The 72,089-nt window shown below is 41.3% G+C and overlaps 2 protein-coding genes across 2 annotated transcripts in view; both read left to right on the top strand.

The window, feature by feature from the left end:
- The window catches only part of TMEM42 (transmembrane protein 42), a 16,491-nt gene extending 16,353 nt beyond the window's left edge, over positions 1-138 (top strand). Inside the window, exon 3 of the mRNA XM_089687500.1 lies at positions 1-138. This exon is cut by the window's left edge and continues 1,924 nt beyond it. The gene's annotated coding sequence lies outside the window, so the exon portion shown is untranslated.
- Positions 139-43,100: 42,962 nt separating this feature from the next.
- Positions 43,101-71,559, top strand: TGM4 (transglutaminase 4). The gene is made up of 13 exons (XM_089687677.1): positions 43,101-43,278; positions 48,192-48,298; positions 49,333-49,465; positions 50,387-50,505; positions 51,788-51,895; positions 53,395-53,569; positions 60,466-60,604; positions 61,793-61,896; positions 63,354-63,605; positions 66,252-66,545; positions 67,410-67,579; positions 69,639-69,775; positions 70,908-71,559. The coding sequence occupies exons 1-13, from the start codon at positions 43,101-43,103 to the stop codon at positions 71,047-71,049; spliced, it is 2,058 nt and encodes a 685-aa protein (XP_089543803.1). The 3' UTR covers positions 71,050-71,559.
- The last annotated feature ends 530 nt before the right edge of the window (positions 71,560-72,089 follow it).

The raw sequence follows: 72,089 nt of genomic DNA, 5'->3' as shown, positions 1-72,089 counted from the left end.
CACTATGTATTTCTTGTCACTGGTCACCTATTTGCAGTATTTTTCTTGCTATTGTTTATTTGCAGTGCTATGTTGTTCCTATCTCTTTCACCTTTGGGGTTCTACATCTATATGTTCAATAAATATTCTGAATCCAGACAGTTGTGTCAGAGTGCGTGGTGCTATTTGCAGAATCATAGGCACAGGAGCAGGGGATCTGAGAAAACAGCAGCTCCTACAGAGGTAAGCGGCACACTTTTTAACACAATCGCCGTACATTTCTTAGAACAGTTCTTTGGTTGGCCAGTATAAAATATTGTCATGAGGGTGGTATGGTTTTTTGACATGCTAAAGGAAAGCTATTAATAAAAATGACCATTGTATGAAACATATTGCTTACTGTATGTACTGCACTGGTCATTTTACCATATGCACATCACCTTATCCATATATTCATTTTTTAGCTCTGAACATATAATAACACCACAATGATGTTTTGCTCCAACTGCCACTTCCACCCTTTTTCTCTGTAGACATATCACTTCTGGGTAGTAATACAGTAAGATAATACAAAGATCATCCTGATATTTTCATAACTACAGAGGGTATCAAATACAAACTATACAAAGGGTATAAATAACAAATAAATACCCTGAAATAAAGAGATATGCTATATTATATTTTCACTTTAGTTGGCTGTCGTAGAACGTGGGATGCTATCATCATCATAAATTGTAAGACTTTGTTAATATCCTAAAATTTGACTAAAAATACAAAGTATTCAACCACAAAACTTTCCTAATTTTGTTTGTGGGAGTAAGCTCTTCTCCACCTGCACTATGTCTCCCTCTTAAAGTGGATGAAATCTTAAAAACCCTGACAGGTAGGCATCTGCACCTCTGTGTACATTTATGGCACCACTTTGTGCCATGGTGATGTGACTCCTGTGTGTATGCACAGAAGTGACGTCATTGTGACATGGCTAACCAAGTGGCCGAAGGTTTGGAACCCAGAAAGAAGACCAAGAGAAGATAACAGCACTGGAGGGGAACGCTTGCTAGGCAAGTCTACCATAATGTGCTAATATTCCATATATACCAGCACAGTATGGCAAACAGTTCATGGGGACCAATTAAAAAAAATGGTGAAAATTCAATTCCACTTTACACATATGCTGTGTATTACAGACAAGAATAGCAAAATATAGTAATCTCATTGTGAGAAAATTGGAGGGGCTGTCATTGGTGATGATCTCCATTTCAAAAGTTAGTTGACAACAGTTTTGCTGAATTTCACATTTTCTGTGTTACTGATCCATATTAGGGATGCAGATCAGGAAGTGCACTTATCCTTTAAGCCCCCCTCCACTGACCCAAGCTACCTCACACTCCCAGCTGCATACTTGAATCCTTAAGGCCCTATTCACACGTGAGAGTTTCATAGCTTTAGCCCTGGGTTCACACTGATGCGGCTTGGAATTTGCAGCGTTTTCAGTGCAAATTCCGCACCGCATCAGAATCGCACCCCGTTCATGTGAACCGCTGCGGGTGTGTATGTTAACAACCTGAAAGCAGTCCACAAAACGCGGTGCAATGTGAAGAATCAGATCACATAGGTGTGAATACCCATGCCATCCAATTCTAGTGTGGATCAAAAAAAAGGGTCTTGCACCTTTTTGGTGCGGGTGCGGTGCGATTAGAGCCATAGATAATGTACAGTTCCAATTGCACCGCACACAAATCCCACGTGATTTGCACAGGAATGCGTTGCGGTTCCTGTGCGAATCACATGCGATATACTGCACCGCATATATGTGAACCCAGGCTGAAGCTCAAAAAACAAGCAAAAATCTATTGTTTTCAATAGCCCTTCACATCTGAGCGTACTGTCACTTGTAGCCAAACACCTGTTGCTCCAAAAAGTACACAAGCTGCTTTTCGGGCAAAATTGTGCGTTTTTGTCCCCATAGACTTCAGAGGAAACACCTGAAAAGTGTGACATGAGCGTTTTCAAGCGTTTTGTCACACATTTTTAGCTCAAACAGCAGCTCTTCACCCCTTATTCAGCTTTCCATTGGTCACATAAAAAAACGCCTAGTTGAAAAACACCTGAGAAAAGCTGCAAAAACGTGCAATTCTGCTCCACAAAACGCTTGAAAATATGTGTGAATGTAGCCTAAGATACAGCCGCTGGAGTTTGTTAGCATCCAGAATTATACTGTACATCTCTGTGTTGGCTGCACCTGAGGAGTACGTCCCCATGGTCTTCTTTAGGGCCCTGTTTCCATGCTAGGGAATCTCAGGAGACCGTTCTATAGAGGTGTATGGGAAGCTACTGGTCAGGCATGGACAGCACACATAGGATGTTTAGCTAGGGAGGTAAACAAACACCAGAGGGCATGGCCACTGAAACTAGGTAAAGTATGTATCTGAGGAGAGGGACAAAAGGTAGTTTAAGGTCAGGAGGCAAAAAAGGACAAATGCAATGTTTTTTAACCGCTTCCCAACCGCCCTATAGCAGAACTACTGCTACAGGGAAGCAGGGCTGTGCAAAATCACATATATACAGTCAGGTCCATAAATATTGGGACATCGACACAATTGTAACATTTTTGGCTCTATACACCACCACAATGGTTTTGAAATGAAACAAACAAGATGTGCTTTAACTGCAGACTGTCAGCTTTAATTTGAAGGTATTACATCCAAATCAGGTGAACGGTGTAGGAATTACAACAGTTTGCATATGTGCCTCCCACTTGTTAAGGGACCAAAAGTAATGGGACAGAATAATAATCATAAATCAAACTTTCACTTTTTAATACTTGGTTGCAAATCCTTTGCAGTCAATTACAGCCTGACGTCTGGAACGCATAGACATCACCAGACGCTGGGTTTCATCCCTGGTGATGCTGTGCCAGGCCTCTACTGCAACTGTCTTCAGTTCCTACTTGTTCTTGGAGCATTTTCCCTTCAGTTTTGTCTTCAGCAAGTGAAATGCATGCTCAATCGGATTCAGGTCAGGTGACTGACTTGGCCATTGTATAACATTCCACTTCTTTCCCTTAAAAAAACTCTTTGGTTGCTTTTGCAGTATGCTTTGGGTCATTGTCCATCTGCACTGTGAAGCGGCGTCCAATGAGTTCTGAAGCATTTGGCTGAATATGAGCAGATAATATTGCCCGAAACACTTCAGAATTCATCCTGCTGCTTTTGTCAGCAGTCACCTCATCAATAAATACAAGAGAACCAGTTCCATTGGCAGCCATACATGCCCACGCCATGACACTACCACCACCATACTTCACTGACGAGGTGGTATGCTTCGGATCATGAGCAGTTCCTTTCCTTCTCCATACTCTTCTCTTCCCATCACTCTGGTACAAGTTGATCTTGGTCTCATCTGTCCATAGGATGTTGTTCCAGAACTATGAAGGCTTTTTTAGATGTCGTTTGGCAAACTCTAATCTGGCCTTCCTGTTATTGAGGCTCACCAATGGTTTACATCTTGTGGTGAACCCTCTGTATTCACTCTGGTGAAGTCTTCTCTTCATTGTTGACTTTGACACACATACACCTACCTCCTGGAGGGTGTTCTTGATCTGGCCAATTGTTGTGAAGGGTGTTTTCTTCACCAGGGAAATAATTCTTCGGTCATCCACCACAGTTGTTTTCTGTGGTCTTCCGGGTCTTTTGGTGTTGCTGAGCTCACCGGTGCGTTCCTTCTTTTTAAGAATGTTCCAAACAGTTGTTTTGGCCACGCCTAATGTTTTTGCTATCTCTCTGATGGGTTTGTTTTGTTTTTTCAGCCTAATGATGGCTTGCTTCACTGATAGTGACAGCTCTTTGGATCTCATCTTGAGAGTTGACAGCAACAGATTCCAGATGCAAATAGCACACTTGAAATGAACTCTGGACCTTTTATCTGGTCATTTTAATTGGGATAATGAGGGAATAACACACACCTGGCCATGGAACAGCTGAGAAGCCAATTGTCCCATTACTTTTGGTCCCTTAACAAGTGGGAGGCACATATGCAAACTGTTGTAATTCCTACACCGTTCACCTGATTTGGATGTAAATACCCTCAAATTAAAGCTGACAGTCTGCCGTTAAAACACATCTTGTTCATTTCATTTCAAATCCATTGTGGTGGTGTATAGAGCCAAAAATGTTAGAATTGTGTTGATGTCCCAATATTTATGGACCTGACTGTATATATATATATATATATATATATATATATATATATATATATATATACAGTTGTGTTCAAAATAATAGCAGTCAGACATCACTAACCTGATCAATCACTGTTTTTGGTAGAAATGATATTTCTACATGGCAAATAATTTACTAGCAGGTGTAGTAGAGTAATAGAAATCCAACAGACCCAACAGTCATGACATACATGATGCTAAATCTGTGTAATTGAATCACTAATTGAAAGGGGCATGTTCAAAATAATAGCAGTGTGGAGTTCTAGTAGTGAGGTCATTCATTCTTTGAAAAACAGGTGGCAATTATTGCCCTTATTTAAGGAAGAACAGCGTACCTTGAATAAAAAGTTGATTGGAGAGGGGAAAACATATAAAGAAGTGCAGAAAATGATAGGCTGCTCAGCTAAAATGATTGCAAATGCTTTAAAATGGCAACCAAAACCTGAAAGACGTGGAAGAAAGCGAAAAACTACCATTCGAATGGATAGAAGAATAGCCAAAATGGCAAGGACTCAGCCAACAATCAGCTCCAGGAAGATCAAATAAGGTCTAAAGTTACCTGTGAGTACTGTTACAATTAGAAGACGCCTATGTGAAGCTATCTGCAAGAAGTCCCTGCAAAGTCCCACTGTTGAAAAAAAGACATGTGCTGAAGAGGTTACAATTTGCCAAAGAGCACATTGACTGGCCTAAAGAGAAATGGCGCAACATTTTGTGGACTGATGAAAGTAAGATTGTTCTTTTTGGTCTAGTGGCCGGAGACAGTTTGTCAGACGACCCCAAACACTGAATTCAAGCCACAGTACACTGTGAAGACAGTGAAGCATGGTTGCGCAAGCATCATGATATGGGGATGTTTCTCATACTACGATGTTGGGCCTATTTATGGCATACCATGGATCATGGATCAGTTTGAATACATCAGAATACTTGAAAAGGTCATGCTGCCTTATGCTGAAGAGGAAATGCCCTTGAAATGGGTGTTCCAACAAGACAACGACCCCAAACACACCAGTAAACGTGCAACATCTTGGTTCCAGACCAACAAGATTGACGTTATGGAGTGGCCAGCCCAATTCCTGGATCTTAATCCAATAGAAAACTTGTGGGGTGACATCAAAAATGCAGTTTCTGAGGCAAAACCAAGAAATAGAGAAGAACTGTGGAATGTAGTCCAATCATCCTGGGCTGGAATACCTGTTCACAGGTGCCAGAAGTTGGTTGACTCCATGCAACACAGATGTACAGCAGTTCTCAGAAACAGTGCTTATACAACTAAATATTAATTAAGTGATTCAAAGGAAAGCAAAATCTTCAAACATTTTTCAGTTTATATAGTGAATGTTTGAGTTTGTAAAGAAGAATACAAACATTGCTATTTTTTGGAACAGTCTAATATTCACTTTTCTTAAATTTTTTTAGAGGAACAACACAAATTTGATATATTTTTCTTTATGTTTTGATTTGGAATAGAATGTGTAGTGTTCCCAATGCCTTTGTGTGTATGGAAATAAAAGCTATTAGAAGGATTTTGAGCTTTATTCACTTTTTTCAAAACACTGCTATTATTTTGAACACAACTGTATATACGTGATTTTTGTTATCACCGGGTAGGGGGGCACGTGTGCATCACCCTACCCACGCCGCCATTGGTGGCTACAGCTGTCGATCACCAGGTCCCGGCCATAGATTCCCCGCCGGGACCCGGCGATCGCCGAGGAACACTGACGGGAGAGGTCTGTATGTAAACAATACAGATCTCTCCCCTGTCAACTCCAGCATGCTGCTTTGTATTGCTAACCATAGCAGAGCAATACAAAGCAGCATGCTTACATTGTAAAGCACACATGGACAAAATAGTAAAACAGCACACAGTTAACCCTTTGCTTGCCCCAGATGTTAACCCTTCCTGCCCAGTGTCATTAGTATAGTGTCAGTGCTTTTTATTAGCACTGATCACGATATTAGTGTCATTGAGGATGTCAGTGGCAGTCAGTCAGTTTCCACCCAGTGTCAGAATGCCCACCACAGTCCTGCTATAAGTCGCTGATCACTGCCATTACTAATATAAAAAACAAAAATTCCAGTATATATACCGTAATTTGTAGATGCTATAACTTTCATGTAAACTGATTAATTTACACGTATTTGTTTTTTTTTTAGCAAAGACATGTAGCAGAATACATTTTGGCCTAAATTTATGACAAAATTTGATTTACTACATTTTTTTACTGGATATGTTTAATAGCAAAAAGTAAAAAATATTGTTTGTTTTTTTCAAAATTGTCAGGCTTTTTTTGTTTATAGCACAAAAAATAAAAACCACAGAGGTGATCAAATACCACCAAAAGAAACTCTGTTTGTGGGAAAAAAGGACATCAATTTCAGTTGGGTGCAGCGTTGCATGACCGCGCAATTGTCAGTTAAAGTAACGCAGCACTGTATCGCAAAAAATGTCTGGTCGGGAAGGGGGATAAATCTCCTGGAGGGCAAGTGGTTAAAGTGCCCTCATCCTTTACAGTAACAAAGCAAGACAGTCAAATGACAGCCAGACTACTAGCATTTTCATGGGAGAGCTTAGAAATAGCAGCCTCCATGTTTCCATCATGACAGGTCTGTTATAAAGACCCACTTTTAATTCTTTTTATTCATATGGTCAGCCACCTTCTAATGATCACACTTTTTTTTTTTTTTTGCATAGAAAGACTCTTGCAGATGGCCTTAGATTAGGGCGTACGACCATACAGAGTTAAATGCACCTGTTGTGGTGTTTCGGAGTCACGGCTGCAGTGTAATTTTACCCATTGATATGCTTTGCAGAAAAGGCTGTGGACAGCTATACATATGTATCTGCCAGCACTTGGTGCATAAAAGTTTACATTTTAAAAATATGCCCCTGTGCGTGCAAATGCACATATAGCCGCACACAGCATTTTCTGTAATGCATTTCAATGGGAAAAATTACACTGCAGCTGTAGTTCCCAGGTGTCAAAACAACGGGAATATTACCTTATTTTACCTTAATGTATGGCCGTGTGCAAGATCCCTAAATGACGTGATATTTGGCAGGGATGGAGTGTTTGACATGCGGTAAAGGTGTACTGCACTAAGTGCACTGACCCACCTAACACCTTTCATGCCCTTTAATGTTTTATAAACATTTGAACAGTGTATCATTTTCCCAGCTTGATATGAAGTTACAGGGAAATATTACATCTTTTTTTTGGCACCAGTCCATGTGTTTAACCCTGTTCCCTGCCGATGTTACTGTGGGACTGTCATGCCTTAACCACTTGAACTCCTGAGGATCCTCCCCACCTTCCTGACCAGGCCATTTTCTTGCGATACGGCGCTGCATTACTTTAACTGACAATTGTGCAGTCATGCAATGCTGCACCCAAATGAAATTTGCGTCCTTTTATCCCATGAATAGAGCTTTCTTTTGGTGGTATTTGATCGCCTGTGCGTTTTTTAATTTTTTGCGCTATAAATTTAAAAAAGACCAACAATTTTGAAAAAAAAAACAATATTTTTGTCTGTTTGCTATTAAACATGTCCAGTGCAAAAATGTAAAAATCAAATTTCGTCATAAATTTAGGCCAAAATGTATTCTGCGACATGTCTTTGCTAGAAAAAAATCCCAATACGTTTAAATTAATTGGTTTACGTGAAAGTTATAGCGTTTACAAATGACGGTATATATATTGGATTTTGTTTTTTTCACTAGTAATGGCGGCAATCAGCAACTTATAGCAGGTCTGCGGGGGACATTCTGACACTGGGGGGAACTGACTTGGTGTCACTGACATCCCCAGTGACACCAATCAGTGCTAATAAAAAGCACTGACACTGTACTAATAGTACTAGATATGAAGGGGTTAATATCTAGGGAGGGGCTAGTGGCGTCTTACCTTTGTAAATGCTGTTTTATGAAAACTCCATGACTCTCTGAAATGTACTGTATATGAGGGGACTAGGGAGTTGATGGTTACCATAACAATCCCCATCTGAACTGTGCTGGCAGTTCTCATTATCAGTTGTAAACTAGACACTGTCTGTCTTAACAAAAGGTTGATGATCTAGAAGGTGGGCTTCTTGCTTTGTATGGTAAATAAAAACTTAATCTTAAAATGTTATATTTGGTGCCCTAACCCCTTGCAGCTGATGCCACCCCCCCCCCCCCCCAGCGTTTTAAGAGGATCTGAATGCTGGGAGGCAGGGGTGGGCTTTTCAATCATGTGACTGATGTAATTGGCTGTCTCGATTATAAATGATAATCAGGAGCTGCTCATGGCAGCTTAGTCACTGTGCAATGAGTGTTCTCCTAGCACAGAATGCCAATCACTATGGATGCATACAGTATGTGTGACTCTGCATTACAGCCCACCTGCCCAGCTGCTACATACATACAGTTGTGTTCAAAATAATAGCAGTCAGACATCACTAACCTGATCAATCACTGTTTTTGGTAGAAATGGTATTTCTACATGGCAAATAATTTACTAGCAGGTGTAGTAGAGTAATAGAAATCCAACAGACCCAACAGTCATGACATGCATGCTGCTGATTCTGTGTAATTGAATCACTAATTGAAAGGGGCATTTTCAAAATAATAGCAGTGTGGAGTTCTATTAGTGAGGTCATTCATTCTTTGAAAAACAGGTGGCAATTATTGCCCTTATTTAAGGAAGGAAGGCAGCAAATGTTGTACATGCTGGTTACAGTGCATTTCTTTCTGAAATTCTGAGGAAAATGGGTCGTTCCAGACATTGTTCAGAAGAACAGCGTACCTTGATTAAAATGTTGATTGGAGAGGGGAAAACATATAAAGAAGTGCAGAAAATGATAGGCTGCTCAGCTAATATGATCGCAAATGCTTTAAAATGGCAACCAAAACCTGAAAGACGTGGAAGAAAGCGAAAAACTACCATTTGAATGGATAGAAGAATAGCCAAAATGGCAAGGACTCAGCCAACAATCAGCTCCAGGAAGATCAAAGAAGGTCTAAAGTTACCTGTGAGTACTGTTACAATTAGAAGACGCCTATGTGAAGCCAAGCTATCTACAAGAAGCCCCCGAAAAGTCCCACTGTTGAAAAAAAATACGTGCTGAAGAGGTTACAATTTGCCAAAGAGCACATTGACTGGCCTAAAGAGAAATGGCGCAACATTTTGTGGACTGATGAAAGTAAGATTGTTCTTTTTGGGTCTAGTGGCCGGAGAAAGTTTGTCAGACGACCCCAAACACTGAATTCAAGCCACAGTACACTGTGAAGACAGTGAATCATGGTGGTGCAAGCATCATGATATGGGGATGTTTCTCATACTACGGTGTTGGGCCTATTTACCGCATAACAGGGATCATGGATCAGTTTGAATACATCAGAATACTTGAAAAGGTCATGCTGCCTTATGCTGAAGAGGAAATGCCCTTGAAATGGGTGTTCCAACAAGACAACGACCCCAAACACACCAGTAAATGTGCAACATCTTGATTCCAGACCAAGACCAAGACCAGTCTAATATTCACTTTTCTTCAATTTTTTTATTTAGAGGAACAACACAAATTTGATATATTTTTCTTCTTGTTTTGATTTGGAATAGAATGTGTAGTGTTCCCAATGCATTTGTGTGTATGGAAATAAAAGCTATTAGAAGAATTTTCAGCTTTATTCACTTTTTTCAACACACTGCTATTATTTTGAACACAACTGTATATAGGTTAAATTGTGTAAATTTAGAAAAATAGATTAGTCCACGGAGTCCAGCGTTGTCCTCCTTCTAGCCCAAAGATCCCATTCCTCCTCTGCTCCAGCCTTGCCAGTGTGGATGTATATTTTCTGCACGTGCAGGCACACTGCAGGTCTCTGCCAGGTCTAGAGGATGAGCCTTTCAGATTTGTGTCAGAGGAAGGGGCGAGGAAGAAGAGGAAAGGAAGTTATTTTCATGGGTGACGGTCCACTTTAATGAGGAAAAGCTCAGTGTGTTTCTGTTTGTCATTGGGAACAGAATGACTGTGAAATTGTTTAGAGTAGCTTACAGTCTGCCCAGAGGCATACTCCAAGCAAAACATCCAAAAAGGTAATACATATTTTTAACACATTATTGTAGGTACCGGTATGTTGTGCAAAATATAACAAACATACACTGGTGTTTCTTCAAATGTCATTGCAAAAGTGCTTTAAGAGCCCATTCACATCAATGGCAGCACAGTAAAGCACTCACATAAGTGTGAATGGGCCCTTATTGTATCCCTTTAATAACACACTAAACAGCAATGTAGACACATGAACCTGTCACATAAAAAAGAAGGGGATTTCTATTTAAAAATGTTTTTTCAGTAAAACACAGTACTGGAGGAAAACGAACAATTGTGAAACTCTAGACAGATTTATTTGGAGGTTATGGATGGAGTGCCGAAGAGATAAACTTAAGAGAAGTATGGGATTTATACTTACATAGTTACATAGTCAGTCTGGCTGAAAAAAGACAAAAGTCCATCCAGTTCAACCATTAAATAAAAAAAAAGTTATAATCCTATACCCACAGTTGATGCAGAGGAAGGCAAAAAAACAGCAAAGCATGATCCCATTTGCTCCTGCAGGTGAAAAAATTCCTTCCTGATCCTCCGAGAGGCAATCGGATATTCCCTGGATCAACTTTACCTATAAATGTTAGTATCCAGTTATATTCTGTGTATCTAAGAAAGAATCCAGGCCTTTTAAAGCAATCATAAAGAAGTCATAGACAGCAATATAAACATTGCCAGAGGTTCTAACCCTTCCTCACCCAACAAAAAATGTGTTTGGTTTTCCTCTGTTTTTGCATTGAAGAACATTCAAACCACTCTCTCTTCTCTGAGAAAGTGAGGGCAAATCTCTCTAATATGGGCACAGATGGAAATAAATCCAATACAGGGTCTAATCCTTCCCTGCCCTTCCCATAACTAAGTAAAATGTTTGAGCTCTAAAGATAAGTAATGTGAAACAAATATGTAGGCTGTCATTCTGATCTCTTTTTGAAGATGCTACTTGCTTGCCTATCATACTGATCCTCTAGCTTTAATACATTCTGTACTTCTAGTCTGGAACAAGCATGTGAGGAGTTCTGCTTTTACTTGGGGCATACTTGTTCCAGGCCAGTAAATCAGTTTATTAAAATATGAAGATTGACATGAGAGCCAAGCCGCCTTTATGTCTAGACACTGGTCATCCATAGAAGCCCACTTATTTTTCTCAAAATGAACATGCCAATGAACATGACACCACCATTTCCTTTTTATGTTTCTTTTAACTATAGATCATGCAAAAAAAGCTTTTTGAGGTTTCACAAATACAATCTGTGTTCCTCAGCTCTGATTATATTCCTTTGAAATGTAATCAAAGTTTGCAGCTTCAGTTTTCTTTTTTGACAGATCCAGTATATGCAAGATAAGTTAAAAAGCTATAGATTATAACACTTTTTTTCTTCCATCATGGGTGGAAAGAAAGAAAATTGCTTGATTCCCCCATCAACACAGTCATTGTTGACTGGGGAATCCCTCCCACAGAGCTGTAGACATACCTTGGTTTACGAGTGCCTCGGTTAACGTAATTTTCGGTTTACAAATGAAAATCCATTGAAAATAATGCCTCGGTTTACAAATTTTTTTTGCAATATGAACAGATTAATTGGTTTTCAATGCATTTATAATTTTTTTTAATCATGTCCCTGTACAGTACTATGCCTTTAAAGTGCACTTTATAAAGAGTTTTGCACAGATAAGACTTTTTTTGACTTTCTTCTGACCTCCGGAACAAATTAATTGGTTTTCAAGGCATTTATGAATTTTTTTTTAATCAAGTCCCTTTATGCCTTTAAAGTGCACTTCATAAAGAGTTATGAACAGATAAAACTTTGTTTTACTTCTTTCTGACCTCCGGAACGGATTAATTTGTTTTCAATGCATTTACGAATTAGTTTTTAAACATGTCCCTGTATTTATGCCTTTAAAGTGCACTTTATAAAGAGTTTTGAACAGATAAAAGACTTTTTTTTTTTTACTTTTTTCTGACCTCTGGAACAGATTAATTGGTTTTCAATGCATTCCTATGGGAAACTGCGTTTCAGTTTACGAATTTTTCGCAATACAAAAAGTCCAGCAGAACACATTAAATTCATAAACCAAGGTACACCTGTATTGTGTTCTGCTGGTGGGAACCTTCCCTGCCTGCAGAACACTATGATCATTGCCGGCAGCTATAGCCATTGGCAATGAAAAAATCTGACAGGCTGGTTATACTGACTTCGATCGATTGTCTTCAGTACAACTAGCCTGCCCATAGATGGATTGAATCTTGTCCCATCCCTATTGAATCAGCCGAGATTCAATCTATGGCTGACTTTAGGGCTCTATTTAAATACTGTATATTGTTGAAATATACATGTCACAAGAAAAATATGTGGGCTGCCATTATGGGCTTCCTTTCACAAATGCCAGCTGCCTGGCTGTGTCTGCCTTCAATACTTTAGTATTCTAGTTCTAGTCCTGGAAAACGTATGCAGCAAATGAGTCAGAGATAAGTCCATATTTCTTATCTCTACATTTTTTCCCAGGTATACGACTCAAAAGTATTGAAATCATGCCATAGCATGACAAACTGATAGTATTCAGGAAGGAGATGCCAGCAATGTTATGTTTATCTCAAGCCAGGTTACTTTTAAAGCAAATCTGTGCTTTGCCCGGTCAGCAGCAGAAGCTGAAGGAAACCTGGTATTTCCATCTATAGAGGAGCATGTGACTTGGCCATGTGGCTCTGTCACATGTTCCACAGTCCGATGTAAGTCATGACTCCAGTGATTTATAGTGTACACAGGGCTTTTCTTTTGCAACTTAATCAATTGGCAGTGGAGCAAAAGGAAGGTAAGGAAAATGGAGGCATTCTTCAATAAAATGAATGTGTTGTCCATCCAGGGCATTTAAAGCTGGCCGTAAGCGGTCAGATATCTCCCCAAATAGTCAAACAAGCTCCAGAACCAACTGTGATCTTCACAAATGCTAACAGCCACATTGAGGTGCTATGTTTGATATTTCACTGTTCTATATAAAACAAGGAATTGGGAACTGCTTGCTAGGAAATATTGCTGTAAGTAGCATAAAAATCCTGTTAGATAGCAAGTTCCTCTGGTTGGCTGTGGGGCACTTTGTCATCCTCGAGTACAGTCATTGGACACAGCTTTATTCCATCAATTCTCAGATTCCACTCAAAGGGCAAAGCTTTTACATCGGGAGATCCTGGTTGACATGTGAATGTAAACAAAAGGGTGGGGCTAAGGTTGCTGTTAACAGACCCTTGCAAGATACTCTCTGCATGTTGGGTGCATTTGGCTTGGTATGGTTCAAGAGATGGGAGGGAGCAACTACTCCCCGTTTTTTCTTGCCTGCCAGGCAAATTATTTTCTGGTATGGATTTGGGGGGGGGGGGGGCAATTAACTTCTATACCAAAGCTTGCAAATCCGGACGGAAGACTGGGTGAAGATGGAAGCCTCTGCAGCGGTGACAGCGCGTCGCTGGAGGGCCTCATTTCAAGGTAAGTTTTACATAATGTGCTAGTATACAGTGCATACTAGCACATTACCTTGCAGGGGACTTTTTTTTTTTCTTTCCTGCAGTTTACTACCTTTTTAAGGACATCTCCCAAACATGTTATTTAAATGAATTCTGCATTTTTATTATTGTCCTTTAAGTAATAAAATTGCTGCTTACAGCCAAACATAATTTTTTTTTTTGCTTTGGTACATGCTTCCCAGCAGAGCACCCAGCTTCTCATGCCATTTTTTTGACTAGCCTAAAAATGGTCACCACCATTTTTTTTTCATTTGGCTTCCATGGACTTCAATGGGGTTAAGACCCTGAATCCAAACCCTGGGTGTTTGGCTCATCACTAGTTGTCAATGAGCCAGAACAAGCACACAGAAAATAAGGAAAAGAGGAAATCAGAAACTCAAAAATAAAAATTTTCTGATAGAGGCAGCCCATGTATGTTGCATAGCATGGGACACCTTTAATAATATGTAACATCCTGCTATAATGCAAGTTGCAGGATGTTAATAAAAACACAGGATGGCAGTGTCCTGAAATTCAGTGGCACTCAAACTCTGTAGAACAGCCCCATGGACCTTGTATGCTGAACCGCAGAACTTTTCTTAGGAGCAGTGCATCAGAGAACTACATTTCCCAGAGGAGCTGCCGTGTGGGTGGGGTGTATATATAATTTACATACAGAAGACCAGGAGACTGGACAAGAAGTGAGAGGGGAGAGAGCTGGAGAGCAGAAGTAGAGAGAGAGTTGTACTGACTGCCAGAGAATCTGACCAGGCTACAGAGCTAGAGAGAGGAGAGGCAAGGAGGAGTTGCTGACCTCTAGCATTGCCACCCTGTTCAGCGAGACAGTTTTCCAACAGGTGACCTGGAATGCAGTGACCGGAGGGAACACTGCAAGTGGGGTCAGAGAACCTGTGGGGGCCCCATCTGCTGTGAGAGAGAGACAGCCAGGACCTGCTGGAAGCTACCAATTGGGTGAGAAGGTCCCATACACCAGCCAAACAAGTGCACACTGACAATCTTCTCATATCTGCTACTTTCCTGCACACAATGTCACACAGTTGCGGACATTGCATATAGGTAACACGTGTTGCAGCCTAGTTCCCCCAGATGCTACTTTTGAACACATTTGCAGCACAGTCCAATCATCAGAGCTGATCGCAGTGCATGCCTTCTGCAGGCCAAATCACATCAGTGCTCCCTTAACCATTGGCCTACCCTCCTAAAGGAACCTCTACCACCATTGCCATTGGTTGCTACAGCCCAGAGTGGAGTTGCCCTTTCTGCCCAGCATTTATAACCTGCTCAGTGCATTAAAGGGACACCAGTCAGGTGCCAGCTAAAAGAATAGTACTAGTCCTTCTTTCTTCCTTTCCTTGCATTAATCCTCTGAGGGACTGTCACCTTCATCTCCTCCTACTTGTGCAACCAAAGAAATGTAGCATAACATTTTGGCATTAATTTATGAAGAATGATTATTATTTGCAACGTTTTATAACAGAAACTAAGGAAATTTTTATTTTAACTAAGGAAAACTAGAAAAACACAGTGGTGATTAAATGTTAGTGAAAGAAAGCTCTGTCTGCAGTAAAAAACAATACAATTAAATATTACATTAAAACTAAAAAATAATTTAGGTAGATTGCTGCATGACTGAGTAATTGCCTTTGAAAGTGTGACAGTGCTGAAAACTGAAAAATGGCCTGGACAGGAAAGGGATTTAACACAACGGTCTTCAAGTGGTTAAAGAACCTTGCCTCTGTGAGGACGATTGCATGATTCCAAAAGCAGATGCTGTGAACAACATTTTTTAGCTAAAACACATTATTATTATTTGCAGGTGAAACTCGAAAAATTAGAATATCGTGCAAAAATTCATTTATTTCAGTAATGCAACTTAAAAGGTGAAACTAATATATGAGATAGACTCATTACATGCAAAGCATGCCCACATGCCCACACTGCCAAAAGCACCAAAACCTGGTTCAATGACCGTGGGATTACTGTGCTTGATTGGCCAGCAAACTCGCCTGACCTGAACCCCATAGAGAAACTATGGGGCATTGCCAAGAGAAAGATGAGAGACATGAGACCGAACAATGCAGAAGAGCTGAAGGTCGCTATTGAAGCATCCTCGTCTTCCATAACACCTCAGCAGTGCCACAGGCTGATAGCTTCCATTGCACGCCGCATTGAGGCAGTATTTGCTGCAAAAAGGGCCCAAACCAAGTACTGAGTACATATGCATGCTTATACTTTTCAGAGGTCCGATATTGGTCTATGTACAATCCTTGTTTTATTGAATGCATATAATATTCTAAATTTCTGAGATTGTGGATTTGGAGTTTTCATGAGCTGTAAGCCATAATCATTACAATTATGAATAATCACAGCTTGAACTATCTTACTTTGCATGTAATGAGTCTATCTCATATATTAGTTTCACCTTTTAAGTTGCATTACTGAAATAAATGAACTTTTGCACGTTATTCTCATTTTTCGAGTTTCACCTGTATTACAGGTACTTGTATGGCGCTGTCAATTTATGCAGTGCTTTACAAATATATTGTACATTCACATCAGTCCCTAACCATCAAGGGGTGTACAATCTAAGGTCCCTAAGTCACATTCATACATATACAGTTGTGTTCAAAATAATAGCAGTGTGTTGAAAAAAGTGAATAAAACTGAAAATTCTTCTAATAGCTTTTATTTCCATACACACAAATGCATTGGGAACACTACACATTCTATTCCAAATCAAAACATGAAGAAAAATAGATCAAATTTGTGTTATTCCTCTAAAACAAATTGAAGAAAAGTGAATATTAGACTGTTCAAAAAAATAGCAGTGTTTTGTATTCTTCTTAACAAACTCAAACATTCACTATATAAACTGAAAAATGTGTAACTATTTTGCTTTCCTTTAAATCACTTAATTAATATTTAGTTGTATAAGCACTGTTTCTGAAAACTGCTGTACATCTGTGTTGCATGGAGTCAACCAACTTCTGGCACCTGTGAACAGGTATTCCAGCCCAGGATGATTGGACTACATTCCACAGTTCTTCTCGATTTCTTGGTTTTGCCTCAGAAACTGCATTTTTGATGTCACCCCACAAGTTTTCTATTGGATTAAGATCCGGGGATTGGGCTGGCCACTCCATAACGTCAATCTTGTTGGTCTGGAACCAAGATGTTGCACGTTTACTGGTGTGTTTGGGGTCGTTGTCTTGTTGGAACACCCATTTCAAGGGCATTTCCTCTTCAGCATAAGGCAGCATGACCTCCTCAAGTATTATGATGTATTCAAACTGATCCATGATCCCTGTTATGCGATAAATAGGCCCAACACCGTAGTATGAGAAACATCCCCATATCATGATGCTTGCGCAACCATGCTTCACTGTCTTCACAGTGTACTGTGGCTTGAATTCAGTGTTTGGGGGTCGTCTGACAAACTGTCTCTGGCCACTAGACCCAAAAAGAACAATCTTACTTTCATCAGTCCACAAAATGTTGCGCCATTTCTCTTTAGGCCAATCAATGTGCTCTTTGGCAAATTGTAACCTCTTCAGCACGTCTTTTTTTCAACAGTGGGACTTTGCGGGGGCTTCTTGTAGATAGCTTGGCTTCACATAGGCATCTTCTAATTGTAACAGTACTCACAGGTAACTTTAGACCTTCTTTGATCTTTCTGGAGCTGATTGTTGGCTGAGTCCTTGCCATTTTGGCTATTCTTCTATCCATTCGAATGGTAGTTTATCGCTTTCTTCCACGTCTTTCAGGTTTTCGTTTCCATTTTAAAGCATTTGCAATCATTTTAGCTGAGCAGCCTATCATTTTCTGCACTTCTTTATATGTTTTCCCCTCTCCAATCAACTTTTTAATCAAGGTACGCTGTTCTTCTAAACAATGTCTGGAACGACCCATTTTCCTCAGAATTTCAGAGTGAAATGCACTGTAACCAGCATGTACAACATTTGCTGCCTTCCTTCCTTAAATAAGGGCAATAATTGCCAGCTGTTTTTCAAAGAATGAATGACCTCACTATTAGAACTCCACACTGCTATTATTTTGAACATGCCCCTTTCCATTAGTGATTCAATTACACAGAATCAGCAGCATGCATGTCAAGACTGTTGGGTCTGTTGGATTTCTATTACTCTACTACACCTGCTAGTAAATTATTTGCCATGTAGAAATATAATTTCTACCAAAAACAGTGATTGATCAGGTTAGTGATGTCTGACTGCTATTATTTTGAACACAACTGTACATACTAGGGCCAATTTAGACAGGATTCAATTAACCTACCAGCATATCTTTGGAGTGTGGGAGGAAACCCACGCAGGCACAGGGAGAACATGCAACTCCAGGTAGGTGGTGCCATGGTTGGGATTCAAACCAACAACCCTAGTACTGCTAGGCGGAAGTGCTAACCATTTAGCAACTGTGCTGCCCACAGCATGGTGGTAGCTACCATTTCTGTGTGTAAAGATTAACTGAAGAGTTAACCAGCCTTAATGACAATCGCTCTCTGTCTGCTGGTGCTTTAGATTGTTCATTGACTAAGGAAAGTATGCAGCTCACCCCTACTTGTGCTTCTTTCTCTCTCTACTAGTGCATGGAAAGTGTCAGTCTCCTTCCAAGATGAAACTGCAAAAAGATCAAAAGAGGCATCCAGCACTAGAAACTAGTTCACAAATCTTCTTTTATTGAATAAGCATAAAAAATATACAAGGGAACAAACTAACACATTTTAGCTCACCAAGCTGTTGTCCCACAAGCTGGAAAACCTCTGTAACAGTTGAGGCTGAGAGTGCAATTGTCACAGAGCCATCCAAAAGATAGTGGGGTGGTGATTGTTAAGAGAGTACTTTGACACAGGGAAAATTGTGTGATTATCCTAAAATTATACACAGCATGTTTTCATGTCAGTGTGCATTTTTTATACATATGTAACACCCCACATTAATACTAGTTGCAGGATGTTAATTAGCCACATGATGGCAGTGTCCTTCCGTTTAGTTATTTTAATAACTTTATGAAGCAAAACAGTTGTTGAACTTGTGTACTGATGGCAGGACTTCTGTGTTCAGACTAAGAGTAAACAGCCTACACTTCCCAGAAGAGTTGGCAAAGGATCGATAGCCCCTATATTCAGAAGCCTGGGAAATTTTGCAGGAAGGAGGAAGTTGATAGGGAAATGGACGTGTGTGTGGAGAATGCTATGCGGGACTCTGGAGATCTGGGCTGGATTGAGTGGCTGAGAAGTAAGCACTACCCCCTTAGGAAATGCTGATGTTTTGGTTCCCCTTATAGTCCCGCACTGCCAGACAACAGTCCAATATTTCCATGCAGACTTGCAATCAGGAGTTAGTAACCAGTCCATGAGCTTGTTTTTTTAATTTTATTAGGAGGGGGTGTCAAATTGGATGGGGTAAGGGGTGTACGGGATGCCCAATGGAACAGGGAAACTGAGGACAACTTCCTGTACTATTTACAAGCGGTTACAGCAAACAGTCTCTTTTGGAGAGCTAGCCAGCATCTTCTATAGTACCACCTGTGACGATCACAGCATCAGACCCCTGCCCTTTTCACCAAACTCATGACCGAAGGACTAGCCAATCTAAAACCGCGATGTCATGTGCGTAACAATGCCACGCCCAGCTTCACCCTGCACAACGATTTTCCAGCTCACTGGACCACAAATCGATGTACCGGCAGCCTGAGCGCGATTGTTACTGGGTCAGGTTAATTATGCAATTATCCCTTCACACTACCACCACCTCCTTTTTGTACAGAAAAAGAGGAAACTCGGCAATATCAGCAATACACTAGGATGGTTGGATAATCATCTGTATACCACTGTCACCGTAGACAGGTTATACAGAGGGTTAAACACACATAGTAGCGCTCTTCAGCGGCAGGAATTCGTAAGTTGCATTAAAGAGCTTTAGACACAGTTCAACACTTTCAGAAAGTAAGATTTATTACTAAAAGGTCAAAAGGGTGCAATAAAAATATTTACAGAAAAAAGATGTAGCCAATATATATATAAATATACAGAGAGCAATAACACAGCAAAGGAACAAAGGAGATAACAGAAAGGAATTTAGAGGGTTAAAGTACTTGCCAGTCCGCCTTGGGTTAAGCAGCTTCAAGTGTCATAAGTCAAAAGGATTTCTTGTCTCTACTGCTAGTTTCGATGTTAAACGCAGGAGACTCTGCTTTCTCTCACACACACTCCAAGCATAGCAGCCTTTTTCTAGCAAATCCCAGCAGGGTGTCTCTTTTGAGTAGTAACCAATGGTCTCCATTTTGGGAGGGAGGTGTAGGTGGAGCCCGAAGTTATGACTAGAAGCTCTAGAAGCTGCTATTATGATCCATAACTTTTCCTAGGCACATGTAACATTCCACCCGCAGGTAGATTAATATGTAGACGCATCTGCGGAACGGTTAGATATGAAATATGAAATATACACTTGAATGGTTCAAGAGATATACTTTTCTGCTTTTCTATGTATGCCAGCTAAAGGGTGTAACATACCAGGAGAATGGCCTCAAACTGAGCCTTCCGAATATAGGCTCCATGTTTAGGTAATTATGTCCTACGTGAAGATATCAACTTATATGAAAAGTGAGTTTTTAAAAGTAAGTCTGTTTTTATGACCCCTTGGAAGGTCATTTGAAGTACAGTGAGGGACTCGGTTTATACTTTTATGATATGCCAGATTGCACAGTTTCTTAGACAGCTAGGCCCCAGCTCCCTTGGGGGTTTTATAGCTCGGAGCTCCCTGCTGGGTTTTGGCTGCCTGTGACTTCTGCCAACACACACCGACCACTTGTCACTGTGGATGAACAGAGAAGGAGGGGGGATGATCAAAGAGGGGGAGAAGGATCTACAAGATGGAGGGTTGGAGCAAAATGGTTGAACCGCGTACATCTCTGTGTGTACGTTTGCTACACCACTCCAGACCCTAGATATTCCTTATCCAGCTGTTCTGGGTGAATCCCTGAGCAGGAGATCCAGTGTCTGCCACATAAATGGTGAAACAGTCCTGGGTGTCAGACTAATTCAGCTTCCTACTAGAGTTCCTCCTTCCCCTTTCTGGCCCAGGGGCTGCAGGTCTACTGTCCCAGCCCTTCTCCTGTGCTGCTGGTGGGTTGTTGGCTGCTACCAGGCCTTCTAGCTGGGTCACTCCTTCACTGCTGCACAAGTGGTCCTCGCTCCGGGGGCCGGTGAAGTCCTGAGCTTTCCTCCTTCCAAGCTCCACTCACTGTGGGCACCCCTCACAGGCTCCTGTTTTCTCAACTCGAACTCTCCTCGTACACTCATCAAACTCCTCCCCAGCATAACATGCTCAGTTGCTCTTAAAGGCTGTCCTGGCCCCTTGCTAAGCCTCCTGTTGGGAATTGGCCAACACCCTCCAAGAGCACAGGCCAGCCACGCCTCAGATCCACCCACTGCTTCTTGATCTTTCTCCAAAGTTCTAGAGCAGGGGGAAATTCCACAAGGCTGGCCTGCAGAGCCTCTCAGCTCTGACCACAATTTGACCACTGCTAACTATCACACCCAGGCTGCTACTCAGCCCTCCTAGCTAACAATTGAGATCTAGCTCCCCATAGCTGACTAGGAGGATGCTACATAAAGAAGACTGCAGACTGCTGGTATTGCTGTCAAGCAGAACAAACAGTGCTGCAGACAGGCAGATCGGGGTCCCCACTACTGAGAGACTACCTGCTGTGCTACTGAGGCTACAGATCCAGTGAGAGGGTACCATACCCAGATCATTACTATACTTACTATATAAGTACCTGATATAAATAAATAAATTACAAGTTACAAGTGACTGTGGCAAGTTCAGCTGTGTTCCTTCCAGTGCAACACACTTTACACTATAACTTATCACACTGAGGCCCAGACTGTCTGCCTATTTAGGCCTTATGAACATCCTAAAGCACAGGACTTTCCTACAATATATGCACCCTGCAGACAAAACTGCATTAGTGTCTCAGTTCCAGTCTGTTCTAATCACAAACAAACTTTCTCATCACACTAGCTTACCAGCGTTTAATGAGGGATTTTTACCCTGCTGAAGGCTGCTTCTGCCCCTTTCTACAATCTCAGTTTAATCTTAGACTTTATTCTGTGTGTTAAAGAGATATCATAATCCAACTTCTCTTAAAAGGGAAGTTCCCTTTTCTCTGTGTTTACACTATCTTGAGGGAAAGAACTGAACCTTTATGTGCACCAACTAGGGCCCCATCGGGCGCGCAGAAGATTGAACACCTCTTTGTTAAAGAAACAAAACAAACAAAAAGGGACATTGATGGATCTTACTAAAGAATCCATTTGCAGAGTTAAACCCAGTCACCAGTGACTGAGAACCCAAATGTGAGTTAGTCTGACAATTAGATAGTTCCTTCCAGCTCACTTGGGGAGAAACATCTCAGAGCTAGGACTGATGTTTAAATTCTGATCTGCAGGATATTTAAGAATTGGTTAAAGTGGTACTGTGTTGCAATACTCAGTTGAGTGTTTACCTTTTATTCTACGCACATATACTAATGTCATTTTGTTGTTCTTGCACTCTACATTTTGACCTCAATATAACCAGAATATCAGTTCACTCTAAACTGTGTGTGTAGCTATTTTATGGTTTTAAGCCAAGGTTTCCTCCTGATCAAAGGTTTAAGGCTAGGTTCACACCTATGCAGTTTGCATTTGATCCATTTCTGCAGTGCTTTTTGTGGTGCGTTTTTGCACATTAATTTTTGACGTGTTTTTGATGCGTTTTGCGGTTTTTTCCTAACTTGTTGCTGGGCAGATTAAAATGCAAAATGCATCAAAAACACATCAAAAGCGCATCAAAAACAAACTAGAGACATTTCTGCAGTGTCTCCATTGAAGTCAATTGAACCAAAAATGCTAAGTTTTGCATTTAAAAAAGTCCCTGACCCTTTCCAAAAAATGCACCAGGTTAAAATACGGAGATGTAAACCTGTCCCATAGGAAATCATGTTAAATAGACTGCTGTGCATTTCTGCAAAATGCAAGGGAAAATGCATAGGTGTGAACCTAGATTAAGGTGGTGTCAGCAGGGGTTGGGCTTCTAAAGTGATCTCAGAACAGACAGGGAACCCAGAAATACTCAGCGTCTCTCAAGGGGGTAGCGCTACACATAGTTGGCAGGAATGCCACTAGCATGTCATAGAGGCGGTATTGTATATGAACATTAGAGTAATATTATATACCTATGTACACAAGCTTAAGTACAAGTACAACTTTAGGTAGCTAGTGAAGCTGAAACTCAGAGTAAATGTAAAACAATTATACAAAAGGAAAGTAAAATAATTGCTTTGGGAGAGATGCATACAACCTGTTGACTTTTGTCATATCCCCCTATATTTACTCTTGCTATTCACAGGCCAAGTTTCAGATGAATATCAATAATAAATGGCTGAGCCATCTAACCAGAGTATAATAGCAATAGAAATGGCAAGAAGCATACAAGCCACACCAAAAGCAAGCACAATTGTTGTGCAAACTGGAAAGGGCGGTGAAAAGGTTAGTTTAAATTAGTCACTAAATATTGATTTTTTATTATTTAAAAAATAATTCTGAGCACAGTATGCCTAGAATTGCCACCCTAATTGTAATCAGTCCCTCCCACGACAGCACTTCACTTTTAACTTTCTATAAGGCAGAACAAAATATCCAGTTTCTTTACTATTACTTTTCAGTGTGATTGAAAGTGAAGGGAATTCCAAACTTTATTTTGTTACTGGAACATAAAAAAAGAAAGATCTTTCAAATTGAAAATCTCTTCCAGTGACAACTGTTTAAAGGTGGCCATAATGCATAATGTAGAATTTTGTATTAACATTTGCACAAAAATTTGCATCAGAACATTCTTCTTTCCATCATTAAGTCAGCTAATTTCATTTGAAAGGCCCTAAACTTTTGTCCAGACCTGATATTTGAATGCAGTCCCAGAAGTATCAAACAGACTTCATTACAATATGCATACTTTTTTGCACAATTCTTCCCAAACAAAGACCACATTAACGGTTAGAATTTCCATCTTTCAAGTCATTTTCCATCCTGTTCTTTTAATTTTTTCATGACAATGGTTGAAAATGAATGTTGATTTGACCTCACTAACCATTAGATAAACAAACATGCCAAAAATGAGCATTTTCTTATGAAATTCTACTATGTAGTGTATGGCCAGCTTACCAAAGGATTTTCTACCACTTTATAGCAATTGCCTCCCACTTCTTGTTGTGTCCCTGGGACAGGGATCAAAGGGAAAGGTTCACACCGGGACACAGATAGCAACAAAACCTTTCAATGGTTTTATTCATTCTCTACTCTAAAATTCAATAAAGGTTTTGGTTTTAAATATAGAAAAACTTCATCAGTACCGCCTCATCAGTGCACATCAGTACAGCCTCATCAGTGGCCATAAATGCAGCTTCATCTGTGCCCATTAGTGCAGCCTCATCAGTGCCCATCAGTGCAGCCTCATCAGTGCCCATCAGTGCAGCCTCATCAGTGCCCATCAGTGCAGCCTCATCAGTGCCCATCAGTGCAGCCTCATCAGTGTCCATCAGTGCAGCCTCATCAGTGTCCATCAGTGCAGCCTCATCAGCACACATCAGTGAAGAAGAAAAATTACTTATTTGCAAAAAACATTTTTATTTTTTGAATTTGGTATTTTTTGTTTGTTTGTTTAGCAAAAAATAAAAAGCCCAGTGGTGATTTAAATACCACCAAAAGAAAGCTCTTTCTTTCTCAAAAAAGTTTCATTTGGGTACAGTTTTGCACGACCGCGCAATTGTCGTTCAAAGTGCAACAGCACTGAAAACTAAAAACTGGTCTGGGCAGGAAGGGTGTAAAAGTGCCTAGTATTGAAGTGGTTAAACAGGCAGTTTCATTTTAATGTAGAACCCACTTCTTTTGTAGAGTTATGTCAAACATTGGGTCCCTGAGAGTAGATTAGGCAAAGTTTTCAGTGAGCAGAGAATATAAACTTCCTGAATTCTTTCAGCATTGCCAAGGTCCAACCATAAATCACTAAAATCAACTTGTAGAGGAAATTGGTCTTCTGATTTTAGAGCTATGCATTTATTTATTTATTTATTTATTTATTTATTTATCGAGTTTATATAGCGCCAAAGGGTTTGCTCAGCGCTGTACAATAGAGGGGGGACAATACATGAAACAGTACAGTAACATCAAACAGCACACAAGGGGTAAGAGGGCCCTACTCTTTCGAGCTTACAATCTAGGAGGGAGGGGGTAGAGGTACAGGAGGAAATGGCTGTGGGGGATGGAGTGGAAGGAGGAGGGAAGGGCAGCGGCTGTTAGGTGAGGGTGGGGTAGGCTTCCCTGAAGAGGTGGGTTTTCAGGGAGCTCCTGAAGGTGAGGAGGGAAGGTGACAGTCTGATGGGTTGGGGTAGTGAGTTCCAGAGGATGGGGGAGGACCTAGAGAAGTCTTGCAGACGTGCGTGTGAGGAGGAGACCAGGGAGCAAGATAGAAGGAGGTCCTGTGAAGAGCGAAGGGTACGGGTAGGGTGGTATCTGGGAATCAGGTCGGTGAGGTAGTTAGGGGCAGTGTTGTGAATGGCTTTATAGGTCAGAGTGAGCAGTTTGAATTTAATGCGTTGGGCAATGGGGAGCCAGTGGAGGGAGAGGCAGAGGGGGGTGGCAGAGGTGGAGCGGCTGGTGAGGTGGATGAGTCTGGCAGCTGAGTTCAGGATGGTCTGAAGCGGGGTGAGTTTGCACTGGGGTAGGCCGGTGAGGAGGGAGTTGCAGTAGTCAAGGCGTGAGATAATCAGGGAGTGAACGAGTAGTTTAGTGGTGTCTGGGGTAAGGAAGGAGCGTATCTTGGAGATGTTCCGGAGGTGGAGCCTGCATGAGTTTGTGAGAGATTTGATATGAGGTTGAAAGGAAAGGTTTGAGTCCAGAATGACGCCAAGGACCTTGGCTTGCGGGGCGGGATTGATGGTGGTGTTGTTGGTAGTGATGGAAAGGATGGGGGGGGGGGCACGGGAAGGGGGAAAGACGAGAAGCTCGGTTTTGGAGAGGTTGAGTTTGAGGAAATGGAGCGACATCCAGTCAGAGATGTCGTTTAGGAGGTGAGTGATGCGGGCGGAGAATGTGGGGGTGAGGTGAGGGGTGGATAGGTAGATTTGAGTATCATCAGCATAGAGGTGGTAGTTGAAGCCGTGGGAGTGTATGAGTTTGCCAAGGGAGGAGGTGTAGATGGAGAAGAGAAGGGGTCCAAGGACAGAGCCCTGGGGGACCCCAACAGAGAGGGGGAGGGAAGAGGAGGTGGCGCCGTTGTAGCAAACGCTGAAGGAGCGTTGGGATAGGTAGGAGGAGAACCAGGAGAGAGCGGTGTCTCTGATGCCAAGGGAGAGTAGTTTATTAAGGAGGAGGGGGTGGTCGACTGTGTCAAAGGCCGCAGAGAGGTCTAGGAGAAGGAGGACAGAGTAGTCGCCTTTGGCTTTGGCGGTTAGTAGATCGTTGGTGATTTTGAGGAGGGCAGTTTCGGTGGAGTGTAGGGGACGGAAGCCGGACTGTAGTGGGTCAAGGAGGTTGTTGTCAGTTAGGTGGGCGCTTAGGCGATCGTAGACCAAGCGCTCAAGGAGCTTGGACGTGAGTGGCAGTAGGGAAATTGGTCTGAGGTTGTTGAGGTCAGTGGAGTCCAGGGAGGGCTTTTTGAGTATGGGGGTGATGTGCGCATGTTTTAGGGGGGAGGGGAAGACGCCAGTAGCGAGGGAGAGATTGAAGATGTGGGTAAGGGAGCGGATGAGGGAAGAGGGGGGTGACCGGAGGAGTTGAGAGGGGATAGGGTCCAGGGGGCAGGTAGTGAGGCGGGCTTCTGAGAAGACTCTGGTGACTTCCTCAGTGGTAGTAGGGCTGAAGGAGTGCAGTGATGGGGGGGTTACGGTAGGCAGGGCCTTGGGTGTGGTGGGGGGCAGTGCCGTTGCAAGGTCAGAGGAGGGGAGAGATGAGAGGGTGATGGAAGGGGGGAGGCTAGATGGGGAGGTAGACTGCAAGTTGACTATGTCCTTGCGGATTGCGTCAATCTTGCTATGGAGATGAGTGGCAATCTCGTGGGCGGTAAGTGAGGTACTGAGTGGAGGAGGGGGGGGAGAGAGCAGGGAGTTGAAGGTGGAGAAGAGTCGGCGAGGGCGGTTAGAGAGGGTGTTGATCAGGTCAACGAAGTAGGCCTGCTTGGCGGCGTGGAGGGAGGAGGTGTAGGTGAGGAAGGCAGATTTGTAGAGGGAGAATGCATGAGGGGACCTGGTTTTGCGCCATAGTCTCTCCAGCGCACGACTGCGACGTTTGAGGCATTTAGTGTGGTCGTTCTGCCATGGTTGGAGCGGTCTGGGTTTGATGTTGCGTGTGGTTAGGGGTGCCAGAGAGTCTAGGGTGGCTGATAGTGAGTCGTTGTACGCGGTGGTGGCTAGGTCAGGACATGACAGTGGAAGGATGCGGTCGTGCAAGCGGTCGGCAGCCGAGTGGAGGGGGGCCGGGTGCAGGTTGCGGAGGTTGCGGCTGGTGATGGTTTGGCGCACTGGGGGGGGGGAGTTAGGGGAAGGGGAGATGGAGAACGTGAGGAGGTGGTGGTCGGAGAGAGGGAAGGGGGTGTTAGTGAAGTGGTTAAGGGTACAGAGGTGGGAGAAGACGAGGTCCAGGGTGTTCCCATTGATGTGGGTGGAGGATTGAGTGTGTTGTGTGAGCGCGAAGGAGGTGGTTAAGTGGAGGAGTCGAGAGGTAGCTGGGGTGTTGTCGTTGATGGGGATGTTGAAGTCCCCGAGGATGATGGTCGGTAGTTCAGAGGAGAGGAAGAAGGGAAGCCAGGCGGCGAAGTCATCCAGGAAGCGGGCTATGGATCCGGGGGGCCTGTAGATCACTGCGATCCTTAAGGGGGTGGGTGAGAAGAGCCGGATGCAGTGAGCCTCGAAGGAGGAGAAGGTTAGGGAGGGGGGGTTAGGGAGGACCTGGAAGGTGCTCAGCGGTGATAGGAGCAGGCCGACACCACCACCTTTGTGACCGCTCAGTCTTGGTGAATGGGACCAGATGAGACCTCCATGAGAGAGTGCCGCAGGGGAGGTAGAGTCGGTGGCCTGTACCCAGGTTTCAGTGATGGCTAGGAGGTTGAGGGAGCGGGAGATAAAGAGGTCATGGATGGCAGTTAGTTTGTTGCAAACCGAGCGGGCGTTCAGAAGTGCAACCGAGAGAGGGGGGATGGATGTGGGGAGGAGGTGCACAGGTATGAGGTTGAGGGGGTTGCGGCGGCTGGCGGGAGCAGGGGGGTCCCTGGAGGGGGGGAGAGGTGGTGAGGGGCCAGGGTTCGGGGAGATGTCCCCAGCGGATAGGAGAAGGAGAAGGGTGAGGAGGGTGGCATGGGAATGGGAGGTGCAGGAGCGTGTGGGTCTGGTAGTGGTGGCACGTGGGTCGACCGAGGAGTGGAGTACCAGGAGGAGGTGGTGAGTGCCGTAGTGGGGAGAGGGCAGAAGTGAAGGGGCAATGTAGAGCCGTTTTGGGGGGGTGGGCGGGTAGAGGGAGGCGATTTTTGGGATGGAGGAGAGGAAAACGAGGAGGAGAAGTGCAGGTGGCATGCTGGGGTGAGTGCAGTGCTGTTCGGGTCAGGGGAGGTGAAGGGATACGGGTCAGGGCGAGGTGATGTGGAGAGTCTATATCACCGTGGAGGAGTCCACTAGAGTCCTTCTGTAGGGGGAGAGTGGGAGTAGAGTCCAGCAGCTGGCTGGCTGCAATCTGTGGGTGCAGTATGCTGGCGTCCGAGGGGGCATCAGTGGGTCTGGTGGATCGGCGAGTGGAGGGGACGTAGGGTGCGATGTTGGGGGGCGTTGGCAGGCAAGGCGTCTGGTGATGCTGGCGGCTCGGTGACTGGAGATTCGCTGGGTGGTCCGGGTCCGGGAGATTCGCTGGGCGACGTCTCGATTCGCTGGGCGACGTCTCGATTCGCTGGGTGGTCCGGGTGTTGGGTGACCAGAGGTGGTAGCTGGGTGCCCGGTAGCTGGGTGCTGGGTGTCCAGGGGTGGTAGCTGGGTACCCGGTAGCTGGGTGCTGGGTGTCCAGGGGTGTTAGCTGGGAGCTTAGACTTCGAGTTGCCAAGCAAAGGCCAAGAGATGGGAAGGACGGGAGAATCCTCATCAACAATGCATTGCAATATCTGGAACGGCATTAAAGACCCATGGTTTTTCGGAATCCCCTCGATGCAGGTAGCGGAGGTGCGGCGTTGTCCTGGAAAGGTTCCTGGTCTGGGGCTGGCTGGTGCAGGGTGGCCCGCAGGGTGCTGGGAGGCCTGAAGCAGTTCCCATGCAGGGTCGCCGGGTGCGAGCAGCTGGGTGCCCCGAGGTGGCGGCTGGGTGCCAGGTGGTCTGGGGTGGTCCCAGAGCTAGGGAGGGCTCCAGGGAGACCGTGAGGCCGTGCCGGTTCCTGGTGGTCCAGGGTGATCAGCAAGGACCCAGGGCTGATGGGGAGGGCCCTGGGCAGGCAGGCAGGTCGGCGGGACCCGGTGGGCAGAGCGGTGACGGTCCGGGTAGATGTCCGGCGATCCGGTCCGATCGCGGCTCGGCCGCGGCCAAAATCGAGGCCGCGGCTTCGGGTGCGCGGGTAGGCCGCGATTTCCGGGGCTCCGGGAAAAGGTCCAGAAGTGGTCCCTGGTGGTCAGGCTGGGCCGGGAGTGTCTTAGGGGCCCCGCTGGGTTCCGCTGCGGCCCGGATGGCAGCGGATTGGGGCTAGGAGCGCAGGAGCTCCTAAAGCGTGTCTGCTCCCGCCGCCATCTTGAAATTACCATGCATCAATATAAAAGAAAACAATTGTTTGGGCTGTCAAAAAATTGCTTTTGGGCAACTGTTGCAAATATGCAATAAGAATTAGTAACTGAACAGGAAACATTTTAATTGAGCAGCACTGTATATAAATAGAAAATAAAATCACTACGCACTATTTGCATTAATCCCACTTCATGACATATCATCAAGCAGGGCCAGGATAGTTCAAGGGAAAAAGAAGCTCCTGGTGAGCCATGGTTAGCACAGCTTATATAGAAGCCTCTTCTGCACTTAGCGCTCCCTGGGTCCCATCTGTCAAGTTGGAGTGCACTGTCAGCTTCACAGCAGCTAATCTGCTTTGTGTATTAGTAGGAGAAGAACTCGGCTGTCAAACCAACAGCAGAGCCCACAGATTACCCCGGTAGATCTACTTTCTCAGTGTAATCTTGACAGTCTGGTCCTCTTCCATGTCTCTATACTGACCAATAACCTAAATAGTGCTTAAATGTAAATCCAAAATGGCTACCCCCCCCACCTCTTCCAATGTGGGTTTCTGCAGTTAATGATATCATGCGTATGGAAGAAATGTTAGCGTTCGCCCATGATACCTATGATAAACACAAGTTACTATGGTCGGTCTAGCTTCATTTCTCCTCCTCCTCGACCCTCCAAGATTTGTGTTCCTCTGCTGTGTCCTAATGGAGTTGAGTCTCGTCTGTTTGGTCCACTGTGTTACGACCACCAGTTTGACCTTACCGCCCCTGCTTGGCTGAGAGCCACCGGGTTTCACCAATGGGGTCCCGGTGGTGGCCACTTTGATTCTGCCTCTTGCCGTCCCCGCCTCCCGACCCTTCTCTCTTCTTGTCCTGTACTCTCTCTAACACTAGCTTCTCTCTTTTCTTTCTATATGCCTCTATCTTTTTTCTTGTTTGGGTTTATATATTGAAGTATACGGAGGTATTTCTTTATGTTCCCCATGTTTCACCCAGGGGTACCTCCTAGAAATTATGTTTTGGACATATCTGTAACAAATGCTGTTGATCCTGTCATTTACCCGCTTTACAGAGTTATTTATATTACTCTCCCAGATCATCTTCTTGTTTGAGATTTCTGTACATTTACTTGCTTGTACATGTTATCACCATCTCTTATGTTCTGTTATGTAAAATTCGATGTTAAAATTTAATAAAGACAAATTTGCCTTTAAATGTAAATACAATTTAATTTTAGTGCACAAATCCCAAAATAAAATGCGCACTTTTGATATTACAGTGATATTAAAGGCTTGAGTTTAAATTAAAAAAATAACAAATATGTCATACCTACCTGTTCTGTGCAATGGTCTTGCACAAAGGAGCCCTGATCCTCCTCTTCTCGGTTTCCATCACCCCTGTCAAGAGCCCCCATAGCAAGCTGCTTGCAATGGGGGTACCTCTGCGATCTCGCTCCCGAGCCCTGCTCTTTGTGTCTATAAGGCACACAGAGCGTGGCTCAGCCCTGCCCCCTGCTTTCCCCTCACTGGGCATGATTGACAGAAGTGGGAGCCATTGATTCCCACTGCTATGTCTCAGCCATTGAAGAGAGGGAGACCTGTGAGAGCCAAGGCTCCTGTGCACATCGCTGGATCGAGATCAGACTCAGGTAAGTATTGGGGGGCTGTGGGGAGAGCAGCACACAGAAGGTTTTTTACCTTCAAGTATAGAGTGCATGAATGTAAAAAAAAAAGCCTTCAGCCTCTACAACCACTTTGAGCCTACCTTAGTTACCAGGAAGCAGGGGCAGACTGACCATTTGGAAACTCGGGCACTGCCCGAGGGCCCGGGGTCAGTAGGGGGCCCATGAGATGCCCCTGGTACCTTTTTCATAGGCTTTTTTGAGTTTGGGTAAGGACACAGGGGCCCCATGATCCCCTATTGCCCGGGGGCCCCATGAGTTGTCAGTCCGCCCTTGCCAGGAAGAACACATTTTTGATATCATATTATTTTTGGACACCAGGATCTGTTTTACCATGCTTACTATGACTACACTGGTTAAACCACATTTCAACAGCTCCCTCCCCAGTCCGTCTCAGCTCGAGAGAAGGAAGAGAGGGAAGCGCACTTTGCAATCTTTGCCTTGGGTACCAAAGGACCTTGTCCTGGCTTTGACCTCATGGTGATTCCATTCTGTTGAAAAAGAACAATTAAAGTTGTGTACAATAAAATCCCATGAACTGGAGTTTCAAGACTCTAGTTTGTCAGTAATGCCAATTAGAAAGGACTCTACAAGTCCTCCTTGAATACTGACATTTCTTAGTGAATATGCCTCTTGTGAGGCAATGGATTTGCTAAGCACTACCTGACAGTTCTCAGTAACTGGGACAGAAAACCCTGCTCCTTGATGAAATAGGAACTTTTCATGTTTGCTTGTGTAAGCTTTGCTGACAATTACATGATCTAATGGATTTCTGGGCACAGACACAAAATTCTTTAGTGTCATTCATTGAATGGCATAAAGGCACCTTTCTCATTCGAAGAAAAAAAGCATCTAATTTTGTCTATGCATAAAAAACACGCATAAAACTGAATGACCCTCGGTTATTTGTATTTGTAATAGGGGTCTATTTATAAAATGTCACTGTGCAAATGAGTCAACCATTCGCAGGACCAACATGAATCTTCACTGTAGTTTGTTCATTGCCTTGGACCATCAGTGCCATATAGTGGCAATAATGCGGTATTTTCCTGATTTAGGTATTTTTAAGTATTAGGTAAAAATACTGCGTTATGCCCACTAGATTGAGCTGATGATACTAGGAAATAAACATATTTGGCAAATTACGATGAAGATTTGTGAAGGCTCTGCAAATGATTAACACATTCACACAGCAAATAAAGTGGACCTAGTATTGAATATGGGCTTTCATTTTAAGTGCATGTATGCTGAAATTTTTTTAACAAATAACACTTATAGGTATTTTTTATCTCCCAGAAATCTCAGTACTTTGTCTAACAAAGCTTCATCTGCATTTGTTTTCAGAATAATAGGGACATCATTATTTAGGCATTATCAAGAACACAGATTTATTATCCTGACAGGTTCCCTTGAACACAAGATATTGCTTCTTGTTCTTTTATTATACTTAATGTTCTATTGACCTCCTTGACTTTTCTAGCGTTAGATAAATATTGCCACATTGGTGAATAAAGGATGACGACATATCCCAAGATGTAATACAAATAGGCTGGAGCAGTCACACACTAGGCAGAACTCTACGTGACTTATACAAGAAAGCAGGGCATCCAATTGCTGGGGGTGAGTACTCAACATAAATTTATTTCCAATTATTTTACAGTTTATGCTTTACAATGGAAAATAAGCATCAGGAAATATGCAGAATTTTAAAAGGCTTAACATGATTATGCACTAAAAGGAATACAGAGGCTGCCAGTTGCCTGGCTGTAATACTGAATTAATTGCAGTTAAGGAATAAACGACAATCCCAGGATTCCCAATTTTACCAAATTTGGCTTTATATTATCCACTCTCAGACTTATGTTTGTATTATATTAAAATCAGGTTTCCACTGTAGTACTGATATGAAATCCAACAGCCTCCACATTTAATTTTAGAAGTTACCTAGATCACATAATGATGTTTAGCCAAGATACAAGCTTTGTCCTGTATGTTTGGAAGTGCAAGAAAAATAGACATAAATTACATATTATAGAATAGACTTTTTAATGCCTTCACAATCCAAAAGGCACCCCCAAATATGCTAGCTATACACAATAAAGGCATTGTGTATAGGGTTCCTCCTGACATTGCTAGAGTTCCTTAAGAAGCAAGCAGAGCAGAGTGATCTCCCACATACACTAACCACCAGTGCAAGTGGGGAATTTTCCACTAACCACCAATGAGGGGGGATGCTACGCTGATCACTAGAGTTGGAGGACACCACAATTTATACTTTCTCTGATTTTTAATTGTGTTGTATTTTAAAATGGTATTTTCAAGATTATTGCTAAAAATAAGTTTGCTGTTTTGAGCGGGGGGGGGGGGGGGGCCTTAAAAATTGATCTGCTGTGGGTGTCAAATACCTTAAATGTACCACATTATTTATTCTTTTATTTAAACATTTTTATCGAATGTTGGTCACGCTAATGTACCACGAACTGTAGGTATAATTTTTATCTTGGGTTTCCTAAGATTGATGATCCACTCATTGGGGGAATCAGGAAGATTTTATTCCTCTGCTGGAGCAAATGCTTCAGAGAGGTTTTTTTACCTTCTGGATCAACTGTAGGGATATATTTTTTTTTTAATTGGTTGAACTATGGTTCCTCCAGGATAAAACCTTGAGAAAGGCTGCTATTTAGTCACCAGAAGACAGAGAGCAATTGTCATTAAGGCTGGTTAACTCTTCAGTTAATCCTTACACACAGAAATGGTAGCTACCACCATGCTGTGGGCAGCACAGTGGCTAAATGGTTAGCACTTCCACCTGGCAGTACTAACATTGTTGGTTCAAATCCCAACCACCACACCACCTGCCTGGAGTTTGCATGTTCTCCCTGTGTCTGTGTGGTTTTCCTCAAGGTACTCCAGTTTCCTCCCACACTCCAAAGACATGCTGTTGGGGTAATTGGATCCTGTGTAAATTGGCCCTAGTATATGTATGAATGTAAGTTAGGGACCTTAGATTGTACACTCCTTGAGGGTTAGGGACTGATGTGAAAGTACAAAAAAAAACTATATATATATATATATATATATATATATATGTGTGTGTGTGTAAAGAGCTGCATAAATTAACTATATAAGTGCCTGAAATAAATAAGAAGAAAAATACAAGTATCTTAAAACATGTCTTCATACTGATTACAAGGAACAACAGTTTTAGTTCCATACAAATTGTTTGTTGTACTTTTTAGGATCTCTGCGTGACATTTGTCAAGATCTGGTTATAGAGGCATTTGACTGCTACATAGGAGCATTACAATACACACATGTTAAAAAGTTGGCTACTAATAAAATATGTTAAACTTATTGGAATTCTTAAACTTTTGTAACAAGTTTCCCTAAATCCTAAACATTTATCTACATAGATTATGAACTGTATTGGCACTGTTACAACCAGTCTGTCATCACTCCTCAAAGTTTATTTTATGTTTCCAGTGGTGACTGTAAACACATTATTGTTTTTAGATTAATTTACCTTACTATTTCTTGGCTGTTCCTACTTGATTTCTGATATGGGAATGATTAGACAGACTCAGCCAGTCAATGGCTGTGCTTGAACACTGCCTTCCTTTAAGCAGGGAGCAGGTGACTAATACTAAAAGTGTATTTCTACTTTTGCAATCAAATTTGAGAAAAACGAATTCCATATTTGTTATGTGTACCCATTCACACAGCATGTCCAAACAAAATTGTAAAAAATATTTCTTACCTTTTTGGATCTTTCTAAGGAGAAGGTGGCATGGCTGATTCTAATAATTTCTGGACAGTCTCACAGTGTCTTTGTCCCCACACAAACTGATCTATCCCTCATTGAAATGCAACGCTGGAAGGCAGTTTCTACATTTTGATCCCTTTATTAGGACAGACAGTGTTCATATCTAGTTTACAGCTGTTAATGAAGAACTGTGAACACAGTACAGAGTTACTCCACAGGCCCCTTCTAAACATCACACAGCAGGGAGAGCATACAGTATAAGGATTTGTAAGCAAGTAAAAAGCACTTAAAAAAGTAACCAGTAATTTTTTTTAAGTTATGCTATGTTAATGGTAATATGTAACAAATATAAAGTAGGTGTTATCCCAATTTGTCTGTAAACATGGAAATACACTTGAAGTATTGGTCTTATGACCAGCACCATAGTGAAAACAAAAACCTATAACAATTCAATGAGCTAAGTATTGATTACCTTTTTCAAATTTTTCTTACCTACCTGTATTGCTTAATCTTTATGATATTTGCATAACAAAAGCAAAAGTATTGACACGTGGACAGTATGGGGTTTATTTACTAAAGCTGGAGAGTCCAAAATCAGACTCCCTTCTGCATAGAAACCAATCAGCTTCCAGGTTTCATTGCCAAAGCTTTATTGAACAAGTTGAGGTTAGAAGCTGATTGGTTTCTATGCAGAAGGGAGTCTGATTTTGGACTCTCCAGCTTTAGTAAATAAACCCCTATAAGTCTGCTTTAACATTTCACCTATATGTAACTGCACATCAAACCTGAGCATACATAACATATAACCTAACCTGCTTTACTCCTTCAGGCTTGCACTGCAATGCAAAGAGCAAGGAAGATGCATAAAGTGTAGTAACCCATAACAACTAATCAATTTTTAGCTTTCTACAACCAAATCACTTGCAGGATGATGATAGTTTGCACCTATCCTTTAGACACTGTCTTTGCTCTTTGCACTGCCTTATTGAATAAGACAATTAGTCCTCATGCACACTGGAAGTTTTGATAACGCTGGTAACGTTAGCTGTGTAAAGTCACGTTAAAACTTGAGTTTTTCAGCTTTTTTTAGCATTTTTGCATTGGTGTTTAGAGGCGTTTTGCCACGTTTATCGATGTTTCCCGCATGTGGTTTTTTTAGGGTTTTTTCCCCTCAATTTTTTTTCACAAAAAAGTCCAAAAACTCCGGTTTGCGACATTTTACCACATTTTGCTGCGTTTTTCAGTGTTAGAGTGTATTTATAACCAGGGGCGGACTGACAACTCATGGGGCCCCCGGGTAATAGGGGATCATGGGGCCCATGTGTCCTTGCCCAAACTTAAAAAAGCCTATGAAAAAGGTACCAGGGGCATCTCATGGGGCCCCCTACTGACCCCGGGCCCTCGGGCAGTGCCCGAGTTTCCAAATGGTCAGTCCGCCCCTGTTTACAAGTAAAAAAGTCCTCTAGAAACCCACTAGTCCTTGGTTTTTTTTCCAGCTAAAAAAGTCTCAGCCAAAAAACATTGATTACAGTCTATGTGTGCATGGACACATAGGATAACATGCTGTGGGGTTTACTAACTGTAGAAAAAAACATCAAAAGCCAAAAACAGCAGCTGTAAAAACGTCAAGTGTGCATGAGGACTTAGTATTTAGCTAATAAGAACCCCCTGTTTAATCCAAATATAAATATTTTTGGGTATATATAAGACTATTAACATACTATGAACAATGTGCTTTAAGCAGGCAGTTGTAAAAATTCCCAAAATGCACTGCAGACTCCTAAAAAGCCCTGACTATTATATTTCACAATTGAGAGAGTATTATAGCTGATATTTTTGCATCATAGGTATGTGTAACAGGAAATATAAATTGCAATTTAAGATTGATGAATAGCATTATTTAACTGTTATATGGTATGCTACATATTTTACAATATGTAAAAAAAATGTGTGCCAAAGAGCTAACAAAAGAAGCAAAACAAGGTGCTTGACCACTTTTTAACATAGAAATAAATTATGCCCCTGTGCCCAGATACTTTGGGGAATCCTTAACTTAATTTTGGTTTTAACAGCCCCCACTACTCTTGTGGGATATCAGGAGGGGGCAAGCTCTGCTTTAGAATAAATTTGAGGGTGTCCAGAAGTGTGCACTTCAGGAGACCCACCAGGATAAGTTACTTCCAAATAGTGGTAATGCCAAGAAACTAAGATAGTTACTACTGGGGTGTACCATTTACTAATTTGTTAGGGGCTCAGTTTGCATAAGTGGTCATTTCAATACACAAGAATGCCATACTTTTAGCAGACGTGAAAAATATAACAAGAAGACTTACGTCAAAAATGTGAAAATTACATATAATTTTGGTAACAGTGATCGCAGAGTAATTACATTTGCCATGAATTACCAGAAAGAGAGGCATGTGGGTAAAAAAGAACACTACATTTAAAAAAAAGACAACTTTAATAAGCTGCGTCCCTTACTGTGTGATACTAAAGGGGACCAAATTTTCACAACAAAGAAAACTAAAAACTTCTAAATGGGAGTGTTTTAAGGACATTTTAAACAACAGCGTTAACCAGTGCATTCCATTGGGAAACAAATATAAAAGAACAAATGTGAAACCTGGGTGGTTAAACTGGCCTGTAAAACACTTTGCTGCAAAAAGTAAAAAAAAAACTCTTTAGATTTATTAATAGTTTAGCACTACCCTCTTGATGGTGTTTCTGGGTCCCCCTAACTTTCGCAGAGCAAGGCAACACGCATTTTTTACACTTGCATCCACAGTCAGTGAACAGTCCATGAGCTTGTGTTTTTGTATTTTATTAGGGGAGATAACTTGGAAAGGGTAATAAGGATTGTGGGATGCCCAACTTGACTGAATCAATGCACAGGGACAATTTACTTCCTATTTACAGAAGAAGATCCTGGACTGTTCTTCTCCTTGAATGAAATCAGTCTTTATGGATCAGTAGCAAAAGCCCCTTACGGGCTAGGGACTTTCAGCCCCTCTGAAAGGTAGCTTAGACTGTTGTTACTACATGCAGAAGTATCTCCTCTCCCCTGTAGAACTGCTCCCAGCTCCACAGCCTGCAGATACTACCAGCCCTCCTGGCTGCTCTGAAGATCTCCCAGGACAAGGATAAAGGATTAAGCACAAAGCTGTCCTTTGAAAGCTTGCTATATGTGGCAGTCTCTCCCCTTGTAAATCCCTTGGTGAGCTAATGTACTAACTCTGTTCTCCTTGCTCCCACTGCCTCAGGCATTAATCCTGTTTATAATGTGATGCTGTAATGAATTCTCCTTACCCTGCCCAAGCCCAGCCTGGAGGCCAGTCCCCCCTAGACCTAGAGGACCCTTCCCAGGCCACTGACAACCTCCTCAGGACTCCATCTTAAACCTGACTCCTCTGCTAGCCTGACTTCTCCGAATTTATGGGTTGGCCTCACCACTGTGCCAGGGCCTCCAAGCCTGGGATTGGTTAGACTCCTATAAACATGCGGATTTAGGTCTCCACCTCTTATGCCCACTGGCTTCTGGAAGCTTCCATGGTCTTCCAGAACCAGGTGGAGTTACCCAGCCTGACCTGCAGTAACCTGACCTAATTACAGACTCACACAATTACCATGACTCATACCATAATAGATTTACCTACACTAACACTAGTAGCACACTAGAGGGTGCTATAATAGTAAAAAGGTAAGGACAGAATATGTAGGCCCCCAAAAGATGAACAGGGGCAATTGGTCACAAGTGACAGGGGGAAGGCAGATGTATTAAATATATTCTTCTTTTCAGTTTAGACCAATGAAAAAGAGGCATGTAACAAACAAAACAGAAAAATTAAGAACACTGTATTGAATATACCTCTGTGGCTGAGAGAGACCCATGCTCAAAAAAGACTAAAAAACTTAGAGTATAACTAAAGGCAATTTTTTTTCTATTTTTTTTTTTCGTTTTTACGGCAGTTGAGAGGGAATAGAGCACGTGTCAGGTTTTTTTTTCTGTCTGTGGCCTAGGTAGGGAGATTCACCCCCTACCAGGGTCCCCTTGTCATTGTTGCAGTTATCATAGAAAGTGATAGGAAATCCCACATTTTAGGTTGCCCACAGAACAGTAATAGAGGGGAAATCTTGCAATGGGAACCCTAAAATTGTGATCCTGGTGACAACCAAAGATTTCCTTAGTTTGGAGGGATTTCCTCTCAGTTTCTGTTTTGGCTACGGGACAGGAAGTAAAGGGAAATCTCCTCAATGGGACAAAGATAGCAAAAAAATTGACAAGAGTTGTAACCTGCTCTTACTCTACCCAACATGAAAAAAAAGGTTACTTATTAGTTCTATTTTAAAGTAAATAAATCACCAGGACCAGAAGACTTACACACAGAGGCCTAATACAGCTTAGCCATGTTATAGCCAGACTGATGTTTCCAATTTTTAAAGGTATCAATTTTGTTTAAATTGTTTATAAAAGATATAGAGTTTTTAATAAATAGTCCAATCTCAGTATTTGATGATGATACCAAGCTATGCAGCGCACTAAGTTCCTCAAAGGATAGAGCAACCTTACAAGAAGACCTTTATTAAATAGAGGGGTAGGCAGCTACGTATATGGCAGATAAGTTTTAATGTTAAAAAATTTAAAATTATGCACATGGGGGCTACAATTATGTACGTAAAATAATCAATATGGGGAGATCTCCTGGGAAAACCATAGATAGAAAAATATCTGGGAGTCCTTGAAGACCACAGAATAGCATGCAAGGCCAGCAGACTACTATCATGCATTAAAAAGGTTATTTACTCAAGAGATAAAACTATAATTCTACCACTGTACAAAATAAAATGACCTCATCTTGAGTATGAAGTTCAGTTTTGGCCACCAATACTTAGGAAAGGTGACCTTCATCTGGAAAGAGTTCAGAGAAGGGCAGCAAAATTAAGAAGGGGGCTAGAAGATCTGAGTTATGAGGAAAAACTACAAAAATTAAGCTTTTCTTCCTGGAGAAGAGAGCATAGCAGAGGATATGATCACAATATGCAAAACTATCGATGGTGACTGTAGCATAGGAACTGTTTGATCTAAGGTCTTTGAAGAAAACAGGCAGCCACACAATGAACTTGGACAAAAAGTGGTCAATTCTTAAACTGTGTAAGCAGTTCTTTACTGTTGAAGCAGTAAAGATGTGTAACTCAATATACATGGATATGGGAATTTACAGCTACATGCACATATACACAAATATGCTAAACTTGGTGGACTTGTATAACTATGGAAATAGATATAACTACAGTTGTGTTCAAAATAATAGCAGTCAGACATCACTAACCTGATCAATCACTGTTTTTGGTAGAAATGATATTTCTAAATGGCAAATAATTTACTAGCAGGTGTAGTAGAGTAATAGAAATCCAACAGACCCAACAGTCATGACATGCATGCTGCTGATTCTGTGTAATTGAATTATTAATTGAAAGGGGCATGTTCAAAATAATAGCAGTGTGGAGTTCTATTAGTGAGGCCATTCATTCTTTGAAAAACAGGTGGCAATTATTGCCCTTATTTTAGGAAGGAAGACAGCAAATGTTGTACATGCTGGTTACAGTGCAGTTCTCTCTGAAATTCTGAGGAAAATGGGTCGTTCCAGACATTGTTCAGAAGAACAGCGTACCTTGATTAAAAAGTTGATTGGAGAGGGGAAAACATATAAAGAAGTGCAGAAAATTATAGGCTGCTCAGCTAAAGTGATCGCAAATGCTTTAAAATGGCAAGCAAAACCTGAAAGACGTGGAAGAAAGCAAAAAACTACCATTCAAATGGATAGAAGAATAGCCAAAATGGCAAGGACTCAGCCAACAATCAGCTCCAGGAAGATCAAAGAAGGTCTAAAGTTACCTGTGAGTACTGTTACAATTAGAAGACGCCTATGTGAAGCCAAGCTATCTGCAAGAAGCCCCCCGCAAAGTTCCACTGTTGAAAAAAAGACATGTGCTGAAGAGGTTACAATTTGCCAAAGAGCACATTGACTGGCCTAAAGAGAAATGGCGCAACATTTTGTGGACTGATGAAAGTAAGATTGTTCTTTTTGGGTCTAGTGGCTAGAGACAGTTTGTCAGACGACCCCCAAACACTGAATTCAAGCCACAGTACACTGTGAAGACAGTAAAGCATGGTTGCGCAAGCATCATGATATGGGGATGTTTCTCATACTACGGTGTTGGGCTTATTTATCGCATACCAGGGATCATGGATCAGTTTGAATACATCAGAATACTTGAAGAGGTCATGCTGCCTTATGCTGAAGAGGAAATGCCCTTGAAATGGGTGTACCAACAAGACAACGACCCCAAACACACCAGTAAACGTGCAACATCTTGGTTCCAGACCAACAAGATTGACGTTATGGAGTGGCCAGCCCAATCCCCGGATCTTAATCCAATAGAAAACTTGTGGGGTGACATCAAAAATGCAGCTTCTGAGGCAAAACCAAGAAATCGAGAAGAACTGCGGAATGTAGTCCAATCATCCTGGGCTGGAATACCTGTTCACAGGTGCCAGAAGTTGGTGGACTCCATGCAACACAGATGTACAGCAGTTCTCAGAAACAGTGCTTATACAACTAAATATTAATTAAGTGATTCAAATGAAAGCAAAATCTTCAAGCATTTTTCAGTTTATATAGTGAATGTTTGAGTTTGTAAAGAAGAATACTGCTATTTTTTTGAACAGTCTAATATTCACTTTTCTTCAATTATTTTAGAGGAACAACACAAATTTGATATATTTTTCTTCATGTTTTGATTTGAAATCGAATGTGTAGTGCTCCCAAAGCCTTTGTGTGTATGGAAATAAAAGCTATTAGAAGGATTTTAAACTTTATTTACTTTTTTCAACACACTGCTATTATTTTAAACACAACTGTATATGATACTATTAGGAAGGGTTTTAAAATATAAAGGCCTGTATGAAACACCAAACATGAAGTAAGACAGTTGTGCCCTTTCCTTGGTATTCAAAATGAAATATTGATCAAGCAGCATCACAGGAACCAAAGTTTTTCACTTTCTGTGTCTACATGCATTTTAAGATAGGCTAAACAAGAGTACCAGAAGATGCTCTGCATCTTTTTATTCTATGGTCATAATTAAAACATGGTGGGCGTGTCAAGGAACAGCACTCGCTATCTACCTTATCATAAACCTGTTGAATATTTAGCATAAGGAAAAATCTCTTGGTCATCACCTTTGGTGGAACCAAGGACCATGTTTTTTTTAGAACTTCCATTAAGGAAAGAAAAATATCTAATACGAGTTTGGCCACATTTAAGCAACAGTGGTCATGACAGAAAATATTTTTGCAGCCCTTGAACCTGAAAACTCCTGGGAGTAACATATTATTGCAGAATTTTGATGGTTTTCCATTCAATGCAAATTACAGGGGTATCTATATTGTTGTTTGAACTAAGAATTCTATAAAAACGAGAGCAGCCACATTAAGATGAGGTTGCAACAACATTTAAATCTAAGAGTTGCTCCTGGTTCACTGCTTAAAAATGGATATACAAATTAACAAATGGAAGATTGCTTTTCTTTAACCAACCAGTTGAGTGGGCTACTTTTTAATTCAGCTTGCCCTTACTTCTTTATGTTTGTAATCTCATGATTATAAAATGCACCCGCTCACTCACTGAAAACCAGATACAATAAATGTCCCGTAGACATTAATGGGATTTAGTCCTGCTATGGAAGTTTGTATGTTATTGGTGATACAGACATAGAGGAAGTTACACAGCACAAGCCTCATGAAGTACATTACCAGTGCCCCTGTATGGAGCTATGTGTGACTAATCTGTAGGAAATTACACAGAACTCAGCATTAGGAGAATTTTTTTACTCTAAAACAGTTGCAGTGTTTACTGCTCCAAATAGTAGTAGGAGTAGCTCACAAAATGCTTTTATTTGTAGCCTGGAACTGTAAATAGATCAGAGAAGATGAACAATGTTGTATAGGCTTTTGGGATCATAAACTTAACATTTTTTTTCTATTTTCGTTTTCAGAAATGGCTTTGAGAACACTTAAAGTGGACTTTATGAAGCATGAGAATGCCAGTAATCATAATACAGCTGATTATGACAATCCACACCTTATTCTGAGAAGAGGACAGACGTTCACTTTAAAGGTTTCCTTTAACAGGGCAGTGATTCCCAGGGACAACATTGTCTTGCAGTTTACTACTAGTAAGAACATAACATTATCTTTCACTAGTGGGTGATCATTTAGAGCCAGCCTTGCCTTTGACAATATGTCAAGGCATGATGATGAAATTATGAACTTAATATACACCCTGTTCCAAACGATTATGCAAATTCTATTTAAGTGTCACAAAGATTAAATATTTTGTTTTTCAGTGTAACTCATGGATGGCATTGTGTGTCAGGGCTCTTTTGATCACTGAAAACAATCTCAGACACCTGTGATAACTAGATTGCCAGGTGAGCCCAATTTAAGGAAAAACTACTAAAGGAGGGTGTTCCACATTATTAAGCAGAGCACCATTTTCAAGCAATATGGGGAAGAAAAAGGATCTCTTTGCTGCCGAAAAGAGTGAAATAGTTCAATGCCTTGGACGAGGTATGAAAACATTAGATATTTCACGAAAACTTAAGCGTGATCATCGCACTATTAAGAGATTTGTGGCTGATTCAGAGCACAGACGGATTTGTGCAGATAAAGGCACATTGAGGAAGATTTCTGCCAGATCCATGCATCGGATCAAGAGAGCAGCTGCTAAAATACCATTACATAGCAGCAAACAGATATTTGAAGCTGCTGGTTCCTCTGGAGTCCACGGACATCAAGGTGTAGAGTCCTCCAGAGTCTTGCAACTGTGCATAAACCTTCTATTCGGCCACCACTAACCAATGCTCACAAGCAGAAACGGCTGCATTGGGCAGAAAAATACATGAAGACTAATTTTCAAACAGTACTGTTCACTGAGTGCCGTGCAACCCTGGATGGTCCAGATGGATGGAGTAGTGGATGGTTGGTGGACGGCCACCCTGTTCCAACAAGGCTGCGATGTCAGCAAGGCAGTGGTGGAGTCATGTATTGGGCCAGAATCATGGGAACAGAGCTGGTCTGCCCCTTTAGGGTCCCCGAAGGTGTAAAGATGACCTCTGCAAAGTATGTGGAGTTTATGACTGACCACTTTCTTCCCTGGTACAGAAGGAAGAACTATGCTTTTTCGTAATAAAATCATCTTCATGCATGACAATTCACCATCTCATGCTGCAAAGAATACCTCTGCATCAATGGCTGCTATGGGGATAAAAGGAGAGAAAGTCATGGTGTGGCCTCCATCCTCCCCTGACCTCAATCCTATTGAGAACCTTTGGAGCATCCTCAAGCAAAGGATCTATGAGGGTGGGAGGCAGTTTACATTCAAACAGCAGCTTTGGGAGGCTATTCTGACATCTTGCAAACAAATTCAAGCAGAAACTGTCCAAAAACTCACAAGTTCAATGGATACAAGACTTGTGAAGCTGCTATCAAATAAGGGGTCCTATGTTACAATGTAACGTGACCTGTTAAAATGTTTAAAAAGTTAAAATGTTGTTAAAAGTTTGATTGAAATAGCTTTTGATTTCAGTAAATATGCTGCAAACACAACAAATGACAATTTTCAGTTCTCTACAACCTATAAAGTGTTTTGAAACTTACTGTGCGTAATAATTTGGAACAGTGCATTGTAAGTGTTTTATGTTTAAAAAAAATCCTGTTATCATTAGGAGGTTTGTTCAATAAAATTAGAATTGTACTCTTAATAGTTGATAACATGAGAATTATGCTGACTGTTATTTACATCAATTATTTAGGTAAATGAGAAAAATATAATTTGCATAATAATTTGGAACAGGGTGTATAAAGGGGAGTTATCAAAACTGGAGCAGACAGAATCTGGAGTAGCTGTGCTTGGCAACCAGTCAACTTCTATATTTTATTTTCAAAGCTTAAGTAAACAAGCTGATTGGTTGCCATGCACAGCTGCTCCAGATTCTGGCTGCTTCCATAGTATTTACTGGCTGTCTTTCTACCTCATTCTTATACTGCTCTACAATGTCGATTTTAAGTCTTATTGACCTGTGAAACCATTCTTCTAATGTTGGCTTGAAGATTTGTAAAAGAAACATGAAGCATGTATAGTTTTGGGGACATTACTTAGGGAGCCAACCACATACACACACACACACACACATACAGTATATATATATTAAAAAAATAAATAAATATATATATATATATATATATATATATATATATATATATATACACACACATATACACACATACATACACACACATACAGTATATTTTCTTTCACATTTTTTCATGAATCATAGCATACTATTATTTTGCATTCTCATTTTAGGTCAAACAGTAGTGCTCTGGGCTACTTTTTACTTGTTTTCCAGGTCATCTTTATCTGCTTTGCTAACAACAAAAAAAGCCTGCTGTTTACAGAGCTTACAGTGGAGCTCCACCCAAAAGGGGAAGTTCCACTTTAAAGACTGGTCCCCTTGCTCCCCATTAAGGATTGGCACCTTTGGGGAGCAGGGTTGAGCGTGTACCTGCTCCCACATCCACTGCGATCACCTAGGCAATTGGAAATGAAAGTTGTCCTCTCTCTCTCTCCTTGTAACTTTCTGCGACACGTGACAGGTCCCAGAAGACAACGGGACCATTCAGAAATTGCAGCACTACTTGGGCATGCTCAGTGGGCACCCGGCTGTGAAGCCGCAAGCTGTCACAGTCGGGTGCCCACACTGAAAATGCCGGTGCCAGGAACAGAGGAAACCAGCTGCGGGTGGGACCGTGGTATCAAGGGACAGGTGAGTGGCTGTTTTTTAAAAAGTCAGCAACTACAGTTTTTGTAGCTGCTGACTTTTTTTTTTACATTTTCACTGGAACTCCGCTTTAATAGCCTTAGTTTTATATTACACCCACAACTGACTGAGTCAGAACAGTCATTCACCCTCTCTTTAATTAACTGCACCTTAATAGCAAGATCTGCTTATTTAGTGCCCCCAAGCCCATTAAAACACTTTATTAGCCTAAATGAAAATGCCTATGGGGAGAAAAGAGTTTGATAGCATAATTTCCTTAGCTCGGGTTTGGCCCACAGTGCCTATGTAAGCAAATTGTTCATTCCTGATGAATGTTGGGTATCCCACATCTTAGTATGAAAATGATCCTATATTACTCTGCAACAACTTCTTGGAAGATTTAGAGTACTTAGCATCCTCCAAGATTTCAATGGTAGAATGATGACATCACTTCCTGCATTACAGAAGGCAGGGGAAAGGTGAGTATTTTTTTTTTTTTTACTTTTTTCCCTACAGTTGTTTTTTGAGGATAATGCAGCATTTTAGCAAGGGGTACACAACAAAATAAGACATTGCCAGTTTAGCCTTTTACTGACTCTTACATTAGTCCTAGATTAATCTTTTTTAGGGATCAGTACAAAACACTTAAAGTGTTACTAAACCCAGGACCCTGCATTCACTATATCTGGTCTCCTACAGTGCACACTACACTACATGGAAATGCAATTATTTTAGTAAATATAAACTGCTAAATACCTTTTCTCATCAGCAGTTAGAGCAGTCTTGCGACTTCTATCAGTGTCCAGCCGCGCACCAGTTAAAGCTTGTAGGAGGAATTTTCTTTCTGATCTAGGAGGCCTCTGTCTGGACAGTGCTGATTGGCCCTGTGCTGATCACATGCACTCTCCCAAGAAAAAAAAAACTCTCTAGCAATACACACTAAACTGTACATGTACAGAATGACTCCACATGATGTGTCTTATCAGGAGATACAGTAAGAGGGGGGCACTGGAAGGAGGGAAGGATCAGAGAAGTCAGGATCAAACAGCATTTTTACACAATGCAGAGGATTAACCGCTTAGGTTCCACAGTGAATACAGTATATCAAGAATGCTTTACTGCATATACAGACTGATTTTACTGTTGTGGGTTTAGTAACACTTTAACCACTTCCCGACCGGCCGTTGTATATAAACGGCCGGACGGTGGCACTGCAGGGTCGGGTGGCCGTCTATAAACGGCCTGCCCGCACCCTGCTTGTGCGCGCTCCCTGGGAGCGCGCAGCACCGCGATCCGGTGCCCGCTGTGTCCTCCGGACACAGTGAAACACCGATCGTCGGACGGGACCTCTGTACGAGGTCCCGATCATGTGATCACTGATTGGCCAATCAGTGATCACATGCAAAGTAGTAAGCAAGATGTCACTTCTGACATCATTGCTTACTATGTGTGAAATCTGTGAATGATCACAGAGGTCACATGGTACAAGGCTATTCACAAAAGCCTTGTACCATGTGACAAGCTGTGACCAATCACAGCTCACTCTGTATTTCTCAATGAGTGCAGGAATGCACACAGAGAGAAAGAGAAATGATTGCTTTTACATCCTATATGGGTGTAAAAGCAATCAGTGTAAAAAAAAAAAAAAAATCTTTATCACCCCTCACAAGTAGTACAGTGTCACCATGGTGACACTGTAATGTAAAAAAAAAAAAAATAAATAAAAAATAATAATATAAAAAAATAAAATAAAAATGTAAAAAAAATGTTTAAAAATTATAATTTTTGCTTATAAACTAATTTGGATTTTTTGTTTTAATAAAAAGATAACGAAATAAATTTTGGCTAAGATTTATGATGAAATATTATTTATTTGCAAAATTTTATTAAAAAAACACTTTTTTAAAAAATGTTTGGACATTTCATTTACATAGCAAAAAAAATACAAATCCCAGTGGTGAATAAATACCACCAAAATAAAGCTTTATCTATCTAAAAAAAATGGTAAAAAATTCATTTGGGTACAGTGTTGCATGACCGCGCAATTGTCATTCAAAGTGTGATAGCGCTAAAAGCTGAAAATTGCCCTGGTCAGGAAGGGGGTAAAAGTGTCCGGTCTGGAAGTGGTTAAGACAAGAATGGTAAGATTGTTGCCCCTAAACTGCTAATGCATATTGTATTCCATGTCTTATTTATAAATAAAAAAATATAAAATGACTAAATTATTGAACATCGATTTTCTTCAAGTACTAATTTTCACCTTTTAGGCCCTCGTCCTTCAAAAGCAAATGGATCACTTGTACATGTTAATATAACTCCTGCTGACCTTAAAAAAGACTGGAGTGCTAAAATCTGCGGGTGCAATGGAAACGAGGTAATTTCAGCAGGTTTAATTTGTTCATTTTTTTGTAATTTCAGATAAACATTAGCACACTTTGTTTTTACATGTGTGATTTAACATTCCATTAATCCAAAATGCTCTGGCAAATAAGAGTAATGTATGTTTTGTTGTCATTTATCCAATGTTATTATCTCAAATTTTCAGATGTTTATTAACTAAATTTGATAGTAAAGCATGATAAACGCTTAAAGCCATTAAAGATAAATGTATACGGTAAATGGTTTGCACATTTTTTCCCCCTAATTTATTGTGATCAGGACTACATTTAAAAAAACATTTTACCTGTGGCACATATGAAATATTTCATATTAATATTATGTAGTGTTCTTTTCAGCCAGCAGGTAGAGCTCTAGTGTCCTTTTCACATGTGAAGCATTGTATCACTCTCAGCTATGATAAGGGAACAGCAGGTTCTGTTGTGGCGAACTTTGTCTGCTGCACCCTCTATTAAGCATCTCTTTTCTTAAGTATCCCTCTTCTCTTTTGCTGGTGTCTTCCTTCCATTTTACTGGTAACTTATTATTATTATACAGGATTTATATAGCGCCAACAGTTTGCTCAGCGCTTTACAATATAACGGGAGACAATACAGCAACAGTACAGTTCAATACAAGAGGGAAAGGAGGGCCCTGCTCCTTGGAGCTTACAATCTCCTATCCACACTCTACTATCTACTGGAAGAGGGTCCAACTGCTTAGTTACCAGTCTGCTGATTAGATAATGAAGAGCAACAACACACTGATGAAATCATTCTTCTGCCCAACATTACTGTAAGCTTCTTAGGGAAAGACACTGTGAAATGCCAAAGACCCTGACTGTTTTAGAATGCTGCCCGTTCCTCTTCCAGTCTGAGTCCAACTAAACGTGGAATATCAGGAGGCTGATATCAAGACAGTTTGGAATATTTTAGATAGTTCTATATTATGGTTGCTTTAACGTCTTTGATGTTGCAAGATGGAACACATTGCTTGTTGTGAGAAAAATAACACGTATATTTTCTTTTGAAGTATACATTTGCCGTCAATAGTCCTGCTAATGCAATTATTGGAAAATACCAGCTAAGTGTAATAACGGGAAGAGGAGTTGTATACATGGCAGGAGATTGCCCCATTTACATTCTGTTCAACCCTTGGTGTGAAGGTAATAATTTTACTGGCTGAATGTCAGGTTTCAGTTGACATGTTTAGTGAAGATGTAATCTTAGATTGTGTGTCAGGCTAGTCTGTTTAGAAAGGGGATTATCTTTGGGGATTATTTGACCAGGTGAAGGTTGTGAATTTTCCTGCTTATTGCCCAACTATTTGTTCAAACATTTAATCTAGAAATGTTATTGCCACATGTTTCCATTGAAAACAATAATTATTTATATAAGTAATAACCAGCAGGCCAGATGACTTTGAACTTGCTATCTCAAATCTTTCACTCATCTGGTGGCTTCTCTCACATATGATCCCATGATTACTTTTCATGCCAACCACCATTGATTTTGGTGGAGTCTGGTTTGGTTTGGCATGGATCAGAGAGAAAAAATATCCAAGTATGGCATTGATCTGAGAGGAGTATGGCCAAGTATGGCATGAACAAAGAACTGGATGGCCATGTATGGCATGGACCCTAGAGCCTGATAGCCAGGTATGGCATGACCCGAAAGCTGGATTGCCATGTACAGCATGGATCCAACAGCTGGACGGCTAACAATGGCATGGAGCCAAGAACTGGGTGACCTATATCTTTTATTCACAAACGTAGATATCAAGGATTTAACTTAGTGGTGTACATTAAAATAAGGGATTAGGTTAAAGCCCATAAAAAGTTTGATTTAAAAAATAATGTACTGTAGATACACTGAGAATACAGCAACATGGTAAATATATTTTGTGTGAAATGGATTTTAATTCAGGATGGCTGCTGTTTGTGGGAAACAAGTGTTTTCTCTGAGTATGCAGGGGCATGTTTCCGTTTTTTATCCATCTGTACTGGGTCTTCATGCATTTGAAATTTTACACTGTAAAAAATATAATACAAGTCACTAATATAAAAAAATATATTTTATAATAATAGATGATGCCGTATACATGCCAGATGAGGAGGAAAGAATTGAATATGTCCTAAATGACACTGGATACATCTATGTGGGCACGAGCTCTAAAATTACTGCCAGGCCATGGAATTTTGGACAGGTATGAATCCTTTGTTGTATATTGTAAAAATTAGCTTGAAATTAATAGAAGTGCAATCAGGTGACATTTGCACAATAAATTATTCATGCTTATGGCAAGGTCACATATATATTTTAATAAAATCTTATAATTAAAATATAACAAATGTCATAATATTGTAATGGGTCTATCATTAAAAAACTACTATTTCAACCTTGTAGAAAAAGTTGAGAAGTGCACTCCTAAATTCTTCATATTGTTTTGCTTCATGAAAGCCAAAATTAATGCATACATTCTGTCTCTGCCCAACATAACACACTCCCCAGATGCATTTCACCCCTAAGGGCTTGCTCACAGGGATTAGAGCAGGTACAGGAGGTGGTAGGTCAGAGTTTTAAATATCCATCATTAGAGAGGCTGTGATTTTCAGCAACAGCTGAGCCACTCATATACATACTCAATCTGGATTATCAATGGGCTATACAGAACAGAGTGTAAACCAAGATTATTTCAAATATAACAAAAAAGCAGCAAATATAACACACCAGCTTCTCAAGCAACGTGCAATCCTGAATTTTATTCACCTCATTGATGCATTTAAAGGTTTCAATCATGTCTACCCTTTCCATTCTTTCCTCCAGACTGTACATATTAAGTTCCTGAAGTCTCTCCTGATATATTTTTTTCTCTCTTTGTACAATTACATTTAGAAACACAGAACTGCAGCTTCCACTGCTTTTACCAGTCTTCCAGCAATGCCAAATCATGTTCCATGTTACAGACACCCCCAGGGATATCAACCTTATTACACACAGTTGTATCATCCTCAAACAGATTAAACAGAACAGGACCTAGTACAGAGAGCCTTGTGATAGGCCACTATTGACTCGTCTCTTCTCTAAATGAACCCCATTTACAACCACACTCTGGTGTCTGTCCATTAGCCAACTGCATATTCACTGAACCACCCAAGGGTTAAGTCCTAGCTTGTATAACTTTTTTATTACAGGGAAAGTAGGGACCACCTGCACAAAAAAAACAGGCATTCAGGAGACAGCCTCCTGAATGGAATGCCTGACAGCAGCTTCCTAACCACACCTTGAAAAGCAATCCACCATGGATAATTTTTCAGAGAATGAAGTGTGAACTTCACTTTAGGCTGTATTATAATAAGTTATGTCTTTCTTTATAAGGCAAAATTAGATACTTTAAATATTGAAGATAAAATTGGAACTGCGTCCACAATATTAAAATGAGATTAATGGTTAATAGAATGTCTCATAGTTTTCTTCTTTATTTCTAGCATGAAGCTGATGTACTGGACTGTTGCATGTATCTTCTTGATCAAAGTGATCTCAAAGCTTCAGCAAAAAAGGATCCGATCATTCTTTCCAGAAAGTTCTCTGCTTTAGTAAGTTTTATGCCAAATATGATAGATCACATAACTCCATCTACTAAAGCAGGGGTCTCCAAACTTTCTAAGCAAAGGGTCAGTTTACTGTCCTTCTGGCTTTACGTGGGCCAGGCTGTGGCCAGTAGGAGTAAAAATGCCCTGGCATCAGTGCCCTATCCTTGATTTCAATGGGAGAAATAGTGCCCCATAATTGGTATTAACAGGAAGAATTGTGCCCTTTTGATGATGTCAGTCAGGGGAACGGTGCTGCATCATTAATGTCAGCTGGCAGAATAGTGCCCCAAGGGCTAGATAAAGGCAAATAAGGGCCACATTCTGCCTCTGGGCCGCAGTTTGGGGACCACTGTACTAAAGTCTTGAACCTATTGTACCTCTGATTTCACAGTCCTATAATCAAACTTTTTATCATGGGGGAAACGCCTATAATAATATTCAACTCTCCTGGGCCCCCGCTACAAAATTGTTTTACCTACAGCTCATAATTCCTAAGTGTGGTCAGAAAGTTGGAGCTATAAAAATAAACACAAGTAAAAGGAATATGGCTTTTTTTAGCCTATTTGATACCCAGAGCAGATAATTTTTGGACACCAACTTGGTCTTTTTTTCTTTAATAATCATACAGTTCGATTGTGAGTTCCGCCACAAATGTGCAAATTCTGTGATGGCTCGTGATTAGAGCCTACAGAGCACTTAAGACTCTGCCTCTGTCCCATGTGACAGAACTTAAAATGGAACTTCACCCTAAAGGTGAAGTTTTGCTTTATGTCCCCCTCCCCACGACATTTGGCACAATACATTTTTTTGGGGGCAGTGGGTAGCTAGTTTTGATAGGCACCCGCTCACACTTCTGCACAGATCGATTAGGTGATCCAAGTGGAAGTTCTCCACTCTCTTTTCCGGCAGCCTTCTGGAACACGTAACAGATCACAGAAGGTTGTGGAAAAAAAGAACAAATAAGAGGGGGCAAACGCCTAGTGCATTACCAGCGATCTATTGATCACACAAAACAAGACTGATGCCAAATGAATACTCACAAAAATGGAGAATAAAATCACAATAAAATCACAAGATGCCACAGCGTTTGGGAATCATGTAACGACATGCAACCTGTCAGAGCTGGTGGTCTGACGCGTTTTGGGAACTATGCTCAGAAGGCTGTGGGACAATTTACAAAGCATAGCACGTGTTACATATGCACAGTGGGAAGCCAGCTGTGAAGCCCTATGGCGTCACAGCAGGCTTCCCTTAGTAAACGGGCCACCCAAGGGTTAAGTCCTAGAATACAGCTCAGTCACCACAACATTCAATTAGAACTCTTACCTTAATGGATCTCACTACAGTAACCTAACTTCTGTTGAGAGTGCACTACCTTCATTGGTGCTGATTGGCTTGCCTTATTGCATACGATTGCCATTAATCTTTACACTGCCTTATAGGATGAAATTGATTATTTATTTTAAATCCCATTAGTAATAAGAAATATAATTTCTCCAAAGGTGAATTCCAACGATGATAATGGACTCCTGACAGGTAATTGGTCAGGGAGCTATGCAGCAGGTGTTTCCCCCACTGCCTGGACAGGAAGTAGCGCCATCTTACAGCAGTACTATAAAACCAAAAGGCCTGTTAAGTTTGGACAATGCTGGGTATTTTCCGGAGTTTTAACAACAGGTGAGTAATAAACACAATCTTTCCAATTTTAAATATTTTTTGGAGGCCTTTTTGGTCCAAAAGGTTTTAATATCAATTTGCATAGTTAAAGTGTCAGTGCCCCCAAAAGTGATATTTAAGTTATAGCTGGAATCTGGTGGACTGAGTCACCTTCTGAATTCTTTTTTTTTTCTGAATACTTCAACAGTCAAATCTCACTGCTGTAATTGCTAACTCTGTCCTTGTTTATCTGAGGGTTTGGGTTGTTCCTGCTTACCTTTGTTTGTTCTGACTCCTTCTAAGGCATGCTTCCCAATATACAAGGGTTCTTCAAAAAGTTTAGCATTTTTTAAAACTCTCTTATATATATATAAAGGTGCGTAAACTTTTTGAGGACCCCTCATAATATAAATATGAAACACAACAGGGAAATAGAAGTTCCTCTTGATGGTCACAGCAGGTATGCAGAACCATGTACTCAACACAAAGGTCTCACCAATACAGTTCCTCAGGGATATTAAAAAAGGTCAGGTGGTGGGTAAATGCACAAGAATCTACCAACAACAAATAAATCAGTTTTGAGTGGACAGATCATTACAAATGTTATAATGTCCAAAGTATTTCTAAAAAGTATAATATTTGGAATATATATATATATATATATATATATATATATATTTGAGGATTCTTCAAAATATTTACGCATTTTTTTTTAAATGTAATCTTTATTTCAAGATGTTTCCCATACAAAAATATAAAATAACAATCACAATAACAATAGCAAACATGTCTGTGCAGTCTCTGGCGTCAGCAAGAGTGGCTTGCCACTCCCATATGCAAGCCTAATACAATTCAAGTGTTGCGACATTTAAAAAATGCAACAATAAGCTGCAGCATCTTAGGGTACTAAATGTACTAAAATAACAGGAAAAGGGCCCATCTGCTGGTGAATGACAACACCCTTCAGCGAGGGGGTCATACAACATCATAGATTCAGGGCAGCAAAACTGCAAGCTCCAAGATCAAATAAAGTGCTGAGAAAGAGAGGAAAAAAGGGAAAAAAGAGGGGGGGGGGGGGGTTGGCGCAAAAACAGGGAAAGGGGGCAACAAGTAAGGGGAGAAAGAATTAACAAACCTCTAGGACAAGTAACCACCCAACAGAGCAAGCGGTGATACACAGGGGACCAGAGTGAAAAGTTGGTTAACCCTATCCCAAATGCGTAAGGCATGGGTTGTCAGGTAGACGCGGTTGTGGATATCCTCTGCATTCACAGGGCAGCCATGGGGCATATGATAGATTGCATCCCGTCAGGTATTTCTCCAGGGAAACCCAGAGTTTAGTATGGGTGTGAAAGTGCCAATTTAAAAGCCGCTGGAGCGCTGGAGAGCAATAGCCCCATAGTGCCTCCAAAGATCAGGGAGGCCCAGTCTCCCCACCTGTTTGGACCGTTGTAAAAATTTAGAGCAAATTGTGGTTTCCGCCCATTCCACACAAAATCAATAAGCATGCTATGGAACTGCACAAAGGAATGTTTAGGTAGAGGCATGGGCAGCATTTGTATAAGAAAAAGTACTCTAGGGAGAATATTAATTTTAACTATATTCATGTGACCCAGCCAAGTGAAAGCAGTTTTAGCCCAGGTTTGCAAGTCTTTACGCACCACGCGTAGAGCAGGATTATTACTGGAATATAGCATCTCAAAGCGGTCAGTAAGCTGGACTCCCAGGTATTTCAGAGAGAACTTAGCTCATGTGAAGGGGAAAGCCCCACGCAATGTAGACGCTAACGGCCCGGATAGAGTAATGGGCAGGTCTTCAGACTTAGTGTAATTGATATTGAAATGAGATATCTTGCCAAAGAGCTGAAGTTCCCCCATCAGGTTAGGCAATGAGACAAGCGGGTCTGTAAGGTGGAATAAGAGATCATCAGCATATGCCAAGAGCTTGTGTTCGGTGGGTTCTACTGTGACCCCCTTGAAATCTGGGTTTACCTGGACGGAGCGGAGGAACAGCTCTAAGACCAAGGCAAAAAAGAAGGGTTGAAAATGGACACTCCTGTCTCATGCCATTCCATATGGGAAATCATGAAGAGAAGAGGTCATTAACTTTAACCTGCGCAGTAGGAGTTGTGTATAGAGCCATTGCAACATTCATGGTCCCAGACCCAGCTTCTCCAGCACAGCCTTGAGATAAGACCAATCAATGTGACTGAACACTTTCTCAGCATCTGTGGACAAAATAAGGTAGGGAACCAGGTCCTGGAGGGAACAAGCCCAATGGATAAGCTGCACAGCTCTGATAAAGTTATCTCTTCCCTACTGTATATAAATCCTGTCTGATCAGGGTGTATCATGGACGGTAGGAGGCACTTAAATCGTTTTGCCAAAATCTTCGCAAAAAGTTTGACATCTACGTTGAGCAATTATATTGGGTAGTAGCTTTGTGGCAAAGCAGGATCTTTTCCCTCTTTAGGAAGCACGGTCATGTGGGCTAACAGAGCCTCCAGGGGAATAGGGCCACCATTGGCGAAAGAATGCAAGTACCTGCATAAAGGGCCTAGTAGAAGTGGAAGAAAATTAATGTAATACACCTTAGTATAGCCATCCGGGCCAGGGCTCTTCCCACCAGGAAGCAATTTTACCATAGCTTCAACTTCTAAAGGAGAAATCAAGGATTCAAGATCCACCTGTTGCTCTGGAGTCAAGGAGCGGAGGCCAGCAGATGTCAGCTAAGTGCTAATAGCTTGTACCTTAGAGGTCCTAGCGCTGGGGGAAAGGTTGCCATCTAAGTTATAGAGCTTCTCATAATAATCACGAAACACGGAGGCTATCTTAGAAGAATGAAAAGTTGCATCTCCAGAGGTGGTCAGAAGTTTATGCACGTGAATATGGGCTTGCCGCTTCCTGAGAGTTCTGACCAGCATTCAAACACATTTGTTACCATGTTCATAATATTTGTGGGACAGGTAACATAGCTGTCTACAGATGCGCCAGTCCAGTAGGTGAGAGAGCAACTCCCTGAGGTCGTGCAGACATGGAAGAGCCTCAGGAGTACCGTGATGCTTATGTTGAAGCTCTGCCTATTGCAATGCGGTCAACACCCATTGGAAATCTGCCTGATGTTCCTTTTTAAATTCAGACCCCAAAGAAATCAAATCTCCATCAACCACCACCTTATGACCCTCCCACACTGTCCCCTATTTCCCCTAAAATAATGTGTAATAGTGTCAGTAACCATCATCTAGCAGGTTTTCATTCAACCGCCAAGACTTCGGGATGCCATGAGGCAAGTTGAGCATTGCAGAAACAGATGCATGATCAGAAAGTGTGATGTTTCCAATCTCAGCTGCCTGCAGCAGCTCTAAACTGCCATGGTCCACATATAAGAGATCTATGTGAGTATACACATCATACAAGTTAAGAAATCGCTAAAATCCCTGTCTGAGGCATGGAGAGCCCTCCAGCTGTCCACCAGCAAGTGAGTCTGAAGTGCCTTACGAAAGTTCTTAAGAAAAGCACAGCAATGTATGGGTCGGCGGTGGGATGTAGCAATGAGGGAGTCAGGACTAACATTAAAATCACCCACTAAAACTAAAAGGCTCTCTCTGAAGTCTGCCATCCTTTCCAGGACTGCATCCAAGAAAGTGAGTTGGTGGCTGTTAGCTGCTTAAAGCATTGCAAATGTAAACAACTGACTGGCAATTAAGCCTTTCACCAAAGCATAGTGGCCCTGCAGGTTCACAGAGCTATCCTTAAGTTGAAATGGGCAGGATTTATGTGTAGGAATCGCCGTACGCCGAGTCTTTGCAATGGGATGGTTGCTAAGATACCATTGAGCATAAAGGTGCGTGGGCAAATTGGGGAGGGATTTTTGCGTAGAGTGCATTTCTTGTAAGAAAAGCACATGGGCCCCCATCTTTACAATTCCAACCACAGCTTGTTACATTTGTGGGGAGAGCAGATACCCTCACATTGCAAGTGAGTACCTTAAGTCAAGTCATACAGCATAGAAGAAGCAGTCAAGCAGCTGAGCAGCTCCAAGAGATCAGGTGAGGGCGAGGCGGCTCAGGTGCATCCTAGAGAAAAAGGGGAAATAATTAAGTAAAGAATGATTAAGCACAGACTAAGTAACGTCAGCTTACAAAGGATGGATAAGGGTCACCAGATATGGTCGTTAACTACACCAGATCAGGCCTAGGGTATAACTCCACAAGGGAAAAGTCTCCAAACACTTGCCTGGTGCCCTTCAATAGGGCCTACGGGGAGGGTACCTGGGTAGAAGTCTGGCATGGAGCCAAAAAGACAATCACCCAGCCCCACAAAACTTAAGGCATCAGTCCAAAGGTGCCTGGGTGACTCAGGACCACAAAGTGGGGATAGCGAGAGTCTCCAAGGATGACGATAAAAAGAGGCCACAGTACTCTTCCAAGCTCAGGTCGTTGAGGCCCCAGGGGAGGAACCAGAGGAGAGTTGTTTGCAGCCGCAGGATCAGCCCTTTCCTCTTCCAGGGAGCCACAGTTGTGATAAAGGTGGAACAGGGATCTCCTGAGAGGAACGCCAGTCCAGAAAGTCCACAGGTTCCAACTCTAGGTCTTTTAGGAAGTGTGGTAAGTAATCTTTGGTGCACAAGATAACCGGCCGGCCATTTATGGTGACCTGTAGGCTGAACGGAAAGCCCCATCAATATGTGAGACCTGTGTCTTGGATCGCAGCCACTAGAAGGCCCTGCACTGCATGAGGGTGTGCCTTGAAAGATCTTGATAAAAGAGAAGGTGGGCCCATCAAAGTCAAAGAATTGTCTGTTATGCATTTTTTGCATGATGCGGTCCTTAAGAGTGTTTTTGTGGAGCTTACAGATAATGTCCCTAGGGTTCTCTGAATCCTCAGAGTGGGGCCGCTGCGCTCTGTGAGCGCTGTCAGTCTCGATGGATGTAGTGGCAGGGAGCTCTAGTATTTGGCAGAATATGCCACATAGAGTGGGGACAAGATTCTTAGGAGCTGTAGCTTCAGGCAAGCCATGTATGTGAATTCGCCTGCCTACTGCGGTTTTCAAAATCGTCTAGCTGACAGAGGAGGGCCCCAATCCTCTGGTCTTGGGCCGAGCATTGGTCCTTCAACTGAGAGATAGCAGGCAGGGCCTCATCAAATTTCTGTTCAAGCGTGTCAAGACTGTTCCCCAGTTTTGTGGTTTTAAGTTGTTCTGTGTCCTGTTGAAAAGCTTGTTCTACCCGGCTAGTGAAGTGCTCTAAGTCTTCATTGGTAGGTAGAGACCATAGATGTTGTCTAATGTCTCTATCCCCGCAGAGTTCAGCAAGGTCGGAGCCCTAGTCTTAAGAAGCAGTTAAGCAGTGGGGAAGCCGGGGGGGGCAGAGTCATTCACCACCGGGGAGATGGTATGAGAGACACTGTAGGCTGGTGAGACCATGCGTCGTGGTGATGTGCGGCTGTGCAGTCCAGCACCATCTTGGATTTCCCGCTCTGAGACCTCCGGCTCTCTGGCAAGAAGGATTCCAGTGGTTCCTGACCAGTGTTGCCAGATCTGTGTGGCTGGGAGGACACCTGCCAGCACTGGGACAGTGCGGAGGGGTCACCCTTAGCTGTCGGTAAAGCTGCAGAGCCGCGCGTCCTCACTCCTCCATAGTCAGACGACTCCCCCCATTTCCTCACTTTTTTAAACTCTATTATATATATAAAAGTGCGGAAACTTTTTGAAGACCATGTGTATATATATATATATATATATACATATACACACACATATACTATATACAGGTATGTATGGTCAAAAAGTTAACATATTTCTTTGAGAAAAAGAACATATAGGGCATTGTTTAACAGATTGTATTAAAAATCTAGATCTCAGAATACATTACTGTATAAGTCATAACATATCATTCAATAGACATACAAAACAATTCACTGAACATAGTGGACAGCTCTAGTTTGAATTTTTCCAGTAGTAAGCTGCTAGTAAGAAGCTAAACCTGCCCATGCACTGATACTGTAGATTATCAGACAAATGTTCATTCTCGGCACATTTGATGCCTTGATAAATGTTGTTCAAAAGTACGTAAAATTTCATTTGCTTTAACAATGGATTTTTAGAACAAATTGACATTCCTGAATGAAAACCACATTCAATGATTCGAGAAAAATTCTCCATCCCACCGTGAACTGAAAATTAATGTAGTTTTGACTCCACTACCGATTAAAAAAATCAAATGTTCCTAAGACCAAACATTTTCAATGAAATGTTACTAGTGTGTGTCCTGCTTAAATGATCATTCCTCAGCCAATTCATCCTCATGTTGTTCACTCCCTATCTAGTAAGCTGCATTTTTCTGCACACCACCACACATGTATAGTGTAAACAATAGTTTTCTATGTGTCATGTTCACACCACTTGCAGTGTTGTGCAAAAAAATCTACTTAATGGACATAGTGTGAATTATCCCTCATGGGTTGTGTCCACCCAATGCACTAAGAGAAGGTAATGTGTTAAACAGGGGCGGACTGACAACTCATGGGGCCCCTTTGTCCTTGCCCAAACTCAAAAAAACCTATGAAAAAGGTACCAGGGGCAGCTCATGGGGCCCCCTACTGACCCCGGGCCCTCGGGCAGCGCCCGAGTTTCCAAATGGTCAGTCCGCCCCTAGTGTTAAGAGAAGGCAACCTGCCCGATTGCTAATTACCTGTGAAGCTGACCAACAAGTTTGGGAATTACCCACAGACATGTAATCAACAGCCATCAAGGCCATTTTTAGGGTGCCACCTTGTGCCTACGACTACCCTTATCATACACAATTGTTGGTAGATTTAGTTGCTCTAACAGATCAAAGTTCAATCAAAATATATTAGTGTATATGGTCTTTACAATTGCACTCTACATCTTTATTAAAATGTTGTTCCCTTCTCTAGTTATGCGAAGCTTAGGAATCCCGGCAAGAAGTGTCACTAATTTTAATTCAGCTCATGACACTGAAGAAAATCTGAAAATTGATTATTACCAGAATGAACAAGGAGAAACAGTAGATGATATTTCAAGTGATTCTGTATGGTAGGTGACCTCTTCCCTGAGAATCTTAACCAAAACAGGTCTTAACTGAGCTTGCATTTTATTTTACATATAATTTATAAATTTTTTTAATAACTGTTGACTGATGTACTACTGCTTTGTGCAAACAATTTTGTACTAAATAAAAGCATAACTATGGATGTGTTGGAACTAAAAGTTTGAATTGATGTACATTGTATTTCTACTAGTTAATTGGTACTAATTTACTTAGGGCTCTTTCACACAGGCGGCTGGGGGATGGTAAAGACATGGGCTAAGTTGTGGTTTTACCAACCCCAGCTGCCCACCCAAATTCTAACATTAGGGCCTGACAAGGATATACGTATGCCATGGCCGAGATGCTTCACTTTAAAGCAGCAGCATTTCTCATTCCAGCTGCAGGGTTTGACAAGCAGCAGCTTGCCCATTACATTCACTTGGAGTGCACAGCAATTGTTGGACAGATGTTCATCTCACGGCTGCAGTGAGATTTTTTTTTACTAAAAAGCTCCCTTTGGGATTGAAAAAAAAAGGAAAATTTCAAAAGGAAAAAAAAACCTGAATGCCTGCCAACCACTACAATACCATCCTTTGAAAAGCTATCCACTGCAGATTGATCTTCAGATTGCAGTAAGTGCTGCTGCCAGCATGAAAGAAGCCTTAGCGGAACATATAACTAATCTGAAGGCCAGTGGGAAAAAGCTGGTCCATTTCCTTAATTACAATAATACAGTTATTGCTGCAAAATAATCAGAATGAGCCTGGTGTTGAAAATGATCTTGGATAGAAATATCCTTCTTACCTTTAAACTGAATTCCTAGTTATAAAACAGTGATTGCAGGTATTAATGTATTAAACATAATTCAAAGTATTTAAAATGTATCTAGTACTTCAATGTGACCTAGTGGTTTCTTTTTGCAATCCAGCATATAGAAAAACAATTAGTTTGGCAAGTAAAACAGCTATGCTTGGAGTTCAGGCTTGGACTCTTCAGTTTTCTTCTTTTCAACTTTCTAAAAGTGAAAGAAAGAGAATTTTTGGTTAGCAGCAAGGACTTTCTACAAGTACTGTTCATAAAGTCCTTTGTTATAAGGGCATTTCTATGGGGTATTGCTGTTCATGACTAAGGTTTAAATAATATGTTTTGTTAAATCCATGGTATTGTCTTGGCTATTTTCCATATTACTTTAGGAACTTTCATGTGTGGAATGACGTGTGGATGAAAAGACCTGACCTACCTAATGGATATGATGGCTGGCAGGCAATTGATGCCACCCCACAAGAGAAAAGTCAAGGTAAGGTGTAGAATGACAAGCAACCAATGGTCATTTTTTTGAGTGGCCAAGATGAAAGCCTCTATCCCATTGCCTATGTTTTATTTCTGCATTATGGTAGGTGAATAGCTTGAAATAGTCATGCCATAGATCATGACAGTTTGAAAATTTGCAACCTGAGAAACTGAGACCACAGACAAAGTTTTACTGCTGTTGCAACATTATTAAGAACAGAAATCAATCAACACCCTGACCAAGAGGACATTTCTAGCCTTAGAACATCTATTGCTCCAAGAGTGACAAGCTCACAAAACCTAAGGCCCCATACACATGAATGAATGATCACCTGTTTTGTTTTTTTTTTTGCATGCTAGCCTCATATCGAAAGTGAAGAGGTTATTAAATTTATGAAAATTCTTGAACAACAGAATAAAAATTTGAAAGTGATATAATGTATTGTGTTTCGGACAAAAACTGTACTGATTAAAGGAAAATTATATGATCTGGTATCATACACGAAAACATTTTTGTGCTTGTATTAAATACAAAGTGGTGTAGCGCTAGATAGCATATACCATAATACAAATATCATAATACAAATGTGTGACAATGGGTGCTCAAAAAACACACAAGGTCAGAAGGACCTGATACATGACCTGTAAATAGTGAACCCACTCCCAATAAGGGATTTAAATCAAGTGACTCTTAGTACCCACAGCTGGGACTCAAACCTATGAACATATGAATCCCTGTGGAGGGATAAAGACACATTAAGTGCTCATAAAACACATATAGACCATATAAACAGCAATAGTGTAGCAAAGTCCAACAAATGTGAAGACAACAGCGGTGCTCCAATCTTCTTGATCATGCAAAACGCACACTGTGAATGCACAACACAGCGGTTGGTGCTCCCAAGAATAGCTGCAATGGCCTCTCACCTCCACTCAGCGACCCCTAGGGACTACAAAGCCTTGCGGATCCCTCCTGGATCCTTCTTGTATGAGTACTCCTGATAGTCTGATACCTGGGCTGCAAAGGACCCTTTGATGTACCGTATCTTCACTAGGAAACCCCTCTGGGTCAAATGGATAGGCAGGCAGATGGATACTTGCAAGCAGATCAATTCAAATGGCCCATACAACAGAAGAACACATCCTCTATAGTGTAAAACCGCTTTATTGAATAATAAAATAGGCTAAAACATAATGCACTCACATTTCAGCAGACTTAAGCAGGCATTACCCATGAGTGTGGGTGTATTGAGATGAAACAGGGTATACAAAGATGGCGACGCACCGGAAGTGCGTCACGCCGGAATTACGTCACCACGCTGTGCCATCGACGCATTGCGTTACGCTATCACGTGACTTCGTCAGGACGTGATAAGGTAATGCCTGCTTAAGTCTGCTGAAATGTGATCTCCCTTTCTACTTGTATGCTACATACTTTCTATTTTGTCCATTTTCTATTTGTAGGTGTCTTCCAGTGTGGTCCTTGTTCTCTGAAGGCCATTAAAGAGGGAGTTGTGTATCTGCCTTTTGATGGCAAATTTTTGTTTGCTGAAGTTAATGCAGACAAGATTCAATGGCTGGTGACCTGCATAGATGGTGAGGAGGAATTCACCAAGATCAAGGAAGAGCAGAGGAGCATTGGGAAATTCATCAGTACTAAGGCGGTTACTAAGAACTTTAAAGAAGATATTACATCACAATACAAGCATAGGGAGGGTAAGAATACATGCTCTTTATTGTTGTAAGTTGTCAGTTGCGTCACTTACCTAGAAATAAAACAGGTTGGAGCAACTCTGCCGCAGTTCTTTATTTCTAAATATGGTTTATTGAACAGTTTCTATACACATTAAACAATAAATGAGTTTATATTCATCTAGGAGATGTACATGAGCTTACAATAGCAATAATAGTACTTATTCATAGCTTCCTGTTAATAGTTTCGGTGTACTTTCCCTCTCCTGGAACTAAATGCCACTGTCACTTTTTCCTCTTGTTCCTATTATTCCTCTTTGATGTATAGATCCATAAAAATATGTATTGTTTAGCCACCATCACATTATACTGCAGTAACCTTTCATTTAATTCACTTTTTGAATCCCATTAAGGGATTTCCCCTAATTTCCTCTTCCAGACAAGTATGAAGTGAGAAAATCTCTCCAAAATGAGGGCAGTTCTCCTCCTAGGCAGTTGTCATCACATCAACTATCCCTATTAGAAGACTTTTTGTCACATCCTGTTCCAGTGACAGTTTCAGTGACAGTTGTAAAATGTTGAATTTCCCATTACTTCATGGGAAAGTGACAAGTGTCTTCAGTATGAACTGATAATGGAAAATAAGTGCCACTCGGGCTACAAGGGAAAGCAATCCTGTGTCCACCACTGTGAGTGCAGGCCAGGGAAGGAGCTTGTCTCAGCTCCAAACAAGCAAAGGATGGATCCTGTAAAGCCGTGCATCTATGCAGACCTGCTAGTATTGAAAGGAATGACAGTCTCAGCCTGGGCTCCCATAAGGCCACACTCCCAATGTGTTTCACTCCACCCCTCAGAGCTTAATCATGGGGATGGAGACTCCATGTGGAGGGAGGGGTCTCCATCCCCATGATTAAGCTCTGAGGGGCAGAGTGAAATGCATTGGGGGTGTGGACTTGCATGGAGACTCCATGTGGGGGGGTGTCTCCATCCCCATGATTATGCTCCAAGGGGCAGCATTGGGGTTTGACCTGGCGGGTGCCCTGGCTCCCAGGCTGCAACTGCCATTCATTTCAATACCAGTGGGTCTGCATAGATATGCGGCTTCATGAGATCCATCCTTCATGGGATCCATCCAACTGTCTTCAGCACCAATAGAGAGGGTGCATCTCATCAGTGGGGACACCCACAGCACTCTTTATCCAAAACCAACAGATACACTGTACTGTTTCATGATCTGTATAATTAGGGGCATGTCAAGGGTATGTCCTTTGCCCAAAGGGTGATATGTTCATTGTAGAGAAGAATAATATCTTATTTATGTTCCACATTTATACAGTCTAGCAAACAACTCTTATTGATAATCAGATCCAGATCAAGTACAGTTCAATCAACCTAAGTTTTATATATACTGTATACCTGTAGTGCTTCCTGGTGGCCCCTTTAAGTCTCCAGGTAGACCGTCGCTCCCTCACATGGACTGTTCTGTTATAGGATATGTTGGGTCTTTTCCTCCATGTTGGAAGATTTGATGGGCAGATTATTTCTATTTAAAGTTATTAAGTTTAACGTTTAGGATGACATATACTTTGAGGTTACCATAAATATTAGATGCCTGTTGACTAACACCTACAATTTCAAAAGATTTGCACATCAATTTGCTTGTTTGTGCAGTACAAACTATCACAATAAATGTTTTTCAGATGATAGCTTTCTATGGTTTTCTAGTTATTTCCTTAAAGTGGAACTTTACCTATAACAACTTGATGAAAAATAATGTTTTTAAGCAAAGAACATACAGTCCATATTAATAATTATGCTACCAAAATGAACATGTGCCAGAGGCTGCCATTTTACTGAAGCCCGGAGCCCCTGAGCAGCAGCAAATGTCTAGGCTGTCAACAGATTGGCCTCTACATTTTCAGCACAGTGCCAAAAATTAGAAATCAAATGAGCATGTGCAGAGCAGGTTAAGACAGTGTATTGCTGGAATTTAAAAAAAAATAGGCTATACATGCGAAAGGGGCCAGCCTTTTATTTCTACCAGGGGTACGCCAGTTTGCTTTTGTCCTTCATTACTGTCCTTTAATGTAATGGGTCCAATTCATTAAAATGTAGTTAAACCCTAAATATATTTTTCGCTGTTTGGCATCGTGTTTCACTGTATACAATTAAAAATTTTTGTGAATCTGTTCAAAAATTTCATACCTAGATATCCTGCCAGTAACAGATAAGGGTTCTAAACCACTAAATTAGCAGCATCCGGCTAAGTAAGATGATAGACCAATAGCGCACCTGAAAGACTCACAATATTTCTGCTAACTGTGAGGCATAGGCCTACTATAGTCAGCCTGCAATGAGCAGTAATGTTACTGGCAGGTTCTCCAGGTAAGAAACTTTGCAACAGATTCTCAAAATAATATGATTAAAAAATTGTATACAGTGAAGTACTAAAAAATAGATGACCTTAGGTCTGTAAAGGAATGTAACTGAGGTTTGATTGCCAGGGATTCTTACTTGGTCCTCATAGGCCACCATTTCATAGACAGGTTTGGCATTATATTATAAGGAGCTGCTCTGTTACCCTATCAAACCATTATATAATTTAAGTATGGTACACTTTATTATCATTGTCTCCAACTGTATTTACAGTACATCTTCTTTGCTGTTCAGGTTCCGACGAAGAGAGGGCAGCATTTGGAACTGCCTGCACCCACCTAAAGTCAGACATCTGCATGGTGTTTGCCGCTCCTCCACCTCCTCCGGCTGGCATTAAGTTACAGGTCACAGGAGACAAGGAATTACTGCCGGGGAACACTTTGTGTCTGAATATTGTGGTTGAAAATGAATCAGATGAGGCAACGACCATCACTGTCACGGCTGGAAGTCAATTGCAAACCTATACGGGCAAAGTCATTGCCTCTTTGGCATCTATCAACCAAACTGTGGAAGTGGCAGGGAAGAAAGGTACTGTAAATATGTATCTGAACCCTCTAGCAGACGTATTCTTGATGATATCTGCCATAATATTTCATCAGGGGTGGATGTGGCTTTAGGCACAGTAGGCAAATGTCTTTGGGCTCTAGACTCTTAAGGATGACAGGTCTCAGCACCCCAATCCCCTGCTACCCCTCCTACTTTTACTCCTATGTAAATAGGCCACCACTATTTAGAATGATGATCATATTAAATTGGGGTTTGTTGTGTTTGAGAGTGTCCAAATATTCTTACTTAATAAACCCATATTAGACACTTGTGTATATAAAGCAGAGTGACCAGTAGAACATCATATAGCCAGGAATGATGACCAAGCAAGCTCTTCTTTAGTAAAGCAAGTAAACATGCTTGCCTCAAGACTAAGAACTTCTGCTATGCTCTGTCTTTAGATAACCCCTAGTGCTCTGGACATCTTTTGTCATACGTTCAATATTTATTTTTTGCAAAACAAAGAATATTTATATTTTAAAAATATATTAAATATAATTTAAAAAAATGCAAATCTGTTCGGTAAATGTTTTATTTAGCAGCTTAAAAGGATTGTGCCTGCTAGCTCATTCATGTTTACTGCCAGGAGTACCAGGAATGCCAGCTGAGCTGTGTTCATCAATCAACCCACCATTAAACATGTTGCCCATTGACCAGCATGATATTTTTTTTCAAAACCCCACCATAATATACACTGCACATGTATTCATAATATCCATACAATATGCTGATTGTGGATTAAATGCTGATTTGCTGTGTATGCATTTAACATTCCTGTTTGCAAGTTTCTGTTTTGTTCACTATATTTTTCTTTGTACTTACTTTACCTGAAAACAATATTTGTAGCTGGATCAGTCCCATTTAACGTGGCTGCTGACCTGTACATGAAGTCTGTAACATTAATAGAGGATGAGCTTATGATGAGAGTCAATGTCATGGTGGAAACAAAAGACAAATATGAGAAAATCAATGAGTGTCTCATGATTCCATTCACTTATCCACCACTCATAGTAGAGGTGAGTTGTTCAATGCCTGAAGATATACTGTACATAGGTGTCCTCCTTTTTAAATGTATAATATACAGTACTTTGCTAGCAATTCTCAATCAAATCCTGGGTATACACCTTGCACCCCAAATTCCACTTATATTTACCTACAGGTAAATATTAAAAGCATCAATGAATATAGTTATTTGTCTATTTAAAATAATGAAGTGCAGTTTTAAATGGAGCTAGTATAAATAGGTAGATTTTGGAGGAGCACAGCCTCTTGTAGAGCCCAGTACAGCAGCAAGCAGACCAGAAAAGGGAGCAGCAGCATTGGGAGTCAATCAGGTGTCTTGCATGCACATGTGTTAATAACAGGGGCGGACTGACCATTTGGAAACTCAGGCATTGCCCGAGGGCCCAGTGTCAGTAGGAGGCCCCATGAGATGTCCCTGGTAACTTTTTCATAGGCTTTTTTGAGTTTGGGCAAGGACACAGGGGCCCCATAATCCCCTATTGCCCGGGGGCCCCATGAGTTGTCAGTCCGCCCCTGGTTAATAAAGAACATCCTAGAAGGAAAAAGCAGAGAGATGACATGATTAGTCTGCTGCTCTTCTTCAGGGAGCATAGAAGCAAAAGGGATCTCTAAACGGACACATTAGAAATGAGTGACAAATTATTTATCGTTATTGATGGTATTATAATGATTTGTCACTAATTTCTAATGTGTCCGCTTAGAGATCCCTTCTGCTTCTATGCCCCCTGAAGAAGATCTTGAATTGGAATGATTGAAACACATCAGGGCTTTTGGGAATGTTGTATTGTTGTAACCCTGTAAGGGATTATATTATTAAAACAGTATATCAGAGCCACTAATACGATTTTAGGAGTAATTAATCTTTTTTAACAAATGTTTGTTTAATAAAGTACATAGAATTTTTTTACCAATATACACTATATTGCCAAAAGTATTGGGACACCTGCCTTTACACGCACATGAACTTGAATGGCATCCCAGTCTTAGGCCATAGGGTTCAATATTGAGTTGGCCCACCCTTTGCAGGTATAACAGCTTCAACTCTTCTGGGAAGGCTGTCCACAAGCTTTAGGAGTGTGTCTAAGGGAATGTTTGACCATTCTTCCAGAAGCACATTTGTGAGGTCAGGAACTAAGGGGCCAAACCCAATACCTAAAAAACAACTCCACACCATAATCCCCTCCTCCACCAAACTTTACTTTTGGCAAAATGCAGTAAGGCAAGTACTGTTCTCCTGGCAACTGCCAAACCCAGACACATTCATCGGATTGCCAGGCAGAGAAGCATGATTGGTCACTCCAGAGAACAGGTCTCCACTGCTCTAGAGTCCAGTTGTGGCGTGCTTTACACCACTGCATCTGAAGCTTTGCATTGCACTTGGTGATGTAAGGCTTGGATGTAGCTGCTCGGCCATGGAAACCCATTCCATGAAGCTCTCTATGCACTTTTGTTGTGCTAATCTGAAGGCCACATGAAGTTTGGAGGTCTTTAGCCATTGACTCTGCAGACAGTGGACGACTTCTGTGCACTGTACGCTTCAGCAGTTGACTGTGGATTATTTATTAGCAAGGAAATTTCACAGATGGACTTATTGCACAGATGACAACCTATCACGGTACCATGCTTGAAGTCAGTGAGCTCCTGAGGGCAACCCATTCTTTCACAATTGTTTATAGAAGCAGTCTGCATGCCTAGGTGCTTGATTTTATGCACCTGTGGCCATGGAGGAGATTGCAAAACCTAAATCCAATGATTTGGAGGGGTGTCCCAATATTTTTGGCAATATAGTGTATGTGTGATGTTTCGTTAGGCTGCATTAAAGTCCCAAGGGGGTAATTTTTTTCTTGTATGGGTTTAAAGGGCTGTAGTATTTTAAAGCTTGTATGCAAAATAATCTCAGTTTTTATTTGTCACGGTATTTGTATTTTTATTTTGTGCTTTTTCTAGTTTACTAAAACTGAAGATTTAGATGATATTGGCTAATAGAAAATGTTTATAATCTATCAGTGCAGAAAGTTAGTGAATTGATATTGCTAACATTGTTTTCTACAGATGCCAGAAACTGCCAAGATAGATGAAGATTTCATGTGTACTTTTACATTTAAGAATACTCTGAGCATTCCTCTAGAGAAATGTGAGCTGAATGTGGAAGGACTGGGCATCTTCAAACTTGAGAAATTTGAGCATGGGTACGTAAATATCAAAATGGGTCCAGTATAGTACATAGTAAATGAGCCTCCTATGTTTATCACCTACCACCCAGAGTGATGTTTCTGGGGTATGTAGACCACTTCTGGTCCATGGGCATATACCAGGTGGTCCCCACCCATCTTGCTGTAGGATGTGCTGTCATTGGTGGTAGATGGAAGGAATATTCACTACTTTTGCTTTCCCTGACACAGCCAGGAGTACGTACGATACTGATCTAATATACTAATATATTAAATATGATGCTGCAGAATGTGCACAATATCTTCAGTAATACTGGAGGGTTTTTCTCTCTGTCTCTCCATTTTCAGTAGCCAGTAGTGCTCCATTTTCAGTAACCAGTAGTGCTCCATTTTCAGTAGCCAGTAGTGCTCCATTTTCAGTAACCAGTAGTGCTCCATTTTCAGTAACCAGTAGTGCTCTATTTTCAGTAGCCGGTAGTGCTCCATTTTCAGTAACCGGTAGTGCTCCATTTTCAGTAACCGGTAGTGCTCCATTTTCAGTAGCCTGTAGTGCTCCATTTTCAGTAGCCAGTAGTGCTCCATTTTCAGTAGCCAGTAGTGCTCCATTTTCAGTAGCCAGTAGTGCTCCATTTTCAGTAGCGCTGTTCTATCCAGAAGCAAACCTCTTGGCAAACACTACTGCTGAAATCAGAAAGAATACAAAAATTATCTTCCAAAGTCTGTGATATTCCACACCCTTCACCAAACTGTACTTCTAAGGGTGCTTTCACTCTGATTTGTTTTTCTTCCATTTTTGCATTAAAAAAAAAAGCAGAAGCAAAACGCATCACCGTTAACGCCTATGAAACTCCTCACACTGGTTGTAGGTCCTGCTTGCTGCATTTTTGATGTAAAAAAAACGCACCAAAAACTCACCTTCCCATTGAAATGAACAGAAAACACAGGTTTGTATTTTTGGTGGATTTTTTGAATCACGTTTTTTCACAGGTGCAAAACACACTGGAAACATGGTAAAAAGCGGGAATAACGCAAAAAAAATGCAATAGCGTTTTTACCGCGTTTTTTCAACAGAACAGTGTGAAAGTAGCCTAACTGAAGATGTCATTATAAAATAATTGTAGCTAAATGTATGTATTCTCTCTGTAAACAGAGACATCAGCCCTGGAGGAATCTTCCGATGCAAGATCGTCTGTGCTCCGAAGAAAGCTGGAGAAAAGAAGATTGTGGCTGAATTAATTTCTAAGCAGATCAAGGGACTTTCTGCTGAAAGGATGATCACCATTACCAAATAAAATCTGAATAAGAGGGTTTTTAGTCAAGGGCAAAGCCATAAAACCTAAAAGGTCTATTTATAAAGATTGATCATCACCTACTACAAAAATTTCCTTTCCCTCTGATTTGCCAGTAACATTTTCCTCAATTTATTAAAGTTACAGATTATTAATAATGTAGGATTCCCCTTTTAGGATTATGTAAACGATCAGCTAAATTTTCCATCCAAAATGGCAGTCCACATTTAAACATATTTTCTTCATTATTTTTTTCCTTTGTTAAAATATAGAAAAGGTTGTGGATTATGTCCATCGCAGCTGTAGAGAAACATTACGCTGGCTAAAATATATTTCTTATGAAAAAATTCATGTCAAAATACGTTTAGATCTTTATAAACAGGTTTAGTCTTTCATTGGATTGGCTTGTCCTCAGTGGAGGAATACTCTGATATACATGAACAAAAATCACAATAAAGCCTTAAATTTCAAAAAATGTATCTAATAATCATTAAAGTCATTTATTGGAAAACATTGTTTTTGGATGAAACATTCTTATTATTTATTTATTTCAGGTACTTATATAGCGCCGTCAGTTTAAGCAGCGCTTTACATACAGTTGTGGCCAAAATTATTCAACCCCCACTGAAATTGAGTGTTTTGGCCAGTTTGACATTGCTTTTGATCATTCAGTCATCTTGCTTACATTTACATTAAAGAGGCACTTGTAGGTCAGACAAATATAACATAACAGTTATAATGAAATAACCACAAATGTCTTTTCTGTGCTCACAGCATTATCAGTTTTATTCAACCCCCAAGTGACATTCAATCTTAGTACTTAGTACAGCATCCTTTTACAGTTATAACAGCTTTTAAACGTGAAGCATAGCTTGACACAAGTGTCTTGCAGCGATCTACGGGTATCTTCGCCCATTCTTCATGGGCAAAGGCCTCCAGTTCAGTCACATTCTTAGGCTTGCGCACTGCAACTGCTTTCTTTAAGTCCCACCAGAGGTTCTCAATCGGATTTAAGTCTGGTGACTGCGATGGCCACTCCAAAA

This window comes from Staurois parvus, unplaced genomic scaffold (assembly GCF_062004578.1).
Source record: "Staurois parvus isolate SC_StPar_1 unplaced genomic scaffold, SC_StPar_1.0 ptg000020l, whole genome shotgun sequence".
NCBI lineage: Eukaryota > Metazoa > Chordata > Amphibia > Anura > Ranidae > Staurois > Staurois parvus.
The sequence above is the reverse complement of the archived record's forward strand: the minus strand, read 5'-3'. Positions and strand labels throughout refer to the sequence as shown.

Bases quoted from the DNA above. Each gene is read 5' to 3' on its own strand.
- TGM4 (XM_089687677.1), top strand. From the start codon at position 43,101: ATGGCTTTGAGAACACTTAAAGTGGACTTTATGAAGCATGAGAATGCC. The intron at 50,506-51,787 runs GTATGAATCCTT...CTTTATTTCTAG, and splicing joins GGCCATGGAATTTTGGACAG to CATGAAGCTGATGTACTGGA. The intron at 69,776-70,907 runs GTACGTAAATAT...CTCTGTAAACAG, and splicing joins CTTGAGAAATTTGAGCATGG to AGACATCAGCCCTGGAGGAA.